The sequence below is a fragment of the Pseudochaenichthys georgianus genome, chromosome 16, assembly GCF_902827115.2.
Source record: "Pseudochaenichthys georgianus chromosome 16, fPseGeo1.2, whole genome shotgun sequence".
NCBI classification, from domain to species: domain Eukaryota; kingdom Metazoa; phylum Chordata; class Actinopteri; order Perciformes; family Channichthyidae; genus Pseudochaenichthys; species Pseudochaenichthys georgianus.
This window is the reverse complement of record NC_047518.2, coordinates 34,664,453-34,736,541: the sequence shown is the minus strand read 5'-3', so window position 1 is coordinate 34,736,541 and position 72,089 is coordinate 34,664,453. Positions and strand designations below refer to the sequence as shown.

The window sequence follows — 72,089 nt, the reverse complement described above, 5'->3', positions numbered from 1 at the left end:
TGTGTGTGTGTGTGTGTGTGTGTGTGTGTGTGTGTGTGTGTGTGTGTGTGTGTGTGTGTGTGTGTGTGTGTGTGTGTTCTGGTTTGTGTCACTCAGTGAAATGGGGCTGTCGCTTCCTGGGAGCAATGAGCAACGAAACCAGAGAGGGCCTCTGTTTCCTGTTTATAGCATCTTCCTTGTTAATGCTTTGTCTCTGGAGACAAAACAGAAACTCCAGGCTGATAAAAGAGGCAGTAGAAGGGTTAAGAATAACAAGAGGACAAACAGATTTCAAGTTTTTAACATAGCTAATCTCTTATTCGTGATACCACAACAGTAATCTTGTCGCACTAACTGTAAACATGGTGCTACTTGCCTTCTAGAAATGTTTTCAATCTGTTTTTGACTTTATTGATTGCCTTGCTTTTTCACCTTGCAGCACAACATTTTAATAAAGATTATTGGCATGAGGTGCAGAGCACCGTTGAAATATGACTCTGTCAAACTCAATGTGCAATCTGTTGTTTGCAATCTGCAAAAGATTCCCACACGTGTATGTCTTCATTTCAGCAGGAACAGGTAAACAACAAGATAGAGAGGATCCTCTGTGACTCTATTAGGGCAAAGCTCAAGCAAAAAATGACTCAAGACACTCACCAAAGCAGACTTGTGACCTTTGAAAGCAACCTGTGAGTGGGAGGTCTGCGGCAAAAGAAAGACATTTAGGTCAAGCTCCATTTGACATGTTTTTAGAGCAGAAAGGTCTCAGGACTCCAACCAAGGCCTAACCCAAATTGTTTGACCCCCAAGAACCTCTGAAGGAAGTCTTACAGATGAGAACTGCAGGCTGCTGGGTTTCACCAAAAAGGCAAATACTTGACTTCACTCAAGTATTATTTAGAACTCCTCATTTGTAAGACACATGGATTAAGTGCACAAGTCCCAGTGGAAATCAAACTCACCCACAACACGAGTGTTTACATATCAATTACTCACCCTGTGTTACCTTGAATTCTTGCCTCTACAGTTTAGTCATTTTGCTGGTGAATTATTCCTTTAACCATTTGTGTTAGCGCAAGTTTTAGAATCAAGTCAATAAGCAAAACAAGACCCCCGAAAACACTAGACCAGCACCTAACCTCGAATTACTGCAATAGCCAGTGTTTTGTAGATTTAACACTGCCCTCAAGCATTGTCAAACCTCCCGTTTATTTCAATAACTGTGCACTGGGCAGCGATGCCTGTAATGATGAGATAAAGGGTGTCAGTGTGTCAGACACTGGCGTTAAACGCAGTTGTGTCCAGTTTAATGGAGGCTCCTTGATTTAATGACCATGTGACATTCGGCCTGGGAGTACCCTGAGGTTATCCTTGGCTGGAGCCAGTCTGTGTGTCTGCCAATCTGGCTCTGTTTTTCTCGCTTAGTCTCAGCCCCTAATGCTCACACTGTAGGTCAGTTTTCCCCATGCAGCCCTCAGGGAAGCTTGGACCGCTCCGCACTGCTGATTAGGGGGTACTGAAGCTTCCTGCAGGAGCTCCAGCAGATCAAAGAGCAGTGGACGGTGGGCAACTCAATCCAAGGACGAAGGCTAATCAAAGTTAAATTCTAGATAAGCCTCCAAGTTTCACCATGGGCCAATAGCTGCACACAATGTGATTTTGATTAAGGCTGATGGCACTGGGAAAATCCAGTCTCTTTGAACCTCCAAGGGGTTAAAAGCTAAGACCACCTCAGTGACTGACAGCCATGAAACATGGGAGCGCACAAACTGTCGGTGACATTTGCCAAAGAGCAGAATCAAAGATCTGCGAGCGCTGTGAGATCTTGCAAGGGTTCCTAAAGAACTGGCAGATAACCTACTGGGACACATTATGTAAAGTACCCACATGTTTGAGCTGAACAAGTTAACGTGAACCATTTGCCGTCGTTGTTTTTAAGCGGCTGTAAATTAGTTTCCCCCGAGGCCACAGACTCATTAGAGACAAACAGACATTCGCTCAATAGAATTTACATCATAAAAAGTTGTAAATTCAAATGGTGTGATTAATAAGTGGCTGTCATTACAGAACAAGACCTACCGATAAGAAGAGAGGAACATTAAAGAGCTTTATTCCCTTGACTTTGATCCATGACTTGTGGGTTTGTGCTCATTTGGTCAGTAGTTCAATTTCAACTCATATGTTGGCAATGATGGCGGTTGCTTGTCACTATCCTGGTCAAAAAGGCAACAAACACTTTGGCACCTGGGTGTGAAGCCTTTGGCCTGGAAGCAAGCTGCTGCGCTCCCACCGTCATTAACCAGAGAAACGTGTGGTGAACACATGGCCCATCCAAACAAGCCCTCAATACATTTGAACTGAGTTTTACCCTACCACACTTTTCAAATTATATCATAATGCAAGCTTGCTGTCTTTGTAATAAAAAACGATTTGAGTATGCAGAGTTCTGCTCCAAATGATCTGTTAAAGATTAAATCAACTTCATGAAAGACATACTCGTGTGAGGAGGAACACACGAGAGACGAGCAAACTGCGCCACGTCTCCACGCTTCACATCCCTACAAGGTATGTCCACTTAGTCTCTTGTTTTGGGACAACATAGGTGTTGACAAGCACCAGTTTGTCCACATCCGACCACCTCGCTGTTCAAAAAGCCGAGCCGCTACATAATGTGAACCCATGCATGTCCCCACAGGCTGGGACCCCGATCGTAAAAGGTCTGCGTCTCCTGTTGAGGGACAAGCACAAAGGAGAGACGGACTTCCATCCCTGAGGGGACAATAAGGCCTGTCACAGGGACACTTACCCTGCTCAACACCTCTGCCACAGCACAGGTGAGGAGGTCTTCCTGCAGGGGACGAGGATAAATCAGAGAGAACCATGGGACCACAGAGAGAGGGACGGCATCCTCTTTCACTCAACTCCATCCAAGGGTGAATTACAACAGGAAAAGCTGTTGGAGCGTGACTTTCCTTAAATGAGGCTTTGTTTAGCTTGTTCGCTAACTGTGGGAATTAGACCCAATCTGCAAACCATCTCACGGATGACCCTAATGCTCGATGTAGCTCATTAGCTGACCCACGGGAGCCATACATCACCCGGCATGTGGAAACCATTTTGATTTCACCTGGTTCTGTGCCGTACAGTGGAGGAGGAAGTGGCCTGTTTCGGATGTGGAGCGCTCCATAATGATACTAATTGGTGGTGTAGATGTAAAATAGGCCCAGGTTTATAGGTTGGTTCTGATGTGTTTTAAGTGGAAGGTTGTTCTAGAGGGGATTATCTTGGATTGAGATCCACATCTGTTTTGGGCCAGCTGTTTGATAGATTCTGTTGAAATGCATGGGCTGGCTTTCCTATGTGATCATGACCTTTGAAGTCTGTCTCACTTCCTAACAGTCCAGATTCATCCTCCATAATGGGGCATTACAGTGTTTCAAAATTATGAAAAACACCCTCACTATGATTTCCTAGTTCTTTCCAAACGTCTATCGCCTGACAGAGTGTGAAATGTGATTTGCAAGGTAACACTTGAAAATAGAAAATGTGCTTTCACAGTTCAATTGACAAGGAGATTATAAAAAAAGAAAATGTTGCATGATCATTTAAATGCACTTAAAATCCAAAGCTCAAACTTTTTAAACTTGGTGAGAGTCTCACATCTATGATTAAGCACCCATGATATCTAGAAATATTATGTTGGTTACACTAAATGTATGAATTAATCTTGAAGCACAATTTATATCTTCATTGTTCACATGTTAAAAAACACCACAACTCACTTAACCTATTTTTCTAAATGTTTCCTGAAAACGTTTCTGTTGGGAAAACTAAGAACATTAGGACAGAGGGTATACTGTATGTTGTGGTAATTGTAAAAGCTTTTTAAAGGTGGGGTAGGTAATTTTGGAGAAACCAGCTCGAGTGCGCTAGAATTTGAAAATACACAGCCGGAAGAAATCTGCTACTTCCTTACAGAGCCCCTCCTCCAACACAAAGGAACGCGCACATGACCAATGAGGGCACGAGATAAGTTTGTGCACAGATGGAAGGCTGACAGGTAGGTAGGCCATCCAGTTACTTTAGCCGGGCCGGCTAAAATGATTGGTCGTGCTTTTTACAGTACTACGGCTTCCACAGGTGAAATGTTGTTATGGATTTTTTGCACTTAAGATATTCACCCCACCTTTAAGAGGAAGATGCATTATAAATAAAGTTGGAATTTCAAGCTGACCACAGCTCCTTTTAAACCCTACATCAGAGAAGATGAGGGGCGGCCTGGGACTACAAATCAGCCCGGGACTCTCGACCGGCCCACTTCGGTACCGTAAGTAAATGCCGCTAGTAAATTGTCGACGGGGGGGCTTGTGACTTATCCGAACGGCCCACATCGTCCGACCGGCCCACTTCAGTACCGGCCCTCTTTTTCTGTCTTGTTCCAACAAACTTTTACTGTGTTCAATATTATTGCAGGTGGCTCAGCTGCCATATCAACCATACCAACCATCCAGCTGACATACACTGCCCCACATGCAAAACAAATCCCCCTACTTTCAAGAGTTTGTTATCATAGAAGGCATGAATGTGTTGTTTCGGGTTGTTTATGTGAAAACGTATTGGCTGACTTACCTCTAAGTCTGATTGTAAAGAGATTTCACAATGCCCTTCATCGTCTGCTGTTGTTTCACCCCAGGACAGATGTTCTGCCAAAGGCTAGGAGTTCCTGAGCCAAGTGGAAATACCCAGTGAATGTCTCCCTATGTGATGAGATAGCTTCTCTCTGTACTTACACAAATATTGATATTTCATTTTGGAAATATTACATTCTTGCCATTCTCATCGTACATTCCTTCAGCATATAAAACAAGCTATGAGCTGCCCAGACACATGCAGGGAGATGGCTCCGATCCACCACACAGCATTTCACAGCACAATAGGATTTGGCTATAACCCAGATGTCAATCAAAGCTGCTGCATGTTGGAGATCAAACAAAACAATGCTTCATGTACATCCAAACAACTGTGGCTTCATAGTTCTGATATACTGTATCACACATTTTCTTTTATCCTTATTCTTCTTCTTTGAGGAAGATTGTGAACACTAAAACAAAACAATGTAGGGACATGCTGTTCCTCCACCAGATGTAAAGTCTAAACAAAAGGCGTCGTAACTGGCAGGAGGAGTGTGGTGGGGAGAGGGTCAAAGGTCAGCACAAAGGGAAAGATAAACAGAGGAGGACACACGGGTGTGAGCATGTTTGGGTCAACCATCAGGTCCCTACAAGTGAAGATTAAGTGACTGAAGACAAGTCAATGCTGCCAGAAAAGATGCTTTTATACTTGCATTGGCTAATATGTTTTGTGGGACACTCAATGCTGCCTCAAAATAAAACTGAATGGGTCTGCAGACTGGTCAGTGCAAAAATAATTTGTTCACACTCATTTTATAGCTATTTGTTTTCCTACCATTTCTGTTCCTCATACTTAAAGCTGATTACCATTGCCATGGTTATGTTAAGGCTCTTATGTTTGTAGAAAGTGTGGGAACTCTTTTGGTTAAATATTAATGAAGGTTCATGCTGACTTGAAGCCGGACAGTGTGTGTTGACGTTTTCATTATCTAACCAAAACAATCATATTTCCTTAACATTAGAGCAGTTTCTATGTATTTTTTTCATACAACAGAGGAACATGTTGTAGACTAAAAAGATGTGTTATCTCATAAACTTGATATGGTGACTGTACAATAACCTTGGGCAACATTAGCATTCAGCTGGAGTTGTGTTCTTGCCATCTGATACATTTACGTTGGGAATTGCGTTACCCTCCTCTTTTCACTCCATTCACTCTCAAACCCGAGAAGCATTTTTCATTCCCAGACAAATGGGCTCTATCAAGTTGGAGCCATACCACAGCAGGTTAAGCTGCCCCAGGGCCCTTATTGTTGAACTTAACCTGCGGAAGACAAAGTGCTGGTGCAGAACATTACCTCTGTGGCTCCAAATAGCCACCACATGGCTCACAAGGCCGGCATCAGCAACAGAGATGCCAGCAAATGGTCCAAGATGGGGCAGGAAGCTGGCCATGGTGCAGCTTCCTCTCTTTGAAGTGTCATTAATCCTCAAGTTTGTGTGTGTGTGTACTTGTGTGAGTGTGCTCTTTAACCTAGCTATTCGTGTTAAATCTAAGATAATGTGAGCGTGAGGACATTTTGATATTTTATGTTTTTGTTTTTTGTCAAATTATCTCTTGAAAAGAACAAAACCAAGGCACTCAGTCCCAAGGCCATTGCACTTCAGATACATCTTTAAAATTGTTTCATAGATAAATATATAGGCTATGGCTTATTTTTTAAGCCATAGTAATCCCACTGTTGCTTTTTTACAAATATTACTCAGACAGGAGTAAATATAAATGTGTAAGGGACTATTTTCAGCTGAAGATCAATTCACTTTTGAATATTTACAGCAGCATGTCAATGTATGTTAGATAAACTTAAAATAAACTACAATGTCCACGTTCAAGTTACTGAAGGAAGATGCCATTCAGTTTAACAGAGGGGCTCAGTGATGTGTTTCAAAATAGCTTTTATAGAATATCACTAGACCTATTATTTAAAAGGGTCAAATCCAAATCTACAATGAAAAAAGTAAACAAATAAATGAAGTTCTTGCTCACCTGAGTTAAAACATTTTGTGAAACACTATTAGAAAACGTGCCCCTATAACTCTGTTTATCCAACAAACAAAAAAGTGGTCAAAATGTCCTTACTTTCCTAAACTGATCTCACTATCAGGATTTAAAACTCAAATGTGTCTTTCCAAAGATAGCAAAGCTCTCATACACACCTACAGAGTGAAAATACAAGTGGACGTGTGTGTGTGTGTGTGTGTGTGTGTGTGTGTGTGTGTGTGCGTGCGTGCGTGCGTGCGTGCGTGCGTGCGTGCGTGTGTGTGTGTGTGTGTGTGTGTGTGTGTGTGTGTGTGTGTGTGTGTGTGTGTGTGTGTGTGTGTGTGATTCTGTAACCCTGCGGCCCCCGATTAGTTGTTTTATACAATAACTGTGGCCATGCGTGTGCGTTTCTTTCTTCCAAAAGGCTTCGAGGCATCATGGAGTGATAGAAAGTCCTACATGACAACCTCACTTCTAATATTTGCCAGATTTTTTTTGTAGGTATCCTATTCCCTCATGTTAGATAACATGTGTAAACAGGAGCTGCATGAAGGGGCCTTCATGCCTGTCTCTGAGGAAATTGCTTCGAAGACGGATTAAGGCAAAAATGCTGAGGTATTTGAAGAAAGATGTAAAACGACCACAGCTCTGCCCATCAAACCCTTAACATATGTGTTAGCAGGTACCTGAAGAGTGTTGTTAACTTCTGTTGGTTAATACTTAAAGGTGGGGTAGGTCATTTTGGAGAAACCAGCTCGAGTGTGCTAGAATTTTAAAATACACAGCCGGAAAAAATCTGCCACTTCCTTACAGAGCCCCTCCTCCAACACACAGGAACGCGCACATGACCAATGAGGGCACGAGATAGATGTGTGCACAGATGGAAGGCTGACAGGCAGGTAGGCCATCCAGTTACTTTAGCCGGGCCGGCTAAAATGATTGGTCGTGCTTTTTACAGTACTACGGCTTCCACAGGTGACATTTTGTTATGGATTTTTTGTCAAAGCAGTTAATATTGCTATCGGGATGTTAAGAGCATTCCATGGAATATAACAAAAAGTGTATCTCGAGCCGGTTTCTCAAACTTACCTACCACACCTTTAATGTCATAAACTGCTTCTGTGAGTCACGTCACAAATTTGGAAAATATCAGTTTTCATGTAGGGATTTATTGAGATCCTTGAGCACAAGTCCCAAAAGGTAAAAAAATAAAAGAAATAATTTGCTTTTAAGAAAACAACATATTTAGGTCTCAATAATGAAACCAAGATAATTGATAAATGTGAAATAATCTTGTGATGTCGGCTACTTTTACTCATTTAGCAGGACCCCCTACTGTCTTTCAACAACTTTGAGTCTGATCCCTTACAGTTGAAACATTTCAGATCCTTTTAGACCTCGGTTGTCTCTCTCGCCTTCACAGTGCGTGATCTTTCACAGCTTCCATAGGATTATCACCCCAAGTTAACAGGGTCTTTAACAGCTGAATGGCACCAAGAATCATGCTAGGAATTAGTCACCTGCTACCTCAGCCATCCATAGCCACATAGCAGCAGCAGAGAGAGGACGCTTGACACAGGAAGTGCCCTCCTGGGGGCTCAAAAGCTGGTGTCAAACAAGGTTGAGGTCGCTCGCCACCTCGCACACAGGGCACAGCAGGAAGTGTGGCTTCCTTAAGTCGTGACTGAAGGGGCAGAGGTCAGAGAACGTGACACGCGGATCGTGTTTCTGCCCCCAGATGTGGCAGAGGGCGGCCATGGCTCCAGTCTGGAGGTGCCCCAAATCCAGCGTGACGGCAGAAACAGAAACTTCTATTTTGAGAAATGCCATTCCTCTAATAATACAGCAGCGTATTGATCTCTTTTTTTTTTTTTTAAACCTGCATATTTTCAAGGCTATTTTTTAAAGCTTCACATTTACACACTTTCTAACTTGATATATCAGTTTAACACTTTTCCTGCTAGCTACAGACATAGCTGCTTCACATGAGCAGATTTGGCCTGAAATGTTCTGCATGGGCGCCACAGCAGAATAAAGAAAGGAGGTTGCATATGTGTGCATGTCCTATGTATAGATCATGTGAGCCTTAGCATAGCTCAGTTTTGGATTGTGTTTATATTCTCTGTAAAATATTTCCAGAGGATCTGCGTGCGCTGTGCTTCCTCACTCTCCTGTCAACGCTGTCAAGAGTGCACTGAGCTTGAGAATGAGAAACAGGTGTGCGTGAAATGTGCGGATCACTCCATTATCTCTCTTTCACTCCCCCCCACCTCTCTCGACCTCTCTGAGACGCTCGTGTTGGGCTGTCTTTTATGACAAAGGGGAGTGAAGGGAGGAGGGTGAGGAGGGTGAGAAGAGAAAACACAGAAGGAGAGAGGATGGACGCTGAGAACGAGCAACACAGAGCTGCCAAATGTGCTTTTTATTCTTTGACTTTAATCTAATATTGTAGAAAACAGCTTGAACAAAAACTGCCCACAGCCAATCAACAAACAAGTTTCAAGCAATGCTGCAATTCAAGAGAACAATCAAATAAGAATAACATTAGAAATAGGTCATGTGATAATATGTTTGTCTCAGTTACATGGATAAGTTCTGGTGTTGTTTAGATCTGACTGCATCACATGTGACTATTAACATCAAAGGTATAAAGCTGCTGTGATCATCTGTGTTGATCTGTGGTAGTTGTGGGGCAATTAAGGCTAAAAGTCTGCTAAGATGTGTGAAGTGCAGAGTTACGATTAATTAATCAACAAAGTGAGAACAATCTGATTAAGAACAATGACCTAATCAATTGAATCCAGGTTTAGTCAACAAAGTAATCTTAAGATCGATCAATCAATCAATCTGCATTAATGAAGATACTTTAGAAATACTCAGTATGTAACTTACTTATTTAGTCATAAATCATTAATTAAATGAAACAATAATCTTTTTGAAACTTTGTCTTGGGTGCCATTTAGCCTGAACCTTGGCAAGCTGACATTAGCATTAAGCTAAAGCCTCAACAAAGCTACTAGCAAGACTCTATCCCGGGCTTGTTTTCAGTGGTATTGTTTCGGTAGGCCACTATCAGGCATACTGCAATTTAATAAGTTGATAATAAACATATTTTAGCTTAAGGCATTCTCATATTCTTTCCAAAAAATAAGGCGTTGGCCAACAATTTCTGTAGGCTAGTCACAGCAGTATGAACAAATCACATACAAACCTCATGCAAGTACTAACATGAAGTAAAAAGTATTCCTAATTAGTTGAAGTTTATAGCAGTCATGGATTTTTTAAGACTTTCAAACATAAACAATTTCTTTATAATTTGTATTGATAACTATTAACATCAACTATGTGACTTTAAACAGTAGAGCCAACTTCAATTAGGCAAATTCTTTTAGGCTATACTTTAAGCTACATGTCACTTGGTGTAATTAAACTTTTACCACTAATATCACTATCACTAACTACTGTTTAGGTTATTGAAAGCTAGTAAAGGCTACTTGCAGGATTCTTGTATGTTGTGATCTTCTTGGGTGATTTCACCTGTTGTAAGTCCCTCTTGATTAAAGCTCAGCTAACTGAAATGTTATGTAATGATATTACTATAATAATGTTTAGGAAACCAGATGACTTATTATGATGTTATATTTGACACTGTCCTCTGCCCCCTAGGCCATGCCCCCCCCCCCCCCCCAGCTCCGTGCAGGATGCATAGGAGTCAGTTTACATGCAGCCTAATACCTGCCCCCCCCCCACACACACACACACACACACACACACACACACACACACACACACACACACACACACACACACACACACACACACACACACACACACACACACACACACACACACACACACACACACACACACACACACACACACACACACACACACACACACACACACACACACACACTCCACCCCACCCCCTCTCCTGCAGGGACTCCCTCTTTACGCGCCGCGCAGCGTGCCGTCAGAGAGCCAGCAGGGACCGCAGAGCGCACAGCCGTCTGTCACAGAGCACCTCCGCTTCATTACGGGATTTCAAAGACAACAAGAGTGGATAAACTTAAGCGAACAAGGTGAGAAAACATTTTGAATGGTTCCGTTATAAGTCGATGTGTGAGTCTAGGTTATTTTGTCATGTTTTCCGTGTACCGATCAGGTACATTCGGATAGAGTTGATTCATGCGATCTGTGTGATAATGCGTGTCAGTTTCCCTTCGTTCAGCCCTCAATATGATACAAATATATTATAGCTTTTATCAGTGAAAGATTGGCAATTGATCGCGCCCTCACTGAACCTTACGGCACAGCTGCAATGAAAAATAACCAACAGCCTGGTAACTGAAAATGACCCAACACTGCTGTGGCAATGAGTGTGGCACTCACTGGCGATTCTTGTGTTTATAAAACCGCTGTATATTATTTTTTACAAGTTTAATCCTAGATCTTATTTACCTAAAAAGTGTGCCTTTTAAAAATATACTACAATATCACTTTTAGTTTGTCTTCTTAGTCATGCCTGAGATTTTTATGGTGTGTTTATGGCCGGTGCCCTCTAAAACAAATCCTCATTGGCAGTAGCCTGTATCTGTGATGGATGGCAGGCTCTTGTAGCCATAAACAACACACCAGGTTTATGGATGGACCCAAAAAATGTTTCAAGAAGTTGACAAGTGCAGCAATTCATCATCCGCCATGTAAAACTATATGTGGACTGCCTGGTTTAACTCAGCCTTGAAGCCCAGTCAGTAATAGGTGCATGGTATGGAGAGAGGACTGACCACTGATACAGTTGACCTGGGGCAGCAGGTTTATCCCATCTTAACTTTACGCTAAATATTTACATCTGGATGAAATCACGGCACAAATGAGGCTCTGGCTTCCAGACGTCTAATCATGGAAGAAACGTTTTGTAATGTTAAATTAAAGGAGCATTTTTCTACCTCCAATCATTGTATTTATGATAAATGCATGCCACGTTTTGTAGTAAACAATATAAGACAGTGTTACCTGAGAACTTAAGGAACTAAAGTCAGTCAGGGGATCATTATGCAACCCACCCACCAACTGAATAGACTGTAAAGACTGTCTCCTCCATGGTGACAATCACATGCCCTCGGGGTTAACTCCACCTTGACCCACCTCTACTCCTCCCTCCTCCTCCCTGACGTGTTTCATGCAGTTCAGATCGGTGTGGGGTAAGAAGCATAAACAGCTTAGGATCCAGACTAAACAGACCGCACATGTCCTGTAAACACGTTCACCCTGAGATTCATAGGTGTGCACATCTCGGTTGGCATGTGGGCAGCAGCAGGAGGTTTAATCATGCGTTTTGATGCAGATCATGAACTGGCAGGGATGAAACTTTACTTTCCCGAGGCAGAGGTGCTCTTTTATTTCCCTGCTTAGGACAAAGCAGTGTCAGAAAATAAAATCACTGAAAACAATGTTTGAAGTTTCAAGGCTTTATTGTAATTTGCACATTAGTTATAGGCCTAGTGTCGATATGGCAATGAAAAACAGGCTCCTCCAACAGTGCAACATATATGTAGGACATAGAACAAATAAAACAGATAAAATAGTGCAAGAGAATGTTTTGAGATGTGCATTAAGTTGCTGAAATGTCCCTTTGGCTCAGCACTTTAAGGAGTCTATTTTGTCTGAAAAGATAAACTTACATAAGATTGTTTATTTCATAGATGGGAGTGCTTACCCTTAAGGTACTTGTAAAATGTAATGCATGACGCACAATGAGTTACTCGAGGGTAGATTCATGCCCGTTAACTTTGTACCTTTCCATGATGCAACTTTCTTTTTTTGTTGAAAGTTGAAAGCCCACAAATCTGACCCAGCTTGCTTGAAAGCTACTGTGAGTCATGGATCATAAACACCTACAGCCAGCATCAATCCTTCATATTGCACTTGTTTAAACGCAGGATACAAACATCTCTCAGACTGAATTCCTACCTGCAAAATTACTGTGTGGAGCGGTCGTAAACAGTCCCCCCCCCCCCTTCTTTTTCTCTCCCGAATCATGTGGCAATGCGCTAATTTTGCAGCTGTAATTCGGTGTGTTTGATGCTGATCTCAGCGGAGCAGACGAGAATACTTCCTCCCCTCCCCTCGCAGAGCGGAGCGCCCGGGGGCACGGAGCTGCTCGCTGCAGTCTGGGGTGTTGACAGGAGGCCTGACATCATTAATATGACTAAATGAAATGTAATTAAGGTCTTTGCCTCCCCGCTTTGCTCCTAGCATGAGCGGTGATATTATAGATGATGATGGTGCAAAGCCTGGAGAATTATGTGACTTTTGAAACACTAAACTTATTCATGAATATTCATGCACCCGACACTGTGGTTGTCTACGGAGAAGCCAATCAGCCACCATATCATTGACCTGTGCAGGATCTAGCACAGGTCAATGATATGGGAGTTTCTTAGGAGATATAAAAGCACACCAGGGCTTATCTTTATTTTCCAATTTTCTCCCCTCAAAACAAAGCAGTTTTGAGTCTCAACAAGTGTATAATCTGATCGGTCTAAGCCACATCAATGCTGACTTCGGAAGCCGCACGATATTTCATGGTTTTAGTTCACAATGGGCCACTCATGTGTTTCTTATCACTTCAGTTCAGCTGTACCGCAGTCACATTCAAGGCATCGTTTTGCTTTCCTGCAGTCTTAAAAACATCACATTTTAAGAGCATGGATGTCAAACATGTGTTATCTTTAATCCCCTTTTTGTTGCACATGTTCACGTGTAAAGACCCCCAAGTTATGGCGAGAAGCTCCAGTTTCTAATTAGAGAAGAAAACGTACCCTGCTAATGACATCATCATCCCCCCGGCCCCCCCTGGCGCCGTGTGTTGCTGAACGGCAGCTGGTTTAAGACATTTGAGGATCACAACAGTGTGAGACTTCAAACACTCACACAACCGTGAGGCTTATCATTTCGCTTTATTGCTACGCATGGCCTTGTTTGGGCCATTGTAGAGACTCTCCCTGGGAACTTCCTTTCTGACCGTTTTCAGGAAGCGCAGTTTTGAAAAGAGGAACAACTTTTCGATTAAAGTCACGGCTTCTCAGTTACATCCATCAACAAAACAGCAGAGAGACATCTTGTGGTACAGTAATACCTTCTCCTCAAAGAATCGGTGGCTGAAACAAGAAGTAACGCCTACCATCTGCTGTAGCTACCAAGCTAGTATGTCTCCTGTTTTGTAAACACCCGAGTGTGGAATCGTTGAAGCTATAATTTGATGAGTAAAGACATATTTTTAAAACTGGTTGTAGCTTTTTGGATTGAAACCCTTCCTTGTTGGCTTATCTCTTTAAAGATTTATGATGCTGCACTCTCAAGAAATGCCTTTGAAATCATTTTACTGCGCTGGCAGAAATGAAAATGTGCACCAAATGTTCCTATCTAACTTTGAAGTGAAATGATTATTATCATAATCAGTCTTGTCATTCTCTGAGGGCCTGCTCTTACATCACTTGTATTTCCAATGGGCTCAATCCATAATTCATCGTGGGCAGCAAAAGCATAAGACATGATCTGACAGATGTCCGTCACCTGACAGTCCCCTGTGATTGGGCGACAGCTGTGAGAGCAGCCCTTCTCTCATTGCTCTCACATCCCCGTAATTGTTCACAGTCTCTGTAGCTCTGCCACATCCCATCACACTCAGCCGCGCTGTGTCCGCTCATCCACGAGGAAGATGACACAGGCCCGGACAATCCCTCCGACGCGATGGAGGGGGGGGGGGATTCGATGCAGCTCCACAGACTCTTCCGGCTCCCCCAGATGTTTTCTGATTCTGACAGGAGGCGAGGAAGGGAGGACGGGAAGAGGGATGAACGGCAGGGTCTCTTTTTGGAGGCACTCGGGGGGATGTTACCGAGAAGCAGGTCGGTGGATGGGTAATGAGAGAGGACAGCTGGCAGGTTCAGGGGAGGGTAACAGCTAAGCGTAGATGGCAGTGAGGAAAAACACAAGAGCTCAGCTGAGGGTCTTTGTGTGAGAGAACTTTTAGAGAAGCTTTTGTTGTTGTTGGAAAGTTTGGGAGAAATTATGCATGATTCAGGTGTTGTTTTGAGATGGTTGCAAGAGATTGTATTTCGAGTTAAGGCCCTGAATACCTTTTTGATTCGTCAAAGTGCGATGGGGCATCAACATCAAATATTTGGGCCAATGTTTTGTTTATTTTACACGAGAGAATTCTGTATTGATGAACTGTATGTTTTCCTTTCTATTCTCCCTTGCATGAAGTATACAGGACTCACTTGGAAAAAGATGACAAACAGAATATAGCAACTGTTTTGAATGTAGGCTTTGTGGGGTTGTGTTACAGTATTGTTAATTAAATGTACACAAAAAGCAGATAAGATCATTTTTGAAAAAACGATATATGAACTAAAGAGTTTTTCCCAAGCTTTGACTTTGAGTGTATGCTATTTAGTCATTAACATATGTTGTTAAAGAGGAATACTTCAACTTAAACGTTTTTAGAGGCTTTAATAGCATACTTTACTGTAATGCTAGCTTTATATGCCCTACTTTCGATAAAACGAAAGTATGTGCCTCACGTTCCTGTTTGTTTTGTTTGATAGTTTGTGTGGGGCACTTTATTTAATCAGGAAATGAACTAAATGAACCTGATCAAACAGTGTTCAGTTGTGTAGAAAGCTAATCAATGCTGGCACATTTGAAGTGGTAGAGAGTGTGTAGTGACTCAGTGGTGGGGGGGGGGGGCGACACTACAGTCACAGACGACCCAGTATTTGGAGACACAGCACAGCTGGAGCAGCTTTAAGCTCCAAGCAACCCCAAACAGCCCTGTCACACTGCTCACAAGTCAGTGCTAACCCTTACTGCTAACATCAGCAACATGTGCTCGGAACAATTCTGCAAATGTTGTGTGAATGTCCTTTTTGCAGCCTGGTGTGTCTGTGTGAAAAGAGGGTGGAGTTACACAGATGTTACTTTTTTGTTGTCGCTCTGTGAGTTCTGTATTTCTTTTCAAGTGTCACCCAACCTTATCTCTGGTGTCCAGCTTTTCATTCATCTTTCTAAAACGTAAGTAGTAGTGGTTTCCACCCCTCTATATATCCATCGCAGTGTAGTGTGGCTTTAACTTGATTTCACTCAACTCAAATGCAGCTACACAGGTGTGTGATCTCACACCACTCACCATGTTATGACATTTTAGTTGCTCTTTGCCAACAGCTACCATCCAGTGAAGCATCTTTCCTCACTTTGTTGAAGCAGACATGTGCCTGCCTGGCAGAGTGAAAAATGTGCCGACTTGTTGAAATAAAACATCTGGCATCTAGCCACACAGTGCTGTCTTTCAGAGCATTCTCACCAGCTGAGAGCTTAATGAGGGAGCTCACTGTGGGAACAGGCCTTAATAATTGAAGACTCTAGGAGATTGAGGGATGTGCCCAGATCTCTGCCTATGCACTGAGCTGTAAACGCTGTATAAACAACCTCAGGACAAGCTTTTTCAGGCGAGATCTGTGTTGCCTGAGTTGCAAAGTGCATTCCCAGTCCATTGCTGCTCTGCACACACTCCGTATACTGTAGGTCACTGCGGTTCGTACTGCTGGTCACATAAAGCGGGCTGGCATGTGGAGGGAGCAGCAGCGGTGGTCTTAATTTACTAAACAATGCTGTCCAGACACAAGACCTTGATATGATTTAGCCCAGATTTGGACACTCTGTGTACACTCTCTCCTGCTCACACTCTCTCTTACTGTCTCCTCCCACACAAACATCCACATGACAAACTGCACACCTTGGTTGCTCTATATGTAACCTTTGCATTAGTTTTGTGTTTTATCAAGCCCAGGGAACCATGCTATAGTGGCCAGAGGTGGAACTGCAGGTCAGGTAACATGCAGAGTTTCAGAAAGGATTTTGATATATACATCTAAAGGAAACCTACCTCCATATTTTCTCTTTTAAGTAAAGTTTTTAAAAGCCGCACCTGTAGGCTACTACTATAAAATGAACATCAATATTGCTTATTTCATCTGACTGACAATCACCAATAGACTTTAACACATTTGAGATGACAGCATTTTTGGGACTTTGTCTTTAAAAAATGCTTTTTAATGTATTCTTTTAACAGAAAATTCTGTCTATAAAGTAAGCTCAATTAAATAATTATTTTCCCATAATTCATGTGTGCGGGAAGTCAGGCAGGCTCAATAAGAAGAGACACTAATGCACATGTATTATGGGCATCTAAGTGGTAGAAAGAAACTTTGTTGACATATTCTTTCAGTGAGTAGCTCTCATTAGAATGGATAAGATGCTATTTTAGGACACCTTTCTTTAGATCCATGCCCCACAGATGAGTGATAATACTTTTTTGAGGATCCATGTATACGTCATCTCCCTGTAAGTGCACAAGTTCAACCCTGAATAGTTCACTCATCAACAGTGAGGTATCGCAGCCGGGCTTAACATTCCTGCTCTGGGAGGCTGGTTCAGGTGTCTCTGTGTTACAGGGAGGATTATTAGGTTTCCTGGCACATTGCACCTGGTGTAGACATCATGTGAGTGACTTCTGCACCACTTAGTCAAGCTGTTAGCAGAAATTCTCATTACTAAAACTCATTTTCAGTTTTCAAATCAGACTTTCAAAGACTAAGTTTGAGTGTTGTTATTATCTTAAAAACTGTAGCTAAAAAGTAAATATTGACTCGTAACATTTTATAGGTCAGAGCGGTTTAATTATCAACAGTGCCGGCACTTTTCCTGGCCCTTGTTTGAGAAAGGAACTTGCCCAGTTGATAAAAGCGAGGAATAAATGTGAACATGTTATCTCAGCAGACGCTATCTGTGTTAGCACTGCATGGGCGTTACAGTGTTGATAAAGTCCAGACTTACAGTAAAAGGCTGCTTTTGGTTGACTCTGTCTGAGCCACTAAAATCTCACTGTTAAAGTACTTAACTCAGATTAGTGGAATACAGCCAACTAACAATTGCTTTCACTTTTGATTAAGCTTTGGATCAATCTTTACTTTATTTTGTTATAAAATGCTCTTTTTCTCACTGATTATTAACCAGCTTGCAAGGCAGTTGGCTAATAATTAGCTGTTTTACAAGCTACTTAGCTGTTATGTGTGGAAGTTATCTCGCGTTGATTTATTGTACAATTTTTCCTTTTGAAGATGTTTGTGTTTTCACTTCTTTATTCAACCTACTTTCAACAACTAGCGAGAAATTATTTTGTATAGGTTTTGGTTGATTTTACAATAAGTGAATAGACTTAGCTGATTATTAGCAAGCCTTGCTAATTAGCCTGAGTTACTTGTCTGCATACTGGCTCATTAACTCTTATACTTTAAGGGGTTTTTGTTGTGAGTAGAAGGAGATCTCTTCACATTTCTGTGTTCTTGGTCTTTTCTGTCTTCTTTAACTCATATTGACGTGTAGTTTCAAAGACACAGCATGTTCCTCAGAGGCTCATATCTTATCACTTTCCTTCCAAAGTCTGCGCCGGCCTCAGCTGTCTCTGGGCTGATTTGTTTTGAATGACAAAAGAGCCGCAGCAGTGAGTTAAGAGCCTATCTTATCCATTTTACAGTTTGGGAGGAGGCTTATTCAGGGCGGGGGTCCCGTAAGTCGTCCCAGGTGGCCCTCTGCTGTGGAGCCAGCCCCTAGGTAGCATCTCACCGTAGATCAAGCGGCTAATGCAGCTCAAGGCCTCACAATGTTGATAGGATTTACAACTGGCTACAAGGCCTTTTCAGGGACAGAAGCCTATGTCCTGTGGCTCCGTCTCTTACACTTTATTGTCACCATGTTGTTATTTGTCCCTTTCGACTAATGAGCCAGGTCAAGACCTATCTGTAGACCTGGAGGAGGACCATTGTTGTGCCCCAGTAATAATGCAAAAGAAAGGCCGGTATGTCCTTTTATTTGACTAATAGATGAAGACACCTCTTGTTCTTTGTCCTGCCCCATAACAGACTTCTTGAGGTCTGTGGTGTTGGTTAATGACCGAACAGGATAGAGTCATACATCGTGGCTCATTAGTGCGCTTTATGTTCACACTGTAGAGAATCAATGTGCACAGATGCTTCACCGTGACATAAAAAAAACGTTTGAACATTCAGACATTTCAGCCCATTGCTGATCATTACTCTGTGTCATCATTAGGAGCAGGGCCAGACGTTAGTGTTAAGAAAGTGAGATTTGCGGGAGGGAAGAAAGGAAAGGCATTAAATGAGGCCAGTTGGCTCTGTCGGCAGCAGATGCCTCTCATCTGTCCAGGTAAGCATGCTGAATTTATTCCCAAGCACTTTAAAGGTGGTCCTTGTGAATGTATGAACCTCTTATCTCCTGTTTATCACGCTGAATACATCATTCACTCTGGGACCTCCTTTAACCTTCTAATCCGACGCCAGCTGTTTTTCCTCTTTGAAATGCTAAACCAGATACAGTTATTTTTCTGTGGGCTTTCTTGAAGCAAACAAACACTTCCTGCATTTCTTTGGTGTTTATCTTCTTTCTGCGGCACCGCTTTACATCAGAGAAAATAAGCAGAGCTGTATTTTTCCACTGTCGATAATCGATAACACAATGTAAACATGCTGCTTTGTGTTCTCCAGGGCTCAAATATAGAACACTTACAATGCCGTTAATTAAAAGGGAAATTGAAGTACACTGTCGCTTCTCTTGACAGCTCTCGGTCAGGGTATGTCCGAGGGTCTTGATGTAGCATGGCACAAAACATCTGTTTCCTCTTTAGCTGCATGGGGGCGCCGGGCTAAGCCTCCCCTGCAGGCTGGGCCGTCCGCTTCACAGGGAGGACACTGAGAGGCAGGAAGGGATAGAGAGCAGACAGGCAGGCAGGCGTTTTAATTAAAGAACAGAGGGATGGGAGGTGAAGGAGAGCTGCATTGGTGATCCTGCAGTCTGTTATGATCAAGATGTTGTAGATTTCCTCTGACATTTCACTTGTTTGTATATGTTTTCATTCACAGGCTTCATTCTGTAACTATCCAGCTTGTCATGTTGTACAATCTATTAAGTGTTATGTTCAATGAACTGACCTTAAGCTCCGCCTGTAACAAGGCTCACAGTAGTATACATATGTAGTTGTGAATGGAGCAGAGTGCTTGTTGAATCTTTGAACAGCCCACAAATATATTATCCCAAAATCAGATTTGGGTGGAGGGGACTGTTTCTGACATTTTTTTGTAACTTCCTGTGACCGACAATTCATGTAGAAAGAGGTGAGAAGGTATCCGTTGCACTTCTTATTTTAGCTGTTGCACGTGTGTCACAGCTCCCGAGCGAAAACAAATTAACATAGACACAAAAATAATAAGACCAATAAGATTAGACCACTAGTTCCAAAAAGTTTGGATGTATGAACCTTTATAGGTAAACAATGCCTACACCTAACTTGTCATATTTTGCTCAAGTTTCTAAACTGTGAACAGATTAACCAAAATGTGTGTTTTACTTTTTTGGATTGTTTCATTTGAATAGAGTCAAAATAGTTGGAAAGATTTCTTCTTCAGTCCTTTTTCGGTTATTTCACATTATGAACCCTCAAATGTGTCTTTCCTTGTGAAAAATAGGTTACTCCATAAATAACAGTGACAATATATGATTAAATCCAGTACTCCTGAATAAAACATCTTGTTTGGCAAAAGCTTTTGAAGATTGCACTCAGACACAGACGGAGTAAATAGAGCAGCAGGAGAGAGACAGGAAGAGAGTGATGGGGCAGGGGGGAAATGAGAGGGTACCGAGGCCCTGTGGCACATAGTGGAGAGATGATGAGGGGGAAGGAGGGCAGGGGAAATGAGAGACCCAAGGTGAGGTAGCATAAGGACGGGGAAGGTGGGGGGTTGTTCACTATAGAGATGAGAAAGAAGGGGAAGGGTTTAGAGGTTAATGACAACCTACAGAGAGAGATGAATGAGGTTGCGTAACACGAGGACAATTTTACAGCCATCTCACGCTTTTCACAAACCTAGAGATCACAGGAGAAGGTGCTGGGTACTAATCTGGCTCATTACAGTCAATGGAGCTAATGTTGTTCTGTGTGTGTGTGTGTGTGTGTGTGTGTGTGTGTGTGTGTGTGTGTGTGTGTGTGTGTGTGTGTGTGTGTGTGTGTGTGTGTGTGTGTGTGTGTGTGTGTGTGTGTGTGTGTGTGTGTGTGTGTGTGTGTGTGTGTGTGTGTGTGTGTGTGTGTGTGCGTGTGCGTGTGCGTGTGCGTGTGCGTGTGCGTGTGCGTGTGCGTGTGTGTCTTCATGCACATTTCTTCTTCCCCCTGATCTACTATTCCTTTAATTTATTAATTTATGTTTAGAAGAATCCTTAGTCATTTTCTATTTTCAGGACCATTTCTGGTTAAGACATTGTTTTTGAAAAAACGTCACTGTGACTCAGATTTAGAAATATGATGTCCGAGATAACACTTGGAGCAAGAGATAACCTCTGAAAGCGGCTGGCTCCCTTCAAGCTTGTAATGTCAGATTCAATGAGTTCACACAATCATTCAGAGTTAAACCAAGGAAAACATCAGAAGAAGGACAAACATTGCCCATATTGTTGAGGACTGTACAGATTATCAGTTGCTGTAGACAAATCAATTACCCCCATACCCCTCAATAAAAGCCAACATCAGGAATACTGACTTGCTATGGCAATAACCTTCTTTAATGCTTCAGTAGCATATCCTGCACCTTTTTCATTTTAAACACAGATGTGGAACAGATTGTTCCGGAAGAAAGGTGTCTAATAAATACCCAAAAACCCTGACCATACACTGTAACCTCCAGTCCCACTTCCTCCTCATTTTCTGCCTATTTTTCTTGTTTCATGCTTCTACTCTTCCACACCTGTTGCTTTTCCCGGAACTCTACCTAAACAATGGCTGACTTTCCCGACATCTGGAAAAAAACAACTAGTTGGCTGTTGACCCCCCCCCCCTTCCTCAGTGGTTTATAGTGGCATGACATTTGACATGCTCAAGCTTCTCTGTGAGGGTGTGCAGACTAAAGGAGGTCGAGTTACGTGAACGTGAAATGAAACGTGAAACTTCTTATGTGTCAATAGTAGTTAAGTAGCATTAGACAAAAGAGTAATGCCATGGTTAAGAAGTTGTGTTCTAAATTGTGTATATCTTCGATTGCAGCTATCTAATGGGCTTAATTCAAATGAAAGTGAAATATTTAATGCAAAAGAATAATTTTCACAACCTTATGTCCCTAAATTCACTGCTGGTATTTAGGGTATTCAGATGTTTTTGAGTTACTCTGGTTTATAACAAATATGCAAAACGCTTTTAAACCAGGTCTTTAATTTGTTATTGTCCTTGTTAGTCCTAAACGTATTTCCAAAAACTAGAGAATCGGCCATATTTGTTTTCCTTTGAGATACCAATTTTGTTACCCCCCTTGGTTTGCTTTGTTCAAGTCACTTTGTTTCAATTGAATGTCAGTGACATTGACAATGACAGTGCAGTCGGTCATGTTGTCATAAGTTTGAATGTACGTCATGACCTTTGTTGAATGTTATTCTGCCATTTACTATATCGTAGTGCTTTAAGACGGTAAACCAAGGGTTAAGTGGTGTTTGCTTGTGCTTGGTGCTATCAGTGGGGTCATATGGTTTGTCTTAAATCATGAGACATGGATCCTTTTTCCTGCCAGAGGAGGTGGTTCATTGTTTTAGCTCATGTGAAGGAACAGTTAAAATAGCATTTGATAACACTTGAAGCAGACCTGAGGGAACAATAAGCACCTCCTGTTGTCTAGCACAGCACACAGATTTTGAAGGGAAGTGAATAAAAAACTCGCTCCACTTGGTATATATAACATCTTTAAGTTCAAGAGATGTGTTCTCTGTCTTCACACTTTCTTCACAACATGCTGCTTCTTTCGTAGACATGAATAAGATGTAGAATAAGACAACGGTTATATATATTGCCTTTTTGAATCCATAGGGAAGTCCTTTTTTGCCTTGTGCTGACCGACATACACATTAAGCTCAGGTGCAAAACTAGAGCAGCAGATATACCCATGACCACATGCACACATACATAGACACACGATAAGTGGGCAGGGTTGTTTTCATGCTATAAATACTCCTTGGGTAGAGCCTTTCCCATTATAGACACGTGCAACCTACTCTCCACTTCCAAATCCTCATAGCTTGACAACTTTAAAATATATAAAACCTCTCTCTTCACAGAACACATAAATATATAATGTTTGTTTTAAAGTGTTGTGTAACCTCTTTTAGTGGCTTGTTAATATGAAAGACAAGCTGTTTAACTGTGACTGTGAAAGAGATGTTAGCTCAGAAGGGTATTGGTCACACTTTGAGATGTTTAATGACAACAAACTCAGTGTAGTTTTTAACACAGATGTTTATTTAAATCTTGTCGGCATTCAGCTAAACCTACCTGTCAAAAGACTGTTATTTTTAAAGGGATTTTCCCCCTTGAGTTTCTTATCCTGGTATGTAAGAGCAATGGCTTTGACAGACAAAAGAACTGTTGCCAAGAAAAACTAATTAAATGAACAACATTATTGTTAAAATGCTGTTAATTAAAACTACAAAATAATAATACAATTTCCCTCTGCTTGCCAAGTTTTCACAACGATGAATCCTTTAGGATGTTGTGTTTGCTGCCTTTTCTTTTGGCCTACTGGACATTGTTAAATTCATTCATCATTCATCCAAAATATACTGGATGTGGCAATGCTGTCTGGACAAAGGACATCAATCATTACAAAAATAAAAGGACAGATTTGAATGAGTGACAAAAGATAAAGAAATGCGTGCGTGGGAAACATTACCCACATATGCTCGTTAATTCATAATTGTGATAAAGGAAAAACTATTCTAACTTCTAAAATGTTTAAGCATGTCAACATAGCCTTTAGTTGAACCCTTGCCTCTTTACTCATGTTTAGGAGTGTCAGCTTCTATTAGCATGCTTATTGTATTTAATATGTAATCTGTTTCGGTCATGTAACTCCCTCCAGCTTTAAATACGAGCTTTAGGGACCACTGTTCTGCCTGCCATCTGGTCTCTGTTGCTTGCCCTGGAGGATAACATTTCAAACTAAAACTCACTCTTTCTTTCTCTGTGTGTCCCCTAGGAGTCCACACAGGTGAAGCGAGGACAAGGACGAGATCTGCATCTGCCCCATCTGTCCATCAACGACCCAAGTGCCTCGGTGCCGGCCACCCTCAGGTCACCTCAACCACAACGGGCGTCAAACAACAAAAGTCTTGACCCGGCAACCCTCAGACAACCTGCACAAAGCAAATATTTGAAGCCATTATATCTAATTTCTCCAGGCAGCCGTCACTGAAACAGCAAAGGGTGTTGTTAGGAGACAGAAGGAGAGAAGAAAAAGTGGGGGAGGAAAGAATAACCCTTTCAAAGTGCACCCTGCTTGCTATTTCTGCTGCGTTGTGGGCTGGGAGCGTCTCATTTGGGAGTGACCTTGGCTGACAAAAAAAGGCCTTCCCTGTGCCCTGCCTGCATATCCAAATGCCTGTATAAATACTGGATAGAGATATCAATTTGTGTGGTTTCTGACATTGCCCAACAAAGAGACTGTCAGCTATCTATAGAATACGTAGGAGTCTGTGGTGTGCTGAATTGCAACACATCTTTTACCTCTCGAAGTTGGTTCGAGAGCGGTGAGAACAGGAATGAGAGCTACCACTGTTTTCTGCACCTAGAAACCTTTGCAGAATCTCTAGACTTGAACCTTCATAGGGCCAACAACTGCTCTCTGAGGGACACCAGAAGCTGTCAGTCATTTGTGGGCTGCAGTTTTGATGTCTTTCCCAGCTCAGTAAATAAACATGAAGCCCCTCACGCCAATTGGATCCCCCTCCCCTCTGAGGCTCCTCAACAAGGGTCCAGACTACCTGCGCAGGACGATAGATGGTGGAGGATATGGACGCTCAATCAGCGCTGTGGAGAGGCTTGAGGCGGACAAAGCCAAATATGTTAAGAGCCAGCAGGTGATAAATACCAAACAGGAGCCAGTGCTGGTGCCATGCGCTACTCCACCACCGCAGCCCCGACGAGCTTTATCCACCCCTGGCAGCCTGACGCCTCGTCTCACCCCACGCTGTTCATCAAACACCCCCTTCTCTACACTCTCTGGCTCCTTCACCTCAAGAGATGAGAATGAAAATGACGACTCCAGGAAGGAGAACAGACGGACTTCTGTTGACATCGAGGCGCATAACCGGAGCAATGTGAACAATGTTTTGCCTCCCAACCCCAGGACTCCGGGCATCAACTCCTTGGTAGCGCCCCACAGTGCCCCTGTACTCAGAAGAAGCAATGGCAAACGCATGCTGAGGCCGGACTCCCTCCTCATGTACAGGCAGAAGAAAGAGTGCAAGAGCCCCGAAGGTGCAGCAGTTGCAGAGAACAATAACAGTGAAGTGAAGGGATACAGTTTTGTCCGTCGCCTCTTCCAGGGCTCCATGAGGGAGAAGGGTAGCGGAGGTGATGGCAAGATCCAGAAGATGGTGATTGGTGAAGAGAAAGCGCCATCACGGGATGGAGATTCCCGCATGTCTTGGACCAATGAAAAAGACAATACTGACGGAGGACCGGGGAGCAGGGGGTCGAGTAAAACTGACCATGATCGCAGCCCAGGGTCGATCCCCAGCCCTGGGTTTAGCTCTTTGCTTGAACAGACTAATAATGGATTTACAAACGGTACCAGTGATGGTATCAACACTGACAACCACTCAAGTGACCATGATGATGAGAACGACCCATGGAAGCGGGCGTCACCCCCACCAACACCCAGAAAGCAGTTTGGGTCCGACCTGCGCTGCTCAGTAGCGTTGTCAGATCAGGAGAATTTCTTTGACTTTTGCGGGCTGGATTTGGATATGATAGATCGTCTGGGCCGTGAGAACTTCCTCTCCGGGGCCAGCTCCATAGACACACTCTCGCTGGCCCTCCGCAGCGTGGTAGGGGACGGATGTGGCGGCTCGGAGCCCAGCGAGTTCTCGCAGCACTCAGGAGACGGGCTGTTTCAGGAGGAGCTGGCTGAGCAGCTTCCCAACGGCGTGTCAATCATTGAGAGGAATGCTCGTGTCATCAAGTGGCTTTACGGGTGTAAGAACGCTGCTCGAGAGGGACCCAAAGAGTCTACTGTGTAATATAGGCACAAGGAACCATGTGTGGTGGAGTGCTGGTGTCTGAAGGGTTTCCTCTAACAAGAACTTATTTTTGATTAAACCGTTAAGCATCCTCACCCAAAGAGAAGGAGCAGTGCAGTAATGTGCTGCTAAGAGGCATCACAAACTACAAGTGAAGCATTAAGTCATAACATAGAGTTAGCACTCCAAGGCACACGTTAACCTTTGGTCCCTTGCTCTTCCTGACTCCAAAGACACTGTTTCTTCAAACAACTGCAACAACTGCTATTAGTTATCGCAGGGCAAATTGATATATTGTATTTATAGATCTTATGGACCTTTTGTGTGGGTGTAGAAAGACCTTACTGGTGTACGAAACCAAATGTCTCCGTGTGTGTGGAGTGGACCTCGCTGTCCTCTCAATTTGTAGCTTCTTTTCAGTTACAGACCGAACTGAACAGGCCCCTGTGGCCCTCACAAGGCACATAAGTGTATGTTTGTCATGACACACTGGACAGTTTAGTGTCCTTGGCACACACACACTCACTTAATGACTAGATTAAAATGGAAAACCACTAAGCTATGTTTTAACTAAAACTGGAAAACTGTTGTGTGAGTGTGAAGTGAACCATGAGTACCTCATTTGGATCTGTCCCAGTCTAGATTGTGTGTTGCTTCTTTTTTTTTACTCCCTAAACGCAGGCGTTGGAACAAACATGCAAAGGACCCCTGTGGGGTTGTTAATACACTGAACTGGACAGACAAAGGAAATAAAGAAGATATAGCTTTGACCCTCCACAGAGATTCATCTCATATAACGTTAAACACTGAGCTCGATTCGTGGAAGACAAGAATCCATTTGTGACCAGTGATTTTCATAATTTTCACCTTGATTTTAATCTCTGAAGGGGGTTGATGCTCACGTGTTATTAACCCTGTCCAATAATCACTTGTGACACACTCATTGATTACCACAGCTCATGTTTCATGTCTATTGAGTGAGTACTGTGAGCGACATGGTTGCGAGAACATCAGGGAAATGTTCCTGTAAGAGCAAAACTGGACTTTTGCAAGCAAATATAAGCACAATTTTAAACTCACTAGATATAAGTAGAATAAATGAAGAAGAATCCATGAAAATTATCTATTCACCTCTAAAAGTAAAGTAGCTAAAGTTGTCAAAGCCTGCCTTCAAAATATTTTAGTGTCACTTTTACCATCTGGCAGTTTACAGACGTTAACCTTCCCATCTGGCTCAGTCAGTGCCCATCAAAACAAGAAGGGGAGGCAGACGCCCTCCTTCCTCTGATAAGCACAGATCCTACCTCACTTCATCCATCCATCAGTGACTTTCACTTTATCTCCATGAAAGGTAATTTCCATTGCTTGGCCTGGATGCCACAGAAATATGAACATGGGGTCTGCGAAGGTATGCAAAGGTTAAAGTGAGAGGCGTTTGGGTTGAGAATGACTGAACTAAAGGGCACAATATTTTTGTATGTGATAAATTAACACCATTACTTGCAGCTTTGTTATGTTTAATTTCCAGTATCAACATCAGCATGGCACACTAATGAAATCCCTCCAACCCAGATTTTTTTGTTTCATATCTCCCAAAAACATTTGGTTGCATGTTTACAAAATGGCTCCATGGAACTCTGAATCTCTTTTTTTTATTTGACATAAATATATATGAGAGATTTGGTTTTATTCCAAAGATGTTTGTGTATATGATGTACACGGCAAATAAACACAAAGAATGAAATAATTGTGTCGAGGTCATTTGTTTTAGGTCTTTTTTGTGTTCTTAATAATAAGCATTTGAATTATAGCAAAAGGTTTTCCTAGATAACGTATTTCAAACATTCTTAGACATTCAATATATAGGAAACAAAACCTTCAAAATGTAAAAGACTACTCTTTAGATCACAGAAGTCAATATAAAAACATTTTAAAATAAGCTTTGACTTCTCTAATCGTCTTGGAGGTTAATGGTCGACTGATTATTGCCTTGACTCTTTGTTGCCGCCCTCCACCACATCACGTCACATTTTTCACATTATCTCAAGTGGCTAAGCGCTAATCGTTTTAGCATTCCCTGCATGGTCTTGCTCTTGAGTGAGTTGCAACAGGTTGTGTTTGTAAAGGCGTCCTCAGTGTGGCCTGATGCTGTGTCTACACCGTCTGATGGCGACCCTCCGGCCTTCTGCAGACTTCTCCTGACACTCTTTATTTCCCTCTTAGACCTGAGTCATCTGTTGTTTGCACATGCACCAGCTCTCAATGTTTTCAAATCTCAAGGGGAAGTCAGATCTAAAAGTGTTTTTTATCTTATGCTTAGAGTCTACCCAGTCTCAGAGCTTGAATCCTGAAGGGAAACTCCATTAACTCAGTCCATTTATTATTAGTGAGCAGGGAAAGCAGCTAGTCTAGCCAAAATCTATTAACAGCATTTGACATCCCAATAAAAGAAACACGATATAACCTACATAGTTATTTGTGTACAAACAAAACAAATACGCTATAATGTGTTAATTGGTGAGCCTTAGGGCCCTTTATCACCTACTTTGTTTGTTTGAACTGCAAGACTTTTCAAAGTTGGGAAATCTCCCCTGGACCAAACAGCTGTACTTTGTCTTCTGGACAAATAACAGGACATCGTTGCTGATCAGTGTAATGTTATAAGAGTAAGAAACTCCTTTTAGGAATATCTAAATGGGTAGCAATTGCGTGGTTGAGAAATAAGAAGCTACAGACAGCTGCTTAGCTTAGTTTAGCTTAGCACAAAGTCACAAAAGGAAACAGTTAGCTTGGCTAAGTCCAAAAGTAACATGTAACTAAATCAAACTCAAAGCTCACGAATCAACACAATATATATCTCAGTGAAAACTGATTCCGATAAAGAAATTGTAAAAATCTTCTAAAATATATATAATATAAACATGTTTCAAAGTCAAAACTGTTCCTTAAAAGAAACATAAAGCTTTTTATTTACTCCTCGGGCCTAATGATTACAAATCTCTGCTGAAAAAACCAGCATAGACCAGTTTAAGATGGTTGCTGGTTTTAGCTGGTTTTAGCTGGTGTTAGGTTGGTTTAGTTGGTTTACCAGGCTGGTCTTGCTGGTTCAAGACCAGCCTGGCCAGCTACATCAGCATAGCCAAGCATGGATGTCATGCTGGTCTATGCTGGTTTTAGCTGGTAGTTAAGCTGGTCTATGCTGGTGAAGCTGGTGTTTATGCTGGTCTACCAGCAGTCTTGCTGGTGAAACTGAAACAGACAGACAGACAGAGAGGGCGGGACACGGGTGAACGGCGAGACGGCAGTGGTTGAAACAAAGCGGTATAAAACATCGTTTTGACTGGCGCTAATGGTACGTCCACATGGTTCCGTTGCGTGCTTCAACGGAGACGCTTCCCATTCACTTTGAATGGGGTGACGTCAAGCTTTGCCTCCGTTGCTCGCTTCGAAAGTTGAGAAAAGTTCAACTTTTCAAGCATCAAAGGAAGCTCCAGGGTGGCTGGTTTAGCTGGTTTAGCTGGTGCACCAGCTAAACCAGCTAAACCAGCCATCCTGGCCAGCTAAAGTGTCTAAAACCCCTCTAAACCGGCCAACCATTCCAGCCTAATATCTACTGGCTGGCAGCTAAATTGGTCTAAGCTGTTTTTTTCAGTCTCCAGGATACAATCTTCTGACATGGTCCCGGGGCTCTGTTTTTCAGACAGTGAGCAAAATGCTTTGTTTCTTCAGATAGCTCTAAAGTATGTAAGTCTCTAACTGCAACACGTACAGTGTAATTACAGACATAAACACACAACTCCAATTTCTACATCCCTTCACCACACTTCCCTTACCTCCTTTCCAGAGCAGGAGGAAAACAATAGCCCTCCTGTGTCTGTGTCCATGTCAGTTACTGTGACCGGACGGCCTGCTGCGACATCCTGTTTTGGGTTCATCGGACAAGGTTTAAACATATGGTCGTGTTTTGGGTTTGGCCTTTCTTCCACAGTCTGCATGGAAACAAACAGACAACAGCTGTAGACGACAATTCAGATGTTGTATTGTTACAGGGTTGACGTGGTTTAGTTTGGTTTAGTGTCTAGCTTTTCGGGGTAAAGTCGAGCTGCTGTACCTGCTTAAGAATGTTGGTGAGCTTGCAGAAAAACCCTGATTTGAAGAGTGGATGTTAAACTGGCAGGAATTCACCACCACTGTAGGCTTTAAAGCTGCTGATGTGGTTTTCCACTCACATAAAAAATATAGCCAAAGACCTCCTGCTCTACACTTTTGCCTAGCAGCAAATCTTGACAGGAAAGTGTTTGACCCAAATATGACTTCAAAACTGGTTCAAAGTTTTAATTTAATAAAACATATTATGAAACTTCACAAAACTATTTAGAGCACTTTAATCTCCCACTAATGCCATACTGTTTTAACATGTTTTACCAGCAGTTGTGGGTTTACTTTGTTCGTGTCGTTTCCTTACTGCCACAAAAGCAAAACAGACTTTTCTCTAGGGCAACAAATAAAAAATGTGATTCCTTTCTTGCCTGGAGTTTTAAACTCACTGTGGTCTTGAACGCTTCTGGCAACTGTCACAACAAGACTCTTTCAGCGTCACATCGCAGAGGCAGGCAGAACATGAGCTTCTCTTTGGCTAAAAACCTCCAGTCCAGCTGTTTGACAACAACTCGGGTCAAATACTATCACTTTGTGTCCGAGTGGACCTCAAACTGTAATGCATTTGCAGCTGGGATTTCTTCCTCCGTGCTTTGAGATGCAATAATGTGTGTTAGGGTTAGCATGGGTTCTGAAGTGTGTCAAATCTGACCTAGTTCTTCAGCGCCAGCAGCTCCAGCAGACTGTAGATGCCTACGCTTGAGAGAAGCTAGCTTCATGACTCAGGGATAGAGAGGCAGTCAGAACACACAAAAGTAGCACAGAGGTCTGTACAATGCAAGAATAAAACACGATAGCTAATAAGCAGCCATGGCACAGTTTAATCAGTGATGTGCCAGATAAATCAGAAAGCTAAGAGCATGAGGGACTCTGAAGAGGCAGTATGAGAACTGAAGTTACTGTGGAGGACAAAAGATGTGTCCTAGTTCCTTACCACACACGGTTTCTTAGTCCCTAAACACTGGGAAAGTAGCTAAATTAATAATTACGTAAAGGTCTTGGAAGCATAATAAATGGGCCTGATTTGCTGTCAACGGGCACTGTACCGTCCCATATTGTAAAAAACAGAAAAACACAAATGCCAAGACAAAGTTGGACATTTTTCAAATGTTGTGTCCGAACAAATCACATGATGATTGTAATTTGTTGTAACTTTTTCCGGTGGAGCAGAGAGCAAAGAATGAGGGACCTGGCTGAAATTGAACCGGCGACATTGCGGTCATATTGCATCCGATGCAACCATTCGTCAACCAAAGCTCTACTTCTTCCAACTTTTAGGAAAGACAGTATAACGTGTAGGAACTTTGACGGCAGATTAGGTTTGAATAAAGATAGAGGGACTGGAACGTGAGTTTGATTTGATACAGAAATAAAATGAAATCCTCATAAGTGAGTCCAAGAATGGCTGGAATGATCCAAAGCAGCAGCAGCAGCAGCAGCAGCAGCAGCAGCAGTCGAATAAGTTATGTAACACCGTTTCAGAGTCCAACAGCTGGCTCACATCTGTGAATCTACCAGAGAATCCGACAAAAGCAAATGATGACTGTGTTGTACCTGCTTATTGTCCTAACCCACCATTTCAGCTACTGCTCCTTTGACTCTGATTACCCGCTAAATGGCTGAAATCTTAAACCAAACCTTGGCAGGTGATGGGGGAAATCTGCCACGGTGTACCCCCGCCTCCGTAACAAAAACCATCCCTGAGCTGAAGGTATCCTATGGCTGCGTCGGGCCATAAATCAGAGGAATGGCCCTTTTCATTCCCCTGCTCTCATGCGTGACCTCCGCTTCCCAGGGGGTCAGGGAGATGGGATGAGCCTCGGGCCTGAGAGAAACCTGACCAGGAGCCACGGACCCCTCTTCAAATAACCACCTGACGTCAGGAAAGACAGCAGCAGAACAACGGTAGCACTGCCGAGGGGCTCTGGTTCAACCCCAGACAGAAATGTACAGAAAGAGGAGACAATAGTGTATGTGTCAGTTGACCCTTAGTGTGGTACAAGGGCAGGGCAGGACAGGAGACTGAATATTAACCCGTTTTAATTCAGGGAGTATTCCTGCTTTAGTTGATATAAAGGTTAAATATTTGACTTTAACCATGGCTGCACAGTTGGTTTGAATCGACCCATGTCTAAAATTCTCTAATTATCATCACGTAGTAGCATCTCTAAATTTAAACAGTATATTGAGTTATCAACAAATCTAGATCTATTGTGCATTATCTGTTTTAATATCCCTCTTCTTGTTTTTTCTAATCTCAGATTTCAATGACCCGTCTTTGTCTCGTCTAAACAACCCAACAAAATAGGGACATTTGACTGAATCATTTATCATGGTTATCCATGGCATATCCAATATTTTGACTATGCATAAAACATGTTTTATATCACAATATGTTGTATATCTCAGATACATCACTTTTCTCCTGACTCTTGTGTTGCTTTTGATATTGAAATCTCTGAAGTTCAAAACAGAAAGACAGCTTATTGTCTGAAGACATTACTCATATTGGTACTTCGTTTTTTGTCTGCTTTTTCTTTTTATAATGAGCGTCAATGCCATCGTTGTGACGAACGTTAATCCATTCAAGATAGGAAAATCTACAAGGTACGTTAACGGAGCTAACGTCACATAAATACGCTAAACAATTATTACTAAATATGTCAAATAAGTAAAACTACTAACCCGTTTTTTATTTCAAATAACTCTCAGATATAGCAGAAGAGATGTAAATGGGATTAAGTGGTCTGTTTTGTTATAAATATAAAACACGTTAACATATTTTTGGCAGCCACTGTATAGCGCACTAACGTGAGACTTTTATTTGTTGCGACAGGAGGGAGAGACGTTATTGTTCTTTGTTGTGTCAGTGCAGTGTTTTGGATAGCCGGATTAAGGCTGTGTGGTCGAGAGTTCAGCCGAGCCGGTCAGCAAATAATCCTCAGTGTTTGTTTTCAGATGCTAAGAGTGCAGATTATCTGGGTTTACTGCAAGTTTTTCTCATGGAAATTGGAAACATTTTCACTGTAAAGTTTGTTTTTAAGTAATAACTAAACAGTGTAACCCCTACATACTGTATCCTTCCCATGTGGTTAGGAAGAATGAGAAGAATTACACAAACAAATAAGATTTTATGGTGAATAGATTTCTGTTTGTTTTTGAAGAATGTTAGAGTATAAGAGAAAGTGCCTTTTAGAGCGGATACTTCAGAGCAGATGTTCCTCATGACAACAAGTCAAATAAAACTATTGAGGTAAATGCCGGCCACATGACATTTAAATGATGATGTTGGTTGAACAGGGCGGCAAGTAGGCCTACCGATCAAAGTCACATTTTCTTTTGGTTGCAAACCAATATTTTAGCTATGCACTAAATTCAATTTAATCTGAAGCGATGTGGCATCCCAGCATTCCTGGAATATAATGCAGGACAGTGTTTGTGAAGTTCAGTATTTTAAACAGTATGGCAGTTTTAATGTCAGGTGATTCTTCAAATGTGATTTTGAGTTCATATAAACAAAGAAAAATGTTAATTGTATCCAATTTAATTATATATTCCATTCAAATTATGTATATGGTGCCAAATGCTGTCTGAAAGCTGGGTAAACAGGTACACGTCTTGCCTCAAAACGTGATGACTGCACAGCTGTTGATGTGCAAATAACTACTCAGGATTCAAACTTGAGAACTTGCTTTTGCAGAGCACGCAGACTCTATGATTACCATCCAGACATGCCACCCTCAATGAGTCCATGAGTGTGTGCAGATTTTCAAAAATAAGTGTTTTTTCTACGCTGGTAAAACAATTGTGTATCCAATTCTATCGCTCATGTCTTACAGTCTACAATCTGCAGAGAGTTATTTGCCGTGAAAGCATTTTAGGTCACGGGGATGTGAGACAGCAGTCTAATCACACAGTCAGATCTATTCCCAGTCATGTGAACAAGAACACATCAGGTCGACAGCTGGCCCTCGTTCCCCGTCTGTATCCATGAAAACATTAATCTACGCTTCTCCGGCGCTGATATTCGACTCCCAACGAGGGCGCAGAGTTCATAACCCAAACTACTCGATACACTCTCTTTATTGGTCACTTTATTGCACCTCAAGGGTTTCCTTTCACTCTCTAACACTATTAGGTCTTGATGTTTTCACCAAACTGGGTAAACGTGTCTCCTGGGACCATGTGTTCACAATATGTCCGGGATACAGCCAATGACAGGCCTTCTCATTTTTAGATGTCAGCTTTGATGTGTTCCACGGCCAGTTATATCTGTTTTGGAAAATGTATGTTTGAAAGGACAAATCATCCACAACTTCAAGTATTCTCTGTCAGCACCTCCTCCTCAGCACACACGCCTGAAGTGATGCTAAACATCCTCAAACCATGGAGTTATCTTTGGGTCAACAACACAGATTTTTGCATAGAGTTCAGAAGAATCAGCAAGAAGGGTTCTCTTTTCTGGCCTGCCAGTTTTGGTTGTCTGTAATGACTGTAGTCGCTAACCAATTCTAGCAGCTGTAGGTGTAGCTAGCTAGGTAATTAATGCTAACTCCATAGGTTGGCTATTATAGTTGACATTAAATGCTTCTATCTGAATGGCATCAACAGTTATGGAGTGCAAAGTTCCACATAATGTATTTAGCTTTAGATTTGTAGCTTAGCTTTGTGGTAATGTTACTGCTGTACTGCCAGTTAGCAAAGCATGTGGATGTGTGTAGCTCAAATAGAGCCTATAAACAAATGTATCCATTCTTCACATGAATATGTCAAGTTATTTTTGTTTTAATAAGTGTTTGTAAAAAGATTGAACCCTCAGTTGGGAACTGCTGATGCAGGAACACTATACTTCATGTATTCTCACAAAGCAAGGGTAAAAATGTGGCACAATGGAGTAATAATAGAAACCAATGCTGCAAACAGTTTTCGCAGGACTCACAATAATCCTAGTATTTTTTTTTTGATTGAGTGTCTCTCTTGCTAGATGCACATGAATCAGCTTTATCTCCATGTATGTTCATAACATCAGCAACCTAAGTGACCTGCAGCTCTTTCTCCGTCCTCTCCCTGATGAAGAGCGTCTGTCTGCTTCGCTCTTCATCCTCCACCATCATCAAAGCAAAGTGTTTGACCTCGCCCTCGTCTCCACCACAGTTCTGGGGTTAGCCTTTCCTAATTTAACCCCAGTCTGGTTGCCAGGGCGAGGGAAGGCCCATCGCCATGGCGCCACGCTGGGCAGGACCTCCCCTGAGGATACGGCCAATAACAGCCCTCAAAAACCACAGAGGATCCCCACCTGACATACCGTCCTCTGTGGGATCTAATTGTAGTGCAGAACAGCTGTCAATCATGAGCAGTGTTAGAGGTATGACATATGTGTTTAGGTATTTATTCATAGTTTTGAAATGTTGCTTTATGCTGTTATTGTGAAATCATAATCAAACAAAATGAAAAAAATAAGGTACATTTATAGCACTTTCCTTAAAGGTGGGGTATGTAAGTTTGAGAAACCGGCTCGAGATGAATGAATGAATATCTTAAGTGCTTTGACAAAAAATCCATAAAAAATGTCATCTGTGGAACCCGTTATACTGTAAAAAGCACGACCAATAATTTGAGCCAGCCCGGGTAAAGTAACTGGATGGCCTCCCTGCCTGTCAGCCTTCCATCTGTGCACAACCTTATCTCGTGTCATGTGCGCGTTCGTGTGTGTTGGAGGAAGTGGCAGATTTTCTCCGGTCGTGTATTTTCAAATTCTAGCGATCTCTATCCGGTTTCTCAAACTTACATACCCTACCTTTAACAATGTTACTATGTGCTTTGCACGAGAAAATTATGCAAAAAAAGCATAAATATTAAATGCAAAGAGGTTAATGGTTAGTCTGAGTGACTATTTGGTAACTATATTCATCTTCAAACAAAAATTCATCACAACCATAACTTTGTCCTGTGACCTTCTGCACTGAAATAGTTTAAGACATCGTCCATTTTTATTATTTTTGCTCTCACGGTTTTATTTTCATTTAGATAAAAGCAGTGAAATTGGAAAAAGTTACGTCTTGTTATATCCTTTACAAATAAAATGGTCTGATAAATATGAGATGCAAGAATAAACTCCCTGAAGTAATTTTATCTGAAGGTAGCTATCCACAATGCTGATCTCAGCTGACAGAAAAGAAACTTGAAAACAAATGATCCGTCAACAGATTGCATGAGAGCTGCCTGTAGACACAGTGCTGGTTAATGCAGTATGTTTCCTCTAATTACATTCTTCAGTCAATCAGCATGAGCTCTCAGGACTTATTGCCAAGATCCTGCATTAATGTGCAAAGTCCGGCGAGGAATGCAGCTCCATGACGTGCATACTGCAGAATATTTGAGTTACATAAGACCTGTTTACATTTTTGTGATTTATTATTCACTGTAGGCAGAGAAGCTAAGAGGTTAAAGCAGCACAAACTGTGCTGTTGTATTTACTGTAAAGTGTCTTTACTATAGGGTATTTTCATTATATGTACAGCACTTTGGCTCGACCAAAAATCGTTTAAAAATGTGCTATATAAATAAAACTTGATTTGATTTGATAAAGCAAACTCTGCAGTTGTGTACAGGATATGCAGTCAGAGAAATGCTGTGATTTGCACTCAAGTAAACTTAAAGGGGACCTATCATGCAAAATTCACTTTTGTACGTCTTTTATACATGAATATGTGTCCCCGGTGTGTCAGGGAACTCACCAAGTGTCAGAAAACACAACCCTCTCTCTTTTCCTCCATACCCAAATCTCTAAAAACAGGGCTGCAACGGATCTGATTATTATTTGAATTTTTCTGACGTCAGAAAAGGGGTGCTCCGCCTATATGGGCAACTCTCCACCTATCAGGGGAATGAGAGACCGCTCGAAAGCGCTGGAGACGCTGTAGTACATATGCCAGGCCTGTAAGTGGCGCTGTAGTCTGCCACAAGAGCAGAATCAGCCCCTGCAAAAACAGGGCTGGAAAAGAGCAAATAGAGCGAAATGAGGCATGGCTAAAATGCATGATCTGTTGGGTATTTTGAAAAAAAAACTTCACAGACATGTTTTATGTAGGTATGGCCCTACACATATGTTTCAAATATAGCATGATGGGTCCACTTTAAGTCAATAATTTAGAAACTTGTTTTGAAGCTCATTAGCACTGTGTGAAACATAAAAGTATACTACAATAACTTGTATATAGACTATTCTGCACTATTTCTATTATATTATATTTTATTTTATTTACTTGCACTATTATCTGTGTTATTGTGTTGCACTGTTGGAGCCTGTGACCTCAGATTGTCATTGTCATAACTACACTGTAGCTATGCACACATGACAATAAAAGCCTTGAATCTGAATCTTTGAATCGTAGCATTTCACTGTGATCAACTTTACGCCAAAGAAGCAGAAGAAATCTTAGCAGTTCTCCTTTTGTGAATGATCAACGACAACTTAGCAGTGGCGAGCCGTCAGGGCCCTATAGGCCCTCTGTGAGGGCCTAAGATATTCTAAAAAATAATATTTGAAAACATTAAAAATAAACATTTTTTTTTAAATATTATTTTTTATATTTTTTTGTTATTACACTTTTCATTAGTTTTACCAAAATAACTTGATTTAATTGTATTTAAAATAATATTTCCAAAGAAATAAATCCTTCGAATCTGCCTGTTCAGTTTCTGTTGGAATGTGAAGGGTTAAATGCCGTCTCTGCGAGTTACTGTGAAGATGGTAGAGCTTGTTGGTCCCTCTCTACATTCACAAAGGGCCCGCTATAGTAACTCAACGAGAGAGTAATGTCAAATGACAGTACAATTGACCAATAATATCTTCCCTCTAAATGGGCGGGCTTTATTTTCGCGGACTTTATGACAAGTTCCGTCCGCTGTGAGGTCGATGCAAGTGGTGCAGTGACGCGTCCTAAAACCCGGAAGTAAGCTTCGCTCGGATTCCCTCGACAGAAAGCAATGGGATTTCTCCATAGGATTTTGGAAAATAGCTCGAAATAAGATCTGTGGAAAACGAACCTGTTAGATAAATGCACGTTTTGTTCAGCTGGATAATATCCACATGTCTACCCTACTTTTATTATTTTCGAATCATAAATCTAATCGATAGATTTATGATGGATAGATTTATGATTAGCATAAGTTCGTTCATGATGGCTCATGTCAGTGATAGTGATGATGACATCGTTGCGAAATTATTAACCGAGTCATTTTAAAGATTGAGTTACAATGATAAACTGGAGTGGCAAAGGATCAGCTGAATGACCCACAAGTGCTTCATCCAAAAGGACAGGAGGATGGACTTTGTGTTTAAGTGATTTGATCATCAAAGGTAGGCCTAAGTCATTTTCAATGCATAGTGGTAGAGGGTCGATGTCATTGATGCGCTTTGCACCCAGGGCCGCTGTTTTGATATTCCGCTGAAGTATACCCTATGACGTAATATCTCTTCTTTTCTTTCGAGGGAAGGGGGTGGGGGGTCAGAGGGCCTAGGTATAAAAGTCACGGCTCGCCACTGCAACTTAGTAACACTCTTTTGTAAAGCATTTTGCTATAATTTGCCTCAGGCGTTATGAGGCTCTGTCACATCTTCAAACTGCAAAGTGAAGGCCACAGCTGAATCAGAAGTGATTTGTCTAAAACATGATCCGGCTTTCGGCTTTCATCTGACACCAGCTCAGGGACTGGGTCATGCCCTGTGACAGTGTTGTCTCCTCAAAGTGGGGGAAGCGTGAGTAATGCAGGTGTCTAATTGGCTAATTAGTGTGTCACTCACACAGGTGTAGAGGTCTTTGAAGGGAACATTTAGTCAGTCCATTAAATATTGATCTATTGTTGAATAAAAGGATTAGACCTGCTTTAATCTCCCATGAGTCCCCAAGAAGGATGTGATGCTAGACAGCCAAAAGGTTAAATCTAGGATAAGGAGTTAACAAAATAATATAGTACACATATTGTATCCTTGATATTCAAATACATATGTAACTAGGCAATTTTCTTTTAAATGGTTTCATTTAGTCCCATTTTTGTATAGTTGTATTGTTATGCTTTTTTTATTGTTTGTATTTTTTCTAATTAAATTTTTTCTAATCTACATAACAAATATTTGATCTGTTTAAACATTTTGTTTAGCCTTATACTCGCTATAACTGGGTGTTATTGTGCATTTTGTGTACTTCTTGTTAAGTTCTTCCCACAATAGCTCTTCCTCCTGACAGCCTCCATCAACTCCTCATCACGTGTCTCCTCCTCCACGTCTCCTCGGCCCAGCACCTGCACAGCAGACAGACTCTGACACCCCGGGTTCCCATGTCTGAAATAGAGAGGACCAGGACGTCTCCAAAGAAACGCAGCATGCAAAGGACCTGAGGAATTTGTGTCGGGAGGGAAAGCAAAAGAACGACCAGCCGGAGGAGAAACAGAGCGGCTTTAATGACTCCTTGATGACAGGTGGGGTGGGGGTCTGCGTGGCTCCTGAGGAGTGGAGGAAGAGAAGGATGTAAGACAAGCCATATGGGCTTGTAAGGCTGTGAAAATATGTCTGCTCTGACCCTGCATGCCTCCATACCTGCACTGATCATACATGCTGAGAAACAGGGGCAGTGAAGTCTCCAGCTGGGCATCAATGTGTGTTTTTTTCCGACTTGGCTGTTATGTTACGGGCCGCTGCCTCCTCCAGGGTCGATTTGCTGGGCATGGATGCATGATCAGTCCGTGGAGTATGAGGGCTGTGTGGTGGAAATCCGAGCACATTATTGTTCTTTAGATGACTTGAAATAAAAATATAACTGTGACGGTATTCTGTGCTTAAAATTACCTAGGTCTGCATCATGCTGCGTCCCTGATCCTAAAGAACTCAGCGTATTGTTTTCTCAATGATATTAATTGTACAGATTGTGAAGAGAGCACTATCCCATACAATCTCTCCTCAGAGACTGCTATGGGGTCTGAGTTAAACAGGAGAAAAGTAACAGAAGGTGTGAATAATATAAAAAAGAGTGTTATAGAGAACATTTTAAATCCTTAAAGGAATGTTTTGACATTTAAAAATATATATGCCTATTTGTTATCTTGACGTGAGTTAGATAAGAAGAAAAACACTACTTTTTATTGAACCTGAAGCTGATTTGACTTGCCAAAAAGCTGTGAAATGGGAGCACATCCATCCGCCCCTCCCTAAACAGACTTTGTTGTTCTTTATTCTACGTCAAAGATGACCAAAGCACTTGCTCTGAGGGCCTTGTATTGCCACAATATAAAATGTCGCTTGAAAAGCAAATAATACATAGTGATGATAACACAGGAAATGACTTATATTTTAGACCATTTGGTTAACCAGGCTGGCTAATGCTGATTTATTAACATTGTATAGCTTGTTTGTTTAATCCAAAGTATCTCAGATTACCTCATTGTCATCAAAAATATCTAGTACTACAATACAGTGGAAAATTAAGAATATCTATATGTTTTCCTATTATGCAAAATGCACTTTTTGATGTCTTTTATACATAAATATGTGTCCCAGGTGTGGGACTCACGAAGCGTCAGAAAATAAAACCCTTTCTCTTTACCCAAATCTTTTAAAAAGGGGGTACACCGAGCAGATACAGATTTGCTGCCGATAGAAAGTTGCGGACCCACAGAAAGTTGCTATCAGAAACAATGCCTGACGTGTTTTGGACGCGTTTTGGACATAATCTCGTTTTTGTTTACATTAGCCTCGCTAACACTCAGAGCTAACCTGTAGCCTACTGTAGAGCACATGTGTTTAAAAAGCAGGAAATAAAAAAAGGAACTCACCTTGTGATGAACCCGCAAGAGAAAAAGCATTTGAGCTCCATACTGTTTCAGAAATAATCCTTGATGTGGTTTAGAACAGGATGGCGTTTTATCACAGCAGAATTTAACTTTATTCTTTCACACACACATACGGGTATTGGGCCGAGGGCGACACCGTACTTCCGGTATCCGCCATTTTACACGAGGTGCAAGCAGGCCGAGGGTTTAGCCGTACACCGTCTAGGTGTTGCTAAGCTTCCTGTACTGAATATCATAGTCTATTGCCTTAATCAATATCTAGTCAACTCTAAAATACCACATATGCAATGGCATGATAATATTATTGTGACAAGTGGTGTTTCCAGAAATTAGACGTAGATGCAGCCAAAATCGACGAAGGCCACTTTCGAGGGTCGTTTTTCCATACATCTGCAGGCAGTCTGTAAGGGCAATCCGACATCCCACACAGCTCTAGTTTACGCTGGTAACGACCTAAAGCACACCCCTCAAGTCCAGAGATGTAATCCGAAGACATGCAGCGATTTCTTCGGTCGTTAATTCAGAAAAAAAACCTAGTGCGCTCTGCCTGGCTACGTTAGCTAGCTGTTTATATTTGCACCTCCAGGATATTTGCACCTCCAGGAAAATGGCGTATTTATATATATATATATATATGGAGCGCGTTGCATTGTGGGTAGCTCGTGACGTCAGTCACTGTGTGTGAAAGAATCTCCGGTAGAATTCTGATCAGGCATTAGCTCCGCCTCCTATTCTTTCTTTTTTTTCAAGCTAAGGAAACAAAATCCGCGTTTCTCTAACAAGGCTGCAAAAGAAGGGTTTGAGCAGTATGAGGCATGCAATGGATGATCTGTTTGGTATTTTAAGCAAAAAACTTCACAGACATGTTTTGTATAGGTATGGCCCGGCCTACAATATGTTTCCAATATAGCATAATAGGTCCACTTTAAAGAAAAACAGTATAAAAGATCATCCTACATCATTTCTAAGGCCTTCTTCGTGTCTTGCTAGTCGGTTAGTTCACACGGTGAACTTTGTGTGTGTGTGTGTGTGTGTGTGTGTGTGTGTGTGTGTGTGTGTGTGTGTGTGTGTGTGTGTGTGTGTGTGTGTGTGTGTGTGTGTGTGTGTGTGTGTGTGTGTGTGTGTGTGTGTGTGTGTGTGTGTGTGTGTGTGTGTGTGTGTGTGTGTGTGTGTGTGTGTGTGTGTGTGTGTGTGTGTGTGTGTGTGTGTGTGTGTGTGTGTGTGTGTGTGTGTGTGTGTGTGTGTGTGTGTGTGTGTGTGTGTGTGTGTGTGTGTGTGTTTAGGTTTACAGGATGTAGCTGCAGGTCGGCAGCACAAGCAAAGAACAACGACCCTAAACAGCTGTAGCAACAGTAACCTGAGCCAGACAGGGACGGAGTGGAAAGCTAGAGAATCGATTAGCATTCCAGGAGCCACAAGACCCAAATATTCAGCGTAAAGATATCATACAGTCACAACGGCACTTTTATTGTCCGAGCAACACCCTGACCATCTAGCTTTGAAAAGCAGAGTGATTGATGAAGAACTGTAACCCTCCAGCACATCGCTCCCTTAAAAATAACTCCACAAACTATAATGTCGGAGTCAGGAGCATCTCAGCTGCTCAGTTAGATATTTTCTATGTCATGTACGGAAATGCCAAGGCTCATGTTGTAAAGGCTCAGCACTTCTCGTGGTAGGTGGCCCTGTTATGAGGAAATGATCAATGCAACCATGAAGTGAGAAAAAAAACATACATATTGACTGAAAATGTATTGACAAGGGACAATCCATTAGGCCCTGAACTTTTGTTAGAGAGTGTCTGAAAAATCAATCTGTTTACAGCAGACAGAGGCAGACCTACATTGGGAGATGGCTGATCAGATTTCAACAGAGATGCACATAGATGATGGGTGGCAGGGTGTGTGTGTTTGTGTGCCTGTGTGTATTTGTGTTTTTTGGTGGGTTGCGGGGTTGCCAGAGAGGGTGGCTTAGCAGAGAGATTACCCCACTGCTGGGAAATAGAGGGGGTACAAGGGGAAGGTTTTCTTTTCTAAGGGGGTCCCAAATCCGCTCCTAAAGAGCCATGAGATTACAAACTGAGATTGAGCCTGTAGATTAGAGGGATGAAACGTCCTGTGAGAACCTCCTTAACCCGAGGTGAGGGACTGAGGAGTGTGGGTTATTGAATAATTCACCTCACTGTCTCAATTCTACTCTAAAACACCAAAAAACCTTTCACTACAGAGCCATGTCAGTTAAATAATTAGTACAACCGCTCCTTTTACAAAGCAAAAAGACTTTTTTCATATTTTGTGGTGAGTTCGCTCAGAATTTAACCTCAAAAGGTCATATCCATAATTAAACGTCGTTCTATGTTGTCATTATGAACACTTTGAAGGTCTGTACATTCAAAATAAAAACCTTTTTGGGGATTCATAATCTTGTTTCTGAATTTGACAAGCGTGTAATGAGTTAAACCCAAAGCAAACCACACTCTCACAGGGATCCACACGTCATCTGTTGAGGATTAACGAGGCCACAGGTTGCTTTACAGAGGTCATAATAACCCCAGGAGAGAGTTAAACTTACTTATACTGTAAAGAATGATCAAGTCCTCCCTCTTATCGCTGCAGACTTACTGCAAACACTGGAGATTAACACTGACGACTGCTTTGACTACGTGTTTGTTTGGGGGATCTCCTGCTTTCAGGTGATAAAACTCAAGAGTCGTCTGGTGCAAAATTACAGCTAATCTCTCTTCTGTCTGAAACTATGACCTCTGTCAAGTAACTAAATATCTGAAATGTCCTGTTAGTTAAATGAGACCTCAATACTTTCTGGACATGAGAATAATTACTGCAAACAATAAGAGAAATTAGAGAAGACCTATCAACCTTCTTAATAGTGGTCGAGTTTGTTTGTTTGATCTACTAGCAATAGTGGTTTCAAACATTAATAGAAATTGCAGCATGTCGCGCTGAAATGATGTTGAGCTTAATCTTTGAAAGAAAAGAAAATAAGAGATAAGGCCATTGTTAGGTTAGTCCGGGGCTTTCCGCATTTCCAAAGATGCAATAATTGTTTAAACCGAAAGCATACCCTGCTCTATTGTCTCCAAGTTGGACCATTGTTTGAAAAATGAACATCATGATACATTTGGAAAGATGTATAACTGGCAATTGTGACCATAAACTCATCATGAACAAGTTTACAATAAATCATCTGAGACATGGCATATTCTTAAAGTTAAGGACTTTCAGCACTTTGCAGAGTTTTAGGTTAGGTTGTTTGCACATAAAATGAAATCCCAAAGTTTCTCTCCTACACACTCCCCCCCTGCTCAATTTGACTGTGGTTAACTTTTGTAACATAGTGACGTCACTATGTTACACTCACGCTTCCATTGGCTAGCGCACCAACACATTGTACTTCATAGGCTAAGGGGCGGGACATCTCTAAGTGGTTGACCAATCACAACAGAGTCAACCGGCTTACCTTTCAGAGAGCAGACTTGGTTCTGGTTTCAGACAGAGGGTGAAAAGAGGTGCTGCAGCACAAAAATTAACCTCAAAATGAGCATAATAGCGCCTCTTCAAATGTTTACATATGCCCCTTGTTTGAGTGGAATACATTGTATATTGTATATTAAATTTGATATAGCTACAATATCTTGTTTAATATGTGGTCTGAACTGCCGCCATCTTTACATTTACACGTTTGATTATGTTTTCCCTTTTGGCCAGCAGGTGAAATACGTGCAGCCTACATTTGAACTAAGGTCAGAACAAAAGTATTTTTGTTTGTGATCCTAAAGTTCTTGTCTTGGGGCATTGTCTCAAAACTGGGAGACAATGAATAGTGAGGTAGTATTTCCACTCTTATAGACGTCTAATTTCAAATGTTTTGCGTGTAAGACAAAACAATGACAAAGTGTTTCAATGCACTAGTATTTTCAGACTGCTCTGTATATGTTTTTGTGTGTGTGTGTTTTCCACAGACTATTTCCCACACTCTAGCCTCCAGCAGGCGTGGCAGTTGTATGCATCTGAAACAGACAGTGTGATCATGTGTACATCTCTTCACCCACAGGTTGGTTTCCAGATGGGACGGCTGCTGTAAGTGAGTGAGTCACCGTGTGTGTGGAGACGCAGTCGTCATACCTGAGTGCTACCAGACATGTCTGTCTGTCTTTGAGGGTTTTTATGTGAGAGATGTCTGTGTGAGGTTCAAACTGACATATCACCTTTCATGTTTTCCAAACGTTCACCTGTAAATCTTCACTTCTGATCTCAGATCCTTACAGACAAAACAAGCCGGTGGCCGACGATGATTATACGACACCTGAGGGTCAATTTGTATGCACGTTTTTCACTGACTGATTCGTGAGCTTAGCAACTCTTAGACTTTGAGCTGTAATCTTGAAGAAAACTCTTTCCCAAACGGCACAGCCCGGTCACTTTGGCTGCGTAATTTATGACTTCAGTTAGCCAAGGAGTCACAAAGGGACACACTCTGGAAAGACTGCTTCAACGTACAACATAATCACATGGTAGTTTGACCTGATTTCATCGTTCAGCACATGTTTGTGTTTTTACTTTTGTGTGTCTAATTAAAGCTTCTATTTATATTACAAATCTAATTGTTTTAAAAGTGTGTGTATTCAATAACATGTTTTTTTACGTAAAAACTGTGATGTCAAAGGTTTAAACAGAGCCGCTACACCTTGCTACAAGTGTAGTATTAACCTTTACTAAGTATTATTGCCATAAATCATCATAATTACAAAGGTTATCCCACCACAATGACAATACTGGATACAAACAGATTAGATGTGTTATCTTCTCAAAGCAACTCCTGTTCAGATGAACCAGCAGAGCGAAAGAAAAGCATTGTGGGTTAAGTGCAACAATTAACGCAGGCTCACACAGGGCCGCTTTTGTTTGAAGTAATTACAGCGTGTGGGACAGAGCCCGGGGCTAGGTGTGAAGCCGTTTAGTCATCGCTGTACATCAGCAGAAAAAAAAGAAAGTACCGTGTCTCAGTGTTTCCCGTGACGGGGAGGGGGGGGTGTTTGTGCTACAGAGAGCCAAAAGTGAGCCAAATGGCAAAGGCCACAGGATCACAGAGACAGGGTGACACACACACCTGTTTGAAAAGAATACAAGTGAGACAAGGGTCAGACACTGTGGAGGCTGTGTGTGAACGAGTGTTCGTGAGAAAGCTAGATGTTTTAGGGGGTTTCAAGAGTGGACAATTGAGCATAAAACTAATTTCAGATAAGAAATCATATTTGTTTGCCTGTAGTAGGTGACAGATATTAATGACAGTAAAATATTTGATAAAAAAGTCGGTACCACTTTACAATAAGACTACCCTTATAAAGGGTTTACGAATAGTTTGTAATTCATTTATTAATTAGGTTGTGAACACCTTATAAATCATTAATAAGCTTTTATAAGACATGAGAGAAACAGGGCAACTGTGACCGGTTGCTTGCCAAATAGTGAGCCCACATTTATCTGTACTGCTAAGCCTTATTAGAAAAGATCGTAACTCATTAATAATACATGGGAATGTGTTTTACACTTTACAATAAGGCTCCCTTTTGGCAACTTATGTTAGTAACTCATAAATAAATGGTCATAACGAGATGCCAAGAAACATCAATATGGAAGGGGGGGAATCAACTCAGTGAACAACAGATACCAAGGATGCTGGCTGATGAAGAAGACGAAGTAAGCTAGGTAGCCAATATAAGGCTTAGTCATCTTGCCAAATAGTGAACCTGTGTTGATGTTTGAAAACTATTTTAGAACTGGTTTATAAATGGTTCTTAATGATTGATAAAGTGTTTAAAACCTACAAGTCTGTCATTTATAACTTTGTTAACCCTGATAGCTCATGCATGCTACGTTTACAAGCCTAGCCACACTATTTCCTGTCTCGGATGCTTTTTTGGCCACAACTGACCACCATCAATTCAGTGAAAATAGAGTTGAGATTCACACAGTACTGAGATAAAGTCATATCTGGCGGGTTGAATAAAAACACCTGCGGGGATGGAACTTTGCGATAGGGACACTTCACAAAAACAGGCTGAAAGTAACCTCAAAGAAGATGTTTGGTCACTTGGTAAATATAAAACAGATGGAAATCATTAGGAACCCTGAATATAACATTAAATTATGAATCTCCATCCAGAAAGTATTGCCCCTTGAGGGTAAACTTGATTATCTGGTGTGCCAAAAAAAGCAATAACTCATTAGATGCTCTTCAAAGCAGCTCCAATTGATATTTGTGTGGATTAAATTAGATGTGTTGCTCCTATGGGATAAACCAAAAGAGAATTAAAGACACACATACTCTACAGTTCTCCTCACCTCTATGAAGTGTTTCAGCACCTTTAAAAACGAATCCGATTTAGCATTGTACTCCTTTTACACTTGTATACATCATGTTTACAATTGAGAAAATATAGTACAAGCATCTGAAAAGCTGCTGAGTGTGCTTGTTTTCAGTTTTACTTTTTCAGTCAGTAAGTAAGTAAAGAAATATTTTAAATGTGACTCAAGACTTTTCTTCCACCCCCCTGCACAACTGCCAACCACAAAGTTCAGTTCCTGATGCTTTCATGCTCTACAAACCCCATTTCCACTGAGTGTTGCTTTCATGTCATATACATCTGCAATATGGACCCCAGCAGCACTGCACACAAGCATCAAATAGTGAGCAGCCTTCACCCCAAACACATCACTCTTAAGATTAAAATCATGCATTTGTGGGATACATTTGCCCCCTCTATTTTATGGTCTCTGTACACAGAAACTGGGCGAGTTATATAAATATATCCAAAAAGCTGAACATGTCACAGAGTTGTGAGTGAGGGGGAGATCTGCTCTGATACAGACTGACAACTGTGGAAGTCTGGACCAAACTACTGAGACTCTCTGAGCTCCGCATGCAGGATCCACGGTGACAGCCCTGAAATCTGACTGACACTGGAAGCACATGGAAATAATGAAGGCCGGTCAGTTAAAAAAAAGCATTGGGTGCATTTGCTCGCATAATCTTCACCTTTTATTAGGATGTACGGTCAAATTCAAAGGGAAAATGTCAACAAAGGCCCCCGTAAATGATAGGAAACATTGTATCTGAGGAAACATGGAGCAGTTAGAGAGGAAGTGGGAGTAGATTAGAGGAAAAACAGGAAATAAAGGAGGTTTAAAGAGAGATCAGAGTATAAATACCATCATATCTTTGGCTCTTAGTAGGGGATGGCTTTAGTGGGAGAGACACAGGCCGTAAAACAAGATACAAGAATAGAGCAGACACATGTTTTACAGTCAGAAGGTAAAGGGAGCCCCCTGCTGGTTAGAGGAATAACTGACTGGGTCAAATCTGCCTCGTGTCGATTTTGTCACAATTTAAATGTTGCTTTAAAAGTTCCAACTCAAACAAAAACCCCGAAATGGCTATCTTAAAATCCATCTTAACGGAAAATCAAATTGTATTGATGACTGTATGTAAATGATGCACAAACTGTTTAAAAAAAGACTGTGTTTGCAGGAAGCTTCTCTCACCCACTCCTCCTTTATAGCTTGAAGAGTCAATCAGCACAGGTCCAACCCATGTGTCCATCAGAGTCTCTGGGGCTGTACTGACTGAAAACACCTGGAAATACTGGTCATGTTACATGCCCCTGTGGATGTTCATGTTTCACTTAATGTTAGATTTCCCCTTTTTGGGAAAACTAATGCTAATGCTGCTTCTTGACTCATGGAAATAATGTGTAGTTTCTTTTTTTTTAACAAAAGTTCAAACTTAACAGTAAAACAATCATCAATCAGGACAAGATATGTAGTGCCTCACATGTGTGACATGGCTGGTTTGTATTCGTCAAGTTGTCTTGATTTTTTCAAGAAAGCAATTTGCTAGAATGAACTCTAATTAGTGTTAGTGTTAAGAAAAACATACACATACCTGATGGGATAAAGCTTTTCTGTTCCAGTATCCATGCTACTCAATACAAAATTAACAGAAACAGTTTATGTTGGTTATTTTATGTAAAGTATGTCAAAAGCAGAATGCCACAAATATCAGGATGTCCTACTACATCCAATATCAAAATACCATATTAGTATGGTTGGCTCACCATGCTGTCCTGCTGCTAAAAATACTTTCACTTTTTCTGGGAAAAGGGTTGATATTTTCATCCTGTTTTGCAGAAGAAAGAACATTTGCTCAATCATGACTGGTGAGAACTCTTAGTGCAGTAGTCTTTATTAAATATACGATTAATCAAAACAACAGAATAAGACAAAAACAAAATCTGAAATAAACAAGTTTTCTTTCATGTCACAAAATCAGGAATGTAAAGAGCTCACACTGCACAGTCTCAGTCAAGATCAGAAAAGAAAGTCATCAAGTCACCTGACATTATCTCACCACACGCACACATTCATATTTCACACATTGCGTATAAATGCAGCACGTTTCCCCTTCCTGTTATCCGAGGAGAGAGAAATGCTTAAATGATGTAATAGTTTTGTCGCACTGCCAAATCTCTTCACTGAAAGCCCTGCCCTCTGTGCAGGTTAAGTGAGATAATCCTCAACTAATCCAGCTATCGCTGCCTTTAATCTTTTAATCCGGTTTTTGCTAAACTACAGATTAGATCAAATTTGCTGACAGGTGTGAAGGCACCTTTTTGTGGTTTAAAAAGCACTTTGGGGAAGAAGATATGTCCATACAACCTCACTAAAGCAGGCTGTAACGTGCAGACCAGGTACTACACTTAAATTATTTGTTGTATTCTCTAAACATGTTACACTGCGTCATGCTGTGCCTCAAACTGGTGAAGAGACAACTATAAACTCAGCAGATATGCATCGTACATCCACCTCATCTCAGAGAAATAATAGATTATTATCAATTTGTGTAACCTTTTCAGTTCTAACATGTGTAGAAGTCCTCTTTGTGAAATAAAGTCATTATATTCTGATAGTATCGTAGAATAATGAACACCTTTTTGTCTCCCTTGAGATTTTAATATCAGGTTTAAAATGTGATCTTTGCTTTCTCTTGAAAATGTTATTCAAACTATGTGTGGGCTCAGAGCATGTGGGCTAAAATATAATCAAGGAAATGTTTTTAAACACATTGTTTTTGTTCATTGTGATGTGGTTAGGAGACGGTGCATAATTCAAAAGCTCAGAATGAAAGGGACTTTTACAATAGCTGTAGAGTTAGTTACAGGACATCCTGTGTAACATATAGCCTCCCCCTAAACTTCCTCTATCATATTGTTTATACTCTCCAGATTCCTTCACCAGGAACAGCTAGTTGCTCTTGGTCTTCATCTCTGCCAGTTTGCTGGTGACAAAGTTCCACTTGAAGGATGCGTCCTCGCTCCCTCCTCCGAGCGACACGTATTTGGAGAAGCTGTTGCTGCTCCTCCCTCCTTCTACCCCATCTCCTCCCTCTTCGCTCTCCTCTCCCTGAGGGGTCTGCCCATCCTGGCTGATCTCTCCTCCGGCCTCGGTCACCTCCTCCTCACCCTGAGCTGCTGCTCTCTCATTGGCAGCGGCCGCGGCAGCAGCCTCCGCCTGCTTCTTGGCAGCCCAGTTGGAGGCAAAGCTATCCCAGAATGCCGAGCGCTTTGTGGGGCGAGGAGGCTCCTCCGGCCTGATTGCAAGTGGACTGAGGATTCAGAGGAAGCAGCAGGATTAATTTTAGGAGTCAGTCAGAAATAGTGGGGCAACATGTCCTATAATTCAACATTATAAACTAGTTTTCTGATTTCCTTTTAGTACTGATTAGTTAGACTGAGGTAGATTCCAGTTTAAAGCAATCCACAATTTGAATTGTTCTGAAAATAGAAACAACATATATATGCTGGAAAACATACTGGTTCAAAATCAGGTCTGAATGCAGTTTTTGCGTTCTCAAAATGTGAAAAAAATATCTGCACTTCCATTCAAAGAGTTAGAGGAGAAGATCAATATTAGCTTAGCTTAGCATTAGCACTGGAAATGGGGCAACACAGCTAGCCGTACTTTGTCCAAGGTAACAAAAGCACCCTACCGGCACCTCTGAACCACAACCTGTCATTATTTATATTACATTAGTGAGCTTTAGAGGTGCTAGTCAACAAACTGTGTTACCTTTGGAAAGAGCATGCTTGCTTTTTGTCCCAGTTTCAAGTATTTATGCTTTATGCTAAGCTTAAACATTATTTGGGCTACTCTCAAGTACAGTAAAATAAAAATATGAAAAGACAAACCTACACGTCATACACAGATACTACCTTAAAAAATACCCCTTATTTCCAGGATCCAAAGCCCCCAGATGGCACAGGTGCAGGACTGAAACTCGAGCTGGTAGAAAGAGGACAGATGTGAACAAAGAGAGATTTCCACTCACTGGTCGGGGACTGGCGGGCTCTCCGTCTCCTCCAGAAGCTGGTGTTCATCCTCTTTGTTGAAGAGAGTTGAAAACCTGTTCCAGCTTTTAGCCCCGGCCCCCTGCATCTGAAAACACAACCAAACACAAACAGGGGTCAAAGGTCAAAGTAGATACACATTAAGGTGGTCTCATGAGATCATTTGAACAATAGTCCTAAAAGAAGAACACGCTTAACAAACACTTACAACATTGCTCATTACTGACACTGAAGTTGTGAGGTATATTGAAAATGTTACTTTATTCGTCTATAGGATTAACTTAAACACTTTTCCTGAATATAAAAATCTTACAAACATTAAGCAGCAGCTGTCTAATGTTCACACACTTTCTTTGCAAGCTGGGAAACAGCGTTGGGTCCCTCATCCTCCTGGACAGGTCCTAAGTCATTCTCCACCTCTATGACCTGCAACAGAGTAAAAAAGACTATCGGCTTTCACACCAGCGCTTTTCCCTTTCTAGCTCCGAGCGGGAGCTTTTCTGGTTCAGCTCCGGTTTCCCTTTTCTGCTCCCGCTCTGTTCACACCGCCCAGAGCTGCCGCTGCTGCGTCATGACGTCACCGTTTACGTGCCTGCTTCATAAAATCCAAACCGCGCGGAAATCCCTCACATCGACAACAACAATGGCTGATTGTATTGAAGCGCTGTTCGCTTTGGTTATCCTCTTACGAAACGAAATGGAAGGCATCGGACGACTTTACTTGGAACTTTACAAACATCACATGCCCCTGCCCCCGCCTCGGCGTAAGAGAGACGTAAGCGACGCCGCCTCTTAGCTCCGAAGCTCTTGCCTCTACCGACAATTGTTTGGAGCTGGAAGTGAACCGGATTCCGGAGCTAAGAGGCGGCGCCTCTGCGGTGTGAACAGGAAAAACCGGTACTTTTCAGGCTCCAGCTCCGAGCCGGAGCTGAAAACGCGTTGGTGTGAAAGGGGCAGATACCTGTCCACACAGCAATATCCATTTACCGTCTTGTGCCACCTAGTGCCTAATGTGGAAACTACAACCTGTAGAATACCCAGAACAAGCCCCTTAAAAGGGTACATGAAGAAAAGTGCATAAAGAGTATTGAAGAGGTAGATTGCTGGAGCCTGAACAATGGATGATATATTCAATATTTTATTATTTGGTAAATAATCCAGTGCATGATAGGTATGCTGTGTAAGGAGCATACTCATCATTTTCAATGTATTGCATTTGCCTAAAAAAGAATGCACATCAAATGAGTTATGATTGTAGATAAATATTAAGTGGAATCTTTTGACGAATAATGACATGAGGACAGCCCTAGTCTGAAGTAACAGCTGCTTGCAAAATTGTTTCATTGTTTTTGTTTAGTATTTCCACATCAGTATATGTGTGACATTAGGTCCTAGTGATACATAAGTAGTTGTGTAATATTGCACAAGTGTGCAAAGAGCAATGTCGACTTCAATAGCAGTGTTGACAACTCTGCACATTCCTACAAATGGAATATGTCTCTGCTCTGGCACTAAAGAGACTACAGTTGGAGGCAGAGTGCACGAGGCTTTGGCTATCTGTCTCTTCCTCTCCATGTCAGTCAATTAGAGGAATGCAAACTAATCCATTTGTTCAGCTCCTGTGCAGGATCGAGTTTCTGAGTCCTCCAGAGATCTGGGTCAATGCAGCGCTGTGTCTGATTCGTTGGTACCAAACCCTGATGGTTTACAGATGTCGCATTGAAAACCATTGGTGAAAGGAAAAGTCAGGTACATGCACAATAATGTAAAGTACTCCATTTGTGAGTAATCTGTTCAAATGTGTAACTGGTGAAACGATGTGTTGCAGATTTTTGCAAATCCGGCAAGTCAGATTTTTTTCTTGGTTGAAATATTGTAACTTTTATGTTCTTAGGCACACTTATTCAAACTAAGCCTCATCAAGCCAAACATATTGCAAACCACAGGATTAATCTTCATCAATGCTGTGTTTGACAGATTTCCCAACCTTAAGTATAGTCATTAAGTAAACATGACATATCATTAGTTTCCAATGATTATTTGCCTTGTAATTGTTCCTTGATGTAAAATACTTCAGTTACAAGCTATTAATTGTTGCTGTGCAAATATCTGCTACAGGATTTAACATTTGACACTGCTATACAAACACTTGATCGGCATGCACATTTTAACCAATTCAGTTGGTAAAGTCAAAATGCACCAGAGAAGTATATCGAAGGCCTAAGATCTTCTTAATGTTCCCTTTGCATAGAAAACAAATCAGCCTGCAAGATCAACTGACCCTGCATTGAATAAAAAATGACAAGGAAACAAAACCTGGTGATTTCCTGACTCCCAACAACCACGTCTACTTTCCCACAAAGTTCTGTACCTCTTCAGCCGCGTCCTCCTCATACTCAGGGTTGAAAGTCTTCAGCACTTTGCTCTTGTAAACTTTCCACACTGGATTCATACTTGCACGAATAGATACTCAGCACTCAGAGAAAGACCTGTCAAGACCTCTTTAGCCTCTGTGGTCCACCCTCCACCAAGTCTCCGCTTCCAGCTTCAGCTCGTCTCAAAAGGGCCAACTTTGACCTGTTTCCATGCGTAAAGGTTCTCAGTAGTGCAGGGAACCTTTGCAGAACCAAGGCCCGCTCTGTTTCATCTCATTTCTCCTGCTCAGATTATGTCTTAGTCTTTGAGTTGACAGCTGCTTTCGTCCCTACAGAGTGTCTGAACAGGTAGGAAGCTGTGCTGTGCATGCGCCCACACAGGTGTGTACACACACACACACACACACACACACACACACACACACACACAGACACACACATATACACACTAAATTCAACGTCACGGTTCAGAATCCCTGCCTCGGTTACCTGGAAACAGGTGTGGATTTCCACATGCATATTTCAGAGGGTCTCTTTCTCAGAGCCACAGGACCATTGTCAGCCAGTGTTGGTAGACTGGCTCGTGTCCCTGATGCACACACACATGAACACACACAGAACTGACAAGTTTATGCTAAGTTGAAAATCTTACTTGGATGATTTTTTGTAATGCAGCCACTCTTGAATGAATACAGATAAAGCCCTTCTTCTAAATGACAGGTTTACATCAAAGTTGGGTCTTAATGTTATTCAGCAGACAGAAATCACAAAGCAGAGCATTTTTCTTTAATTAATTGTATTTGTATCTTTATTTCCCTTTGAATTAACCACAGACACCTTCATAAACCTAATGCTACCTGACCACTTCCTTGCCAACCCTACTCCTCTGCTCCTATTGGCTGCAGCAGTCCAACACCAATCAGTTTCAGGTACACCTCAAAGGCTTTTTCAGTGACTGGTCGCTTGGCAACATGAGAGGGCCGGCGAGTGTTGTGTAGATAAAGAGAGATGTATACACTTTTAATGACTGATTGGGTTTCTCCAACCAACCACAACCATACACTTGAGTCCAGAAATACACACAGATTTGCACATTCAAATAAAGAAACAAATACATTTCATGTTTCATGTGACACTTGTCAATTAGATCTTTACTTGAATTACGCATTGCAGATGCTCTATATGCTCTACAATAGGAATGTGCTAGAGATTAATATGAAGTTATGCAGAGTACCCTTGATGATAATCTTGATTAGTCGGAGAAATGGGATCCATAAGCCCTGTAGCTCTCGTGTTCCTGGTGTTGGTTACCATACGGTTGGACAGTAATGAGGCTGTAAGGCTGAGCAGATCCATACGACCAGCATGCATTATGAATGTCGTTCTAAGGAAGACTCGTCTCTGCACACAGACTGATAGATACCTGTTATCTGAAGAGCAGCCCGTTTGGTTGTGGCCGTCGCAGCTCATGTTTCAGAGTGGAAAGGACACACCCCAGTATTTAACACACCACACAGCAAGGCAGAGGATTGTTATGGAGGCAGTCTGGCTCCTATAATAACCTACATAATGTGTGTGTTGTTATTTATATCAGAATCAGAATACCTTTATTAGTCCCACAGAGGGGAAATGTACGTTGTTACAGCATAAAAACAGCCACAGACAGCTTGATGTTACATATGTTACACGCATAACAAAGTATTCAAGTTAATTTTACCCCTTAAAAGAAACATTTGAAGATGCTTACTGTGGGATTTTCAAAGTAAATGGGCAGTTTAAGAGCACTATGCCAGAGAGGACTTTTGCATCAAAACGAGATATGTTAATAGTTCACAAGATCCCTTACTTGGTAAGTGTAAAGATGCATCTCAATGTTTTTATCAGTGGAGGTAGTAAATGGATCTTCTTCTTTAGTTAAACTATTAGCAATAAGGAATCAAAGTACTCGGTATGCAGAATAGCCCCTGTCAGTGCACTACATGATTGAATATTTCGTATTATTTAATAATAGTTGTCATGCTTGTACGTAGCATGTTGCTGCCAGTCGAGTGGAGCTCATTTCATTATTTTATATTTTATATACTGTTGGAATGTTTCTTCCCTGAATATTTTTATCAATTTCATCTACTTATATATATTTTTTATAAATAACTCACTTGATGTTTTCCCGATAAAACTCAAATGTTACTCTTAAAAAACTAAGGAGTAACATTACAACTACTAACAACTTGATATACACAGTTACAGGTTAGGCTTAGATTACCACTAGAGGGCTCAAGAGTCCTTCACAGTGTTCAACATCTGGTTTTGTATGCTGTGAGGAAGCAGTCCTTTCTGATATTCCTGATTTGCAGTCATTATTAACATGATCTTATTATCACGTCACAATCTGCCAATGCTGTTGGAAAACAATTACAAATGATGTTATAATCCTAATGATTAGACAATAATATGAACAATACATAACGGAAAAAAGCTGTTGTATCAAACAGATCTTATTTAAAGGAAATGTAAAGCTTAATAAAAGAAACAATGGTCTTTTTAGAGCTTATTGATCAAGTAAACTTTACTTCATGGTTTGAAAATATACTGTATTGATGTAGTGGCTGATTTAAATTTAAATTAAGTAATCTTAAGGCTTTTTTGTTTTAAAGTTTCCATGCAATGTGTGTCTTTGTTTCAGTCCAAAGGCCTTTGTGAATGTGAGTCAATACATTCGTGTTGCACGATCCATATCTTGATATTATCTGTACATAAACCAACAATTCACTTGAATATTTGCTTGAGCATTTGCATATTAACCCTTTTCGCTTGTCCCTCCCCACGGCAGGTGAAAGTGCACTCTGAATTGAGTTAAAACACATTCTCAATGCTTCCTCTGCATGACTGTTAATCACACCTGTTGAGATAGAAACTGGGAATGATGACAAACCAATAAGGACTCCTATGTGGGGCTTACTTGTGTTGAGATGAACGAGCATGTCCTTCACCCCCATTAACACGACCCTCATCCCATGCTTCTGTCTGAGCATCCATATACAGTATGTCTGTGCATCTGAATGCAGGTCATGTGTCCTTTTTTGGTGTTGTTATTACCCTTGCCTCCTTTTGTTACCACCAGGGGGTGACATTGAAACCTCCTATGCTCCAGTGTTGTGCTTCAGAGATAAGGAACAGGGTGTACAGGACACACAGTGCCAACGCATCGTGTTTATCATACATGCCCACATACCACAGTGTCAACATGTAGGCCGGTTCAAAGTCACCTGAGAGTTCGACAACTCCTAAAGGTCCTCTGAGGAGCACCAGCATTGCAATCTCTTTAAGACTATATAAGGTCATGTGAATGTAAAGCACAGAGCGGTGTTGATTATTCCTTTGCCATGCAGAGCGACTACTAACAGAATGACGATTTAAGTGAAAGCTAATCCTGAAGGCTGGAGAAAATCAATTCAACCTCCTTTGTCCAAGCACAGCGCAGCGGAGAGCACCGTGGGGGGGGGGGGGGGGGGTGATGGGTGGAGGGGACAAGATGAGTTCTCAGCTGACCCCTCACTAAGACAAGCACACACACACACACACACACACACACACACACACACACACACACACACACACACACACACACACACTCAATTCCCGTCCATTCTCAAAGGAAACCTGTTGGTAGTGTTTTTGATCCTTTTGCTTCCCTAAAAGTAGCAAAAAATAGGTCAAAATAAATTGCTGCATTATAAGTCCTGCATTTGTACTTTTATGTTAGGTCATTTATGTTCAAATTATTCATCGGATAATACTCTCTGAACATTGGTTTTGAGTGTAAAATGTTACTCTCCAAAGTATAATAGAGCGAGTAGTCCAAAATGTGCTTGAATAAACATATGTAGTTACTTTCTGTCACTGCATTTAGTTTCTATGAACAAACAATGATGGCTTACAAAATACCAGTAAGTCGTCATCTGAGTGAAGTGAACATGCACCACAGGAGCTCTATAAACACTCAGAGGTCAGTGCAGGTGAACCACATGACACTCCTCCATTACAAATCACACTCATTGCCAATTTGGTGTTGAGGAACAACTCACATCTGTGGTTGTCCTTCTTCTCTGCTCCCTATAGTCCAGTCAGCCCCCTCCTCCCGCTCATGTCCACTGGTTTCCAAGTAACGTCCGTCCATTTAAGAGCCTGTTCATTGGCCTCCTGTGGCGACTTGGATTGGAAGAAGATATTCCATTTTAGGGATGGACTTTATAAAAGCTGATGCATGTGTAAATACATTCAGAACAGAATGTTACCACTCCAAAATAGACGTGAATATTACGACAGAGCCACGGAAGATAAAAACTGGTGGTCTTCCAACACTGTAAGCCATGATAAATGAATGAAGAGCATGCTGACCTTTGCTCTACTCACACTGCTGCGATCCTGTCAGAAAAACCTGAAAGATATACTGTGGTGTTGAAGGTCAAGGCATATGTGACTCAACATTTTAGGTTTACTTTCATCTATAACTGGTCGGTCAGATTTTCGACACAGAGGAATTTCAGTAGGCCTCTGTAAATCAGTAGATCCAGGGCCGCCGCTTGCAGACAGACAAGGCAGGCAACTGCTTGGCCCCAGACCAGTAAGGGGCCCCCGAGGGGCGACACATCTTTAAAATGATATCAGTGTCGTTTTTTTAATGCAAAATTCAGAACAACAAATTATACAAAAAATACAATTAAACAGACATCATACATTGCCATAAGCCTTCATCAAATTCAGTTAATCTACAATAGTGGGGACCCCATTATTATAGTAGATGAACTGAATTTGAGGAGTTCAAGTATCTCGGGGTCTTGTTCTCGAGTGAGGGAACAATGGAGCGTGAGATGGGCCGGAGAATCGGAGCAGCGGGAGCGGTACTGCAGTCGCTTTACCGCACCGTTGTGACGAAAAGGGAGCTGAGCCAGAAGGCAAAGCTCTCTGTCTACCGGGCCATTTTCGTTCCTACCCTCACCTATGGTCATGAAGGATGGGTCATGACCGAAAGAACGAGATCGCGGATACAAGCGGCCGAGATGGGTTTCCTCCGCCGGGTGGCTGGTGTCTCCCTTAGGGATAAGGTGAGAAGTTCGGTCATCAGGGAGGGACTCGGAGTTGAGCCGCTCCTCCTTCGCGTCGAAAGGAGCCAGTTGAGGTGGTTCGGGCACCTAGTTAGGATGCCACCTGGGCGCCTCCCTAGGGAGGTGTTCCAGGCACGTCCAGCTGGGAAGAGACCAAGGGGTAGATCTAGGACCAGGTGGAGGGATTATATCTCTTCGCTGGCCTGGGAGCGCTTTGGGATCCCCCAGTCAGAGCTGGTTGATGTCGCCAGGGAAAAGAAAGTTTGGGGCTCTGCTGGAACTGCTACCCCCGCGACCCGACCACGGATAAGCAGGAGAAGATGGATGGATGGATGGATGGATGGATGGATGGATGGAGTTAACCTAGCAGAACAGTATCTGCTCTGCTGGCCGTGACAGTACCAAGTCAAGTGTGCGCAGCCGGGTCGGTACAACGCCGTTGACCTATTAGCTTAGTTTAGCTAGCTGGCTGAAAGAACGTTTATAGAAATTACAGTTGCCGTTGACGTGTTAGCTTAGTTTAGCTAGCCGGATGAATGTAGGAGCAAACACAGTGGTGGTGGCTTAAAGCCCACCTCCGCTCCGCGCCGTCCGTTAGATGAGCCTGGTCAGATTAATAAGAGAAGGAGTTCAAAACACCGGAATAAAAGTTATAACAATAATCTGATTTTAATGGTAAAAAAACACCAATACAAGTTACAGAGTACTCTGGACTCCCAGTTCTACTGCCGTGCGATACAGATATCAGGACCAGCCAGTCAGAAACAGGGGGCATTTTGCATGAATCAACAACAGTATACATAGACATATTTGGGGCGGAGTTGTGTCGGCTCTTCCGTCCCATTTTAGCGAATCAGAGAGTCCGTGGGGAGGAGTTGTGGCGGCTGCTCACTCCCCTAGGTGTTATTTACTGGTTGGATTCACTTTGGGTCGGGCCCAATACAGCGAATCAGAGTTCTGGGAAAAAGTATTTTTCTTCTGAGGCACTAGGCTTGTTTGAGACAAGCCAAACCTGCACAGACCTGCGCAATTTCGATCAACGTCTTGCTAGTGCATTGCATGAGGTTAGTCATTTTGTCCGACTTGCTCTGGAGGCTCGCCTACATGAGACGTTGAAATCTCGCGGGACGAGAGCGAGGCGCGGCGAGGCGGCGCAGTTCATCTCCATGGGCTGCGGAAGCGAAATGCTTGATGGGAAACGACTCGCTGGTATCTCGAGCTGAGCGCTCATTGGTGGTTTTTACCACGTGCTGGTGATGAAACTCTCCAATTGGCTGGCAAAAGTTTGTTGTTGTTTTGTGTCAGTTTTACGTCGCACCCTCCATTAACATTTTTCATAATTGTTCCACAATGTTTATCATCATGAAATTAATATCTATATATGTTATACTATACTTGCACTGCTTACCGTTTTCATACTTTATATATCTTAGCATATTCATACAAACTGTTCATACTGCTCACAGGCTGATATCTAGTGTATTCATTCCCCTCACTGTTTATTCATCATTCAATTCATTCTATATTTTATTCTGTCTATTGTGTACATTACTTTTGACTTTACTGCTTGTTGAACCTGGTTAGAAACTAAACTGTATTTCGTTGTCTCCTGTAATCTGTACAATAACAATAAAGTTTAATCTAATCTTGAGCAGGAACAAATGTATTTACTTAGTACCAGGGGCGTCGCCTGGGGTAGGTATCCGGGGCTTTAGCCCCGGTTGTTTTTTCTTTAGCCCCGGACAAATTCTCCCTCAATAATATAATACATTAACCTACTTTACCTATAGGACGGACGGCAGAATTGTAATTTCCCATGTTCAGTGAATGCAACACAGAGGCAAGACGACGCCACCAGACCAATCAGAGAGTTGCATGGAAATAAACGTGTTTTATTGGCTGACAGGTACGTACCTCTCCTCTGTGACAATGTTTAAACTTTAAACTGTCAGCCCCGGACGCGGAGATTCTGAAGATGGACATTAGACATTTCTTTAATAAAAAAGACGGCAATTCTCAAGTGGTGGCTCACACAACAACCCCAGAGCCACCACCTGAGCCAGGTGAACAAGGTATGTACCTGTCAGTAAACTTACAAGTTATGTCAACATGTAAGCAAAGCATAAATTATAGCTACGTTGACGTTACTTTGAATCGCGGGGGTAAGCTAAACCGTTAGCAAGTAGCTATAGCTAGCCAGATATATTAAATAAACACTTTGTCATACAATCTAAATGTTGTTGTTTTTTAGCGTTACTTGGTGATTTCAAAGAAAGCTCTCTGGGAAATGTTGACTTACTGTCTGTGTTCGACATGAAGCTAGAAGCTACCTTACAGTAGTAGTTGATCCTGAGTCCTGCCAGTTAAAGTGTTTCATAGTTAGCTTAGCTAAGCATCAACCTAGCACTGAAATATATGGATGTTATGTGACGGTATTTCTGAGAAAAAGTCAGCTGAAATGGTGGCATAGTTGCCACTGCTTTACGTGTCGACAGCATGTTTGAACGTATTTGCAGCAGTAAATGTGGCTGTCTGGCCACTGACGTTGCCATAACAACACCTGCATTTAAATGTGCAACCTCTTTTTGTGACAGATTTTGCATGAAAATATAATTCTTCTGATTGATATTTCCTATTGACAGCTAGTTTCTATGTGAACATTATGAGATGGACAGCCAGCTAACAAGCTTGTTATACAAATATTTCAGATCAAAGCTAATCCAGTGGGGCTCCTGAAAGGGGAAGGGACGCTATGCTCCCAAATATTAAGCCTTGACCCCATCTTAAAATTGATATGATCAAAAAATGATCTGCATTGTCGGAGGCCTTTTTTCCTCATCATGTCAAATTGTACAGCTTTCCTTAGTGTTGAATGCAGAAAGATGACTATATTAGAGTATTAAGTGAAAATGACTATATTAAAGTTTTAAGTGAATATATTAAGTGAATTACTCAAACTGCATTTGTATAGGAATGATTCTGTCCTATTGGCAGATAACTCTTAACAGTGATATCTACAAGAGGTTTCCAATGTACATGTAACTATTTTCAATTGGTTAGTATTACATTTTGTGACAGTGTGGTGACACTCATTTTAATGAAGACAAATGTGTGTATCTTGAAATTCATTTATTTGACAGAGCTGGAAACTGATTGACTTACATACTTGTTTGTGTTTACCCACAGTCATCACAGATGAGCCAAACAGAGTAGAGGATGAAGAAAGGAGAACAGGAGAAAGGGACACAAGAAGGAGATACAACAGACAAGAACGACAATGGAGATAACAATGAACAGGAACACCAGAACAGACACGAGTCAATGGGTAACATGACTGATTTAGGGACTGCAGATACAGGGCCAAGGCAAGTGAGACATCACTGCTTTCCATCCAGCATGTTTGGCCAGCAAAAGAGATCATTTCAACCGCAAACAGCAAGTGATGAGGGATTATTATTTCCTCCTTCCATCCCTTTTTTCTGTTTAATCTGATTACTAACAACTTCTAATAATTTGACATAGTTTATGATTTAATTGGAAAATGAAGTGTTTTTAAATAATAAACCCGTTTCTGATTCTGATTCTTTGATTTCTTTTTGACATATGGGTGTTGAGAGATGTATCATATCTCTTAATGTTGCTCTCAAAGTGCACAAGATTGATGCTTTTAACTTCAACATTTAAAAAAAATCTTCCTGGGGGACCCCAGAGGAGGTGAGTTCCCCCCAAAATAGCACTTTATCTCTGCTTATGTAACTCCGGTGTAGTGTCCCCTCGGCAACAGATCACTCAGAGCTGGTGATTACTTTCCTGCATTTCAATGGACAGCATATCAAAAGGACACGTGAGCTGCATTGCTTAAGAGATCCTCACATGCTATCTCTTTTCCAAAATAAGTGTCCAGTCAACAACAAAACATCAGTGATCGTACAGTGGTAGTATATTTTTCACAAGCAATGTGAAACATTAAACTTATATAAACTGGTGTACACATGAGGTCTATAACAAGACCAAGGCCCTGTGCAATGATCTTGATATTCCCGAAACTGTGACGCAGAGGAAGAAGCGTAGAAACATGGAAGACTTTGTAGTCGAGGCATCATGTGGAGCAATGTGAAACATTAAACATAAATAAACTGGTGTACAAAACTCACATACCTGCATTTCAATGGACAGCATAAAAGGACATGTGAGCTGGGTTCTGGTGCTCAGATTAGCTATTGATGATCATGTTGATAAATCATATAAAACAAATAGCCAATCACACAAAAAATATGTTGCTGTGACTGTGAGCATTAAACAATTAACATTAAACTAAATAAACACAACAGTACATTATTGTCCTTATAAAATAAAAACATACATTTTGTCCACCGAGATAATACAGGCACCTTACCCTCAAGAGATCCTCACCTGCTATGAGAATCTCCCACAATCCATTGCCGAAACAAAGCTAATGCAGGCACACGTTTGTGACACCAGATGGCGCAATTGTGTATGTGCGTGTGGGGAGTCTTGCAGTAGAAAATTTGACTGTAGCGCCGCCACTGTGGGCTAAGCCCCGAATGTTTCCAGGTCCAGGCGACGCCCCTGCTTAGTACATATCTGACTGACATTAACGATTAAACACATGTGTGCATTCTTTATAAATGCAAAACGAGTCAAGCCGACTCCGGAGGTGGCAGTATGCACCTTAAAGTTGTTTGCAATCCGCCAAAAGAACGAGAGAAGAAGAAGACGAAGCCGACTCCGAGCTGTCCGACTTCAGGCGAGCTTTTTGAGACCTCCCCCGGCTGCGATCGGCTATTCTCGTCTACTTTCACTCCTTTAATTTCCCAAGGAATATTTCACACAAACTCTATTCTTTTCTAAACAATCAAACATTATACACAGATATATTGGTGCCTGAGATTATATTGGCCCAGATTGAACCTTGAAAAGAATATGTGTGTGTGCTGGTGGAAGGAGGTGTATGTGTGTGTAGCAGGGTATCTGGGTCATTGAGTGTAAGTGAGAAGGTTATATATATATAGGATTACTTATAACAGTCCAACATACATGTTTACTTCAATACAGTTCAAGATAATACCTGTTTACTTTAATACAGTTTAAAACAATATCTGTTGACTTTATGAAAGAGCGTAAAAGCTAGTAATTACAGTATTAACACGTCTTCATTCATCTTTTTGGCATTGTTACTGAAATAAACATGGTCTCTGCCATTTCTACATTAACATTTCACCCGACAAGTGTACTCTAAATAACTTATTGTTAAGTTAGTGTGCTATGTGTTGAGTGTATTTTATTGTATTTTCCTTCTCTGTAGTGTACTCCTAGTGGTTTTATGATGATACTGAAAACTGTATATTTCAACCTTAGTAGCCATAGTGCAGGCTCCAGCATAATCCTCTGTATTGGAACCATGTTCACTTACATTGTCCCTTTCAAATGAAATGGAAATAGTAAACAATGAAGAATAGTGGAAGCTATCCCCAAGAACAACATTTGAAAACTGAATATGAGGAATTTGAATTATATAAAGTGAAAGCATTTTGAATTGTTAACATGTTACTGTTATAAGTTTCACTTTATTATCTATCCTCAGGATCCTTTCTTAAAGGGGACATATCATGCTATATTTGAACAATATATTGTAGGGCTATACCTATATAAAGTATATAAATATATATATTTTTTCAAAATACCAAACAGATCCTGCATTTTAGCCATGCCTCATTTCGCTCTATTTGCTCTTTCCAGCGCTGTTTTTGCAGGGGGCTGATTCTGTGAGCTGCAGCTGACCACGCCCCCTGCAGGAGAGGGGAGGTGCTTTGAGATCAGCTGCTGGGCTGTCAAAAGAGGGGGAGAAAAAGAGATCTCTGTCCTCCGTGTTTTATTCTTATAGAAGTAAGAAGAGAAGTAATGGTGTAGAAACCCTCCTTTTTACGCAGCGGTCCAGACATAGACATCAAAGGCGACACATATTCAGTTGCCAGTTACTTTGGCATTAGGGCAGGGACATCTAGATACTTTCCAAGGTTTGACATAATGAATTGTGCTACTTTTAAAGCAAGCAACGATGTTTTCAAATCTGTAATCAAAAAGCTCCTCAAAAACGCTATAGAAGCAGTTTCTGCCGTTGTTACGTTAGTTCAAACAGTAACAACGGACTATTTTTCTTAGCGGATGCATGCCAATTTAAATCAATACAACTATTTTTTAAATCAATAAAATCATTTTCTAAATCCATAAAAGCATTTCAATTAATATTGGGAGTCATATCGTTACTTTGTTGAGAATATGGCCATGTAATAACTAATGACTTGATCATTATGGGGAAAAGAACACCGACAGGCAGATCAGGAGCCCGACGCGAAGCGGAGGGATCTAGATCGGCATGAGGGCACTATAACACCTTCATGCCGATCTAGATCCCTCCTCTTCACGTTGGGCTCCTGATCAGCCTGTCGGTGTTCTTTTTGCCATAATGACCGCGTCGCTGCACATTATCCCTTACATATGTACATATGATTATACATTATACATATATATGAGTCATTATTCATTTGTTTTAAAGCAGGAGGCGCAAACGCTTGCCTCGGGGAGGGAGAAAAAGAGCCACAGCGGAGAATAAACAGAAGGGCAACCATGGCAACCATGCAAGGGAAGTCTTCATCGCTGCTTTTGTGGCAGACTACAGCGCCACTTACAGGCCTGGCATATGTACTACAGCGTCTCCAGCACTTTCGAGCGGCAATGGCCGGCCCTGGCCCAACCTCTCATTCCCCTGATAGGTGGAGAATTGACCACTAAGCGGAGCACCCCTTTTGTGACGTCGAAAATAATTCAGATCTGGATCAGTCTGTATCAGATCCGTTACAGCCCCTTTTTTTTTTTAGATTTGGGTATAGAGGAAAAGAGAGAGGGTTGTGTTTTCTGACACTTCCCTGACACACCAGGGACACATATTCATGTATAAAATACGTACAAGAGTGCATTTTGCATGATAGGTCCCCGTTAAGTTTCTGGCACCAGCAGCAGCAACGGAAAAGGATAAGGTGCCCCCTCCAAATGCTGATGATGGTAAGTTAAGTATTCCACTTTTAATTCATTATACTGTGCATCGCACTCCAAAGATTCCTTGTAACATGATATTCCCTGTTTCTTTTTTGGTCATAGCAGTTCAGTCAATATCTACCTTGAGTGGGGCGTCAACATCTGCCTCCAGTGAGGCGTCAACATCTGCCTCCAGTGGGACAGCAACATCTTCTCATCATGAAGATGACACGTCAACCCCTACCTCCAGCAGCACTACCACGACTACAAAAGATTTGATCACATCAGACGACCCTGCACAATGGCCAAATGAAAAGTGTGCAGTAGAGGACCAATACAAGAAACAGATACAGTCTTTCCGCAGAATATTGAAAAAACTTCACGTAGATTTACAAAGGAAAACTATTCTGGTTTTAATTGTTCTTTATATTTATATGTGTGATTTATTCGTTTTTGTATGTCTTTTATATTCATATTACTAACTAATAACTAACTTTGAATATAACAAAAATGCGAACTTGTTAAATAAAAAACTGTTTACATTTAGCAAATTTTTTGTTGGTGTCAGATTATTTATAACACAATGGTGATGAAAGCTGGTTCGAGGGGCCCGCAGTGCATTTTTTCCCAGGGCCCCCACAGACCCTAGAATCAGCCCTGAGTAGATCACATTGTCGGACAGCTGCTAGCTTGGCCTGCTGTACAAATATCAGTCTGTCGTTTGTCCTATGTTATACAACATTAATAGCTTCAAATTGTATTCACTTTCTTATTCTCTTTTTTGTATCGTAAATACAGTATGAAGCTATGACAGCAGCGGGTTCGCTTAGCTTTGCTTAGCTTAACTTAGCTTAGCTCATGGCAGGCAGATGGGGTGATGATCTACATCAGGGGTGGGGAACCTCCGGCCTCCGGGCCATATACGGCCCGCGAGACAATTTGGTACGGCCCTCGAGGTAATTTATAAACACACGCAAAAAATAAAAAAATGAAAGAAATCTAGACCGCAAAATAATTAAACAAGCGAGTGCCTGTTTTTCCTGGCCAAGGTCAGGGTCCTTGAACACAACACGAGCCAACGTGTCATCGCGTGGTATATGTCTTTATATATACAGTCTATGGTCTCGACTGACAGGGGTGCAGTTCTGACGGAGAGCACCAGAACGCCACTCCAGCACTTCAGAAATTGCAGTACCGATAAGTCCATACACATGCCGCAGTTTCTGCGTGTCTGTGTCTTTAGTTGAAAGCCCAGTGGCGATCTGCTCATCTGTCATACTGATCAGACAGTCAATAACTGTGTTGTTATCATTAGCATCTGGTTAGCTAGCTATGCTAACGAATATAAGAAGAATATTTAAAAAAAAGAGAATAAAGTAAACAGGTATAAAATACTATATGACAGTTATAAAGAAGAATACAGTTTGAAAGGGGAGTGATTTGTCAAATATCCATACATTAAAAGAAAATCTGCTTACAGTTGTGTTTGGGTGTTGAGAGATGTGTCCATAGATCTCCTAATGTTGCTCTCAAAGTGCACCAGATTGATGCTTTTAACTTCAACATTTAAAAAAAAATCCCCCCCCCCCCCCCCCACTTAAATCATGTTCACATGGATAGGAAACTAAATACATTTGCACACATCTTGTGTCCATATCTTTCTGTTTTGGTGGTCACGCCACACCGTGCACGTGCATGCATACGCGAGTCATGGTGAGATATCTGGATTAAGAGGTTGCTTTTTCTTTGCACAGAATGAAATGAATGGGCTGTGATTTTAGTTTTTTTAAGCAGAGGTCAATAACTTGTACGGCCCTCTGAGGATATTGTAAAAATTGAAATGGCCCTTGAGAGGAAAAAGGTTCCCCACCCCTGATCTACATCCATTTCAAACAACAAAGAAAAGTGCAACTCAAAAAAAGGTATACAAAATCAGTCAGTAAATCACCAAACAACTTCTAACACATTTCTCATCTACACTGAGATGTTTAATTCATCCGACATCATTTGCAGATTTGTGTTAACACGTTGACTCATTGTGTAAATCAACTTAATTTTGTTGCAAAAAACTTCTTAATAATGTCACCAGAGATGGAATGGACACATGACTATTGTTTTGTTTGTTCACACATGCATGTTTAAAAGCAGGCTGTTAAGTCATGCAAGGTCGTGCATGTTGCATAAACACATCGCACATACCTCCAGGTTCTTCTCATGTTTTTATAATGCCCCGAAGACATGAGAATATCGGCACTGTCGCTCTTTATTGTGCCAGCTGTTGCGTAAGGCATAATGAAATGCCAGCTCAAGGCCCCTCCTGCCTCAGTAAGAAGGATTTTACTGTTATGTTTCCATCCCCATCTTGGATTCAGATTCAGTTTTTCACTCAAGAACTCAACAAGTATGTCTTTTGTATGACTTACCAAAGAGCACTATGACAACATGACTGTTTAAAGGGAAATACAGCTAATTTTAAATGTTCGAATTATTTTGATAATATTCATGACAAAAACTAAACATTAAATACCAAGCTGACATTTAATGAATTGCTACACTCTTAAAATAAGCACTAGATTAACAAATCTGTCTTTCAGCAGCACCCGACTCTTTCTGGTGAGCTGCAGGTCACAGAGTCCCTTAAAGGAATGGTATGCTCATGACACTCATTTTAAAAAAATTATCATCCGATAAAACAGACCAGTCTCTGCCAGTCTTTCTTTTTTTTTTTTAATCCGATGACATTATCAGTGATTTTAAACTGATTATATACCGAAATAACATCAACACTGTGGGCGCCGCCATTTCCCGGACGTGACGTAATCCATGCGTTTGGTTTTCGAAGACACGTTGATCTCCATGTTATTTACTGTAGTTTCTCTCTTCAAATATGCCTCACTGTATCGCGAAATATTGCCATAATTCGGATAGGAACAATCCACGGAATGCTCGGTTCCATCTGTTGCCAAAAGGTAAGCATAAGAAGTACATTCGAAGGCAGTGGCTAGCGAAATGTGGCCGGCCCGAACCGAGAGATTTACAGGCTCATGTATGCAGCGAACATTTCACATTTCCGGACGACTACTCTGAGAGTATGATCAAACATAACATGGGATTTAAAGAACAACCATTACTCAATGGAGATGCAGTACCATCGGTCTTTCTGGTGTCATCACCGACCAGGACACCAGTTCGGCCAGTAGAGAAATCGCCCTCTGCAAGTGTGAAGCGACGGAGGAGCAGAAGTAGTGCTCGGAGTAAGAATAAGGTATGTTATAGCGCATTTCCATTGCAGCGGCTAGCCCCGTTTTAACGTCCAGGCCAGGACAGTTTTTGGTGGCCTTTCCATATAGCGTAGTACCGGCTAGTGTGTATTTCCCCCCAGTTTTTCCGGCCCCATAAAATCGTGATTCTATGGCCAGGGACAACGAAGCTGAGTATGCTAAACTAGAGAGGGAATCGCTAGCAAGGGTGGTACTACATGCATACATATAGTATCTTATATCATCTTCCCATTATACACACATGCATTTTCAAACATTTGGACTACCTATGTTGCAAATGTATTATCTTTTCAATTTATACACGGCATCTATTGCACGTCTGTCCGTCCTGGGAGAGGGATCCCTCCTCTGTTGCTCTCCCTGAGGTTTCTCCCATGTTCCCTTTAAACTGTGGGTTTTCTTCGGAAGTTTTTCCTTGTACGATGTGAGGGTCTTAAGACAGAGGGTGTCGTAGTGTCATACTGATATGTATGGCTGAATTCCCCCATCCAATCTCTTCACATTGGTCAAAACTTGTTCCTCTGCTGACGAGTCCGAACTGAAATACTCCACCATGTTTCCGTGTGTTGACAAAGTGAACGCATGGATGACGTCACGACCATCACGTGACTACTGAAAATGGCAAACATGGCGGCGGCCAGACGGAATATACAGGTCTTGATAAAAAAGAGCTATAAAATCATTATTTACCGGGGAATATCGCTGATTTCTTCAGGGTATGGTTTAAACATAACGTTTCACTAAATACTGAAGTTTTGATTAATTATCTAATGAGTGGACCATTCCTTTAAGTCTTGACCTCTGTGTTGTCTTTGAACACACACACATGTAGGTTCCAACAAAACTTCTCCTCACACATATGTTATGTTTCCAACATAGTCCAGGGCAATGGCTAGGTCCTTAAGAAAACAGTGAAGCATTGCAGTGACTGACTGAAACACCGGAGTCTCAAACAAATGATTGAATCAGCCCTTTATCAGCGAGGAAATGATGGATGAGTTCACTGTCCAGTTTGAATCAGCTTACGCAAAACTGTTGAGTGCCATCTTGTTCCACTAAATTCAAGAGAAGATAGACATCCCTATGGACGAGATCTCCTATTCAGCTGATTAATAGCACTGCTACATTTTGGGTTGAACTGTCCATTTAAAGGTCTCCTATTATACTGTTTTTCATCAATATATTATAGGTCTCAGATATATACAGAACATGTCTCTGAAGTGTTTGGCTCGAAATACCAAACAGTTCATCGTATCATGCCATACACCCGTCTGTTTCAGCCCTGTTCCAAAAATGCTGATTCTCTGTCTGTTACTTTAGTTTAGATGAAAATATCTGAGAGATATTTGGTTAAAAATAACACAATGATGCTCTAGGAGATTCAGGTGATAAGGTGGGGGGTTACCTTGGTTGGTTATTGGCTAATTGTTACAGAAGCCAAAAAATCGTTATGACATAAAGTGGCCAGAATCTGATCGGCTCATTTTCAGACTCATTTTTATATAACTGGATCAGGACAAAAAGTGACAAAGAGCGAATCTTTCTTCCTGAGACTTTCAGAATCTCTTTACACAGAGGGGACACATTTGTATGTATAAAAGACATGCAAAAGTGGATTTTGCATAATAGGTGACCTTTAAGCAAATGATGACAGCTAACATGCTAAACTAAGATGGTGAAATGTGGTAAACATATAGCTAGCTGTTGAATATGAGCATGTTAGTTCTCACTGTGAACATGTTAGCATGCTATTGCTAACATTAACTTTTAGCGCCACGTCGCCAAAGTAAATCCTCATAATAGCTACTGGTTGGGCTGTTGACTGTGAATAATAGTAAGAATAGGAGTGTTATTAATTCCTGGACTATTAAGTAATAGCCGAGAGCAGAACATGTGTGTTGTCAATGTGAGGAGAATCAGGGGTCACATAAGTCTACAGGTAAACGGACAAACAACAACTTCGCATTCATATTTGTTATGCTTTTGTGTGGTTGCATGTGTGCCTGTTTACAGTCACACTGAGGAAACAGTCAAGGAGCTTGATTCCAGCAGTTAAATATCCATAAAATCCCAACTCCTTCTTTAAACGGTAAATGTGGTTTTGTGCTCCTCTGTAAAAAAATTCCTATCAGGATTGAACCTGTTCAAACCGGCTGTGAGGCGGTTACCAGCTAGTTTTTACTGCAATGCTTGCGGCACTTCCCCGACAGCACTGTTTTGCTCATCAGGAATTTAAATGTCACACCCAATAAGAAAAAACACAAATACAAGCTGACAGAGAAAAGTTTTAACTCATACGCATGGCTCATTATTCAGCTTGTAAATGTCAGTGGACTTGCACTTAAAACATACCTAGGTGTGGTTTTGATTTTGATAAAAGCAGAATATGACTTTCAGCCCACAAAATCTTGCACAGAGCAGCTACAAGACAGTTCTGAATTATGGCCATATGCCAGTGTGTATGGACCACTGGTTATTTGGTCAGTTTTGGGAATCACTGTTGAGTAGAGATGGGTATCGTTAGGATTGTATCGATACCGAAACTGCTTATCAATACCGGTTCGATACATTTAAATAATTTGGTGCTCAAAATTATAGACATGATTACAAGATGTGAAGATTAAGCAACAGTCATTTTATTGTAATTTATTTTTATTTATTATTTAATGTAACTTTTTCAATGCCATACCAAGCAGGTATGAGTGTGTTTAACAGTGTGTCTCTGGTTGGCGGGCGGTAATTAGGGGCAGTTCATAAATCCATGTAAACATGACCATTATTCAGTTAAAATGAGACGCTGCGTGCGCACCTCCTAAACCGGAAGCTCCTGTCGGCTAACCATTATAATCCGTTTATTATTTATAATTGTCATGATGGATTATCAGTAATCATTTTAAAGTTACACAGAGAAATTGGATTAACCAGGGCAGAGTCCAAGGTGAGGAACTCGGGCGGACGGCCCAGGGGCAAGGCAGAGTCAATGGTGGGGAACTCGGGCAGT

General features: G+C 41.5%; 2 protein-coding genes across 2 annotated transcripts; one reads left to right on the top strand and one right to left on the bottom strand.

The window, feature by feature from the left end:
• Positions 1–10,613: 10,613 nt before the first annotated feature.
• Positions 10,614–27,583, top strand: fam110d (family with sequence similarity 110 member D). The gene is made up of 2 exons (XM_034103059.2): positions 10,614–10,733; positions 23,799–27,583. Exon 2 carries the CDS (start codon positions 24,517–24,519, stop codon positions 25,840–25,842), a length of 1,326 nt encoding a protein of 441 aa, XP_033958950.1. The 5' UTR covers positions 10,614–10,733; positions 23,799–24,516; the 3' UTR covers positions 25,843–27,583.
• A 21,498-nt stretch (positions 27,584–49,081) lies between these two features.
• LOC117460418 (uncharacterized protein C1orf232) lies at positions 49,082–53,723 on the bottom strand. Its single transcript, XM_071206163.1, has 4 exons — positions 53,643–53,723; positions 51,620–51,697; positions 51,253–51,359; positions 49,082–50,529 (listed from the first exon to the last, which is right to left on the bottom strand). Exons 1-4 carry the CDS (start codon positions 53,721–53,723, stop codon positions 50,169–50,171), a joined length of 627 nt encoding a protein of 208 aa, XP_071062264.1. The 3' UTR covers positions 49,082–50,168.
• Positions 53,724–72,089: the final 18,366 nt, after the last annotated feature.

What these genes read in the sequence shown, in the direction of transcription:
- fam110d (XM_034103059.2), top strand. Translation starts at nt 24,517, where the DNA reads ATGAAGCCCCTCACGCCAATTGGATCCCCCTCCCCTCTGAGGCTCCTC.
- LOC117460418 (XM_071206163.1), bottom strand. Translation starts at nt 53,723, where the DNA reads ATGAATCCAGTGTGGAAAGTTTACAAGAGCAAAGTGCTGAAGACTTTC. An exon ending in TTTCCCAGCTTGCAAAGAAA is followed by an intron (nt 51,360 to 51,619) that starts GTGTGTGAACAT and finishes TTGTGTTTTCAG; the next exon opens with ATGCAGGGGGCCGGGGCTAA. An exon ending in AGCCCGCCAGTCCCCGACCA is followed by an intron (nt 50,530 to 51,252) that starts GTGAGTGGAAAT and finishes CTGAATCCTCAG; the next exon opens with TCCACTTGCAATCAGGCCGG.